Source organism: Lygodium microphyllum, chromosome 6, assembly GCF_053477565.2.
Source record: "Lygodium microphyllum isolate KBCC chromosome 6, Lygodium_microphyllum_v1.1.10, whole genome shotgun sequence".
Taxonomy (NCBI): Eukaryota; Viridiplantae; Streptophyta; class Polypodiopsida; order Schizaeales; family Lygodiaceae; genus Lygodium; species Lygodium microphyllum.
Genome location: NC_141140.1, coordinates 175,103,027 through 175,175,115, shown reverse-complemented (window position 1 = coordinate 175,175,115; position 72,089 = coordinate 175,103,027). Strand labels below are relative to the sequence as shown.

Here is a 72,089-nt window from a genome sequence, read left to right as displayed (position 1 = left end):
AAGGAAATGAACATGTAAAAGAATGGATTATCAAACTTGAGAGAGGCCAAGGGTTGAGGCTACCCACTCAAAAAACCTATGTATATTATGTGTAAAAGAAATAAAAGCTCTTGTTATTGTGTGTGCAGCTTTTGAGCTACTGCTTCCTTCTCCCTTCTTGCTTCCAGTATAGCCAAAGAGAGAGAGAGAGAGAGAGAGAGAGAGTATGCATGCATATAAAATGTTAAATTTAGTTATTGAATTTAACACTTTTTCAATTTCATAACTCTTGCAACTCAAAGGGAGAGAATATGGTCTTAAAGGATTTAGTGGCCAATGCACACATGCACTTGGTTTGAAATACATGAAGAGTTGGTTTAAATTTGTTATGAAGGTTGTTGTGGCAATAGAATAGGGGGACTTTGATGGAGTCTTTTTCTTTCAAGAGTTTCCTCTCTGCTTCAATGTCACACGCTACCTCTCATATAAATGGCTTGTACTCTATTTGTAGTAGACTCACCAAACTTACATTTCTTACATTAAGTCTAACTATTGAAAGGAACTTGATGGCCTTACAATTCAAGGTATGGTTGCTCAAATCTCTCACGTCATTGATCCAATCTAATTTGTTCTCACCTCCATTCACATTGAAAATAGTGGAGAAGCAAAACAGGAGAAGAAGCTTCTCCTTCTTGAACCCTCGATCTCTTTCTCTAACTCTCACACACACTCTCTCTCAATGGATGCATTTGCCACTCAACCTCCACATGTGAGTATGGTAGAAGAGAATAGAAGAAGAGGGTCATAGCAAGTAATGAGTGGAGGCTTCTCCTTCTTGGTCCTTCAATCTGAAGTCTTTTTAGATCTACCAACATGAGTCAAGGCTACTTATAATCAATTGGCTCAAATTTGTTAATATCTCCAACTGTGGGGTTCGTATGTGAGGGTGGTTAGACACAATTGGAAATGACACAGTGTTTGTATATATGAATTGCAAGCTACTCTTTTATCATAAAAATTAACACATGGTAAAAATGTTAAAACGTTTGGATATGTTTTCTTTAGAATGGATAAGTAATCAATGAAAGAGCCTATATAGAATGAGTTCACAAATCTAAGTTTGTCTCCGCACCAACATATACAAATAATAGGTCTATAAATTGAGTATGCATCAATATAAATTGAGTATACATGTGTGATGAACCTTGAGCACATGCATGTAAGCAAACTTTGCCATTAGCCAATATATATTTGTAATACAATTTACAACAAGATGTATTGTACACCCCTCAATGCAATCAAGAGTCTGTAGACATTAATGCAACATCCTATCTTTCTTTCTTCTTTCTCACACAAACAAATTTATGCCCAATTATACATTGTAACCTTAGTGCAATCACATCAAAGTCATGTGTAACCTATCATAGACCAAACCTGGTTTACAAGCAAACAAATCATGTTATTGCTAGCTATACTTTGTTTTGCATACTCCATTACATCAAACTATCCTTTTCTACTCTAAGCATACTACTATTCTTCTACTTCTTCTCCCTTCATCATTTCTTTTTCTCTACAGAAATCTTTTATTCTATGCTTTTGCTTGACTTGGAAGAAATTTTCATTGCATTCATTTTATTTTCACTTCTTTGGCTTTGCTTAACTTAGAAGAAATTTTCCTTGCATAAATATTTTATTGTATGCTTTCAAAACATTAAATTTATTTCCTTTAATGTTGGACATGCATACAATTGACAACTTTAAACACAAAATGCAATACTTAGCAAAGCTCTTGTCGTTAAGTTTCACTAATATTTTGAAATATTTCTTATTCTATGCTTTTTCTTGACTTTGACAAATTTTTGTTTAAATACATTTTAATTTCTTTTCTTCATACATAAATCTTCTATTATATGCTCTGTGCTCAACTTGGAAGAAATTTTCTACTATTTTCATTTCTTCATGGACTTGCCTTAGTGACAACTTTGTCTTGTTAGATTCTAGTAAACATTTTTTAAATGGAAAGCATATTTATCAACTATAGGACAAGCCCCTCACCCACTTGGGTAAAAGGACTAGATGTCCTGGAGTTGCACAACTAAAAGGTTTTAAACTCAAGAGCTTGTTGAACTTATTTTATGAGAGATCGTCCAAAAAACAAAAAAAAAAAACAAAAAATGCATTAGATAAGGAAACCCTAATGTTAATCATGCTCTCAAGCCACATAAACATGTAGTAACTACCACACACTAGCTACAAAACATGCATATACAAATGGAGGTCACTAACAATCAACTTGAAGTATATGGTCATCACACTTTTGTTCCTCCCGCCTTATTGGTTTGAAGCATGTGTAGTTTATTACAGCATGTTTACCTCTCACCTTTATGATTGTGTGAGTTGGGGCAAGTCCCCATGCAAGAGGCTTGGCATCCTCTAAGACTTTTGGTCACCAACGTATTTGTAGCTAGGATATTTTTTAAGTTGTTTGAAAGCCCAAGAAAATGAGAATAGGAAGAATAGGAAGATTTAAGTCTAATAGTCTACAAAGATTTTGGATCCTTAGTGTCGAAAGGGTTCACACTTCAAGGATGGGCATTGTGAGAAGCACCTTCACTTTCATTTCAACACAATGTTCTTCTTCCAAAGAAAAGGAGACTATCCTCTATCCTCAAATAGTGAGAAGTATAAGATCATTATCTCTTGGATTATGCTTGAGCACAAGGGCTTTTTTACTTTTTGGTATCACAAGCTTCCTTCATGTTTTTCAATCCATTACCAAATAGAAGATTGAGGCTACTACTTCACAAGCATAATATACAATAAATGCATGCTTAGAGCCTAGTTACTAAAAAATGACCCTGACATGAGTCTACCACTTCGAGAGTACCCATTAAGAAGTTCATACGTGTAAGACTTCCAAATTGTGGACATCTTGTCATATCTTTATATATTACCATATGGAAGCTCTAGTTGGCATAAGTGTTCTCTCATCTAGCTACTCACAAACATGTACGAAATTTTGAATCAAAATTGGTGCGCAAATCGGATGTTGGATGTGTATGTAGCGAGCGCCCGAAGGTCCCCAAGAAACAAAGGACTCTACTTAAGCTCAAAAAGCAATAAAGAAGATTTGCACGACATAAGGCAAAAAGACAAATTGGGTACAATCTCCCCCCATGCCTTGTGTGACGCTTTACAAGGAATGTATTTATAAATTTATTCATCTCAAAGCTCAAAAATAGCCCAATTTTACACTAAGCATACTTTAGCTTTTGTGTTTGCTTTTGTCCAAATAAAGAATAAAGTGGTTGGGTAGCCCAAAAGTCCAGGCTGTGCCCAAATACAATGTGCAATAATGAAATATTTAAACCATGCACCCATACACATACAAAATAATAAATCTTTGTCAAGTGTTTCAATAAATAAGCGTGCCTAAATAAATATTAGCGCCATGCCTTTAATGATAAGATGCATCCCATCAAAAATGATAATTTCTTCTAAGTAATTTGAATACACGCTATCGTCAGTGCTTTTTCCAATGCCACTGCCCACTTGCTCTACATATCAATTAAAGCATTCACAATTGTTAGAAAATAATAAAATTAAATTGACAAAAGTGATTACCTAGCAGTCTTTATCTACAAAATAAATAAATAGGTTGAAACTCTGTCTTAACCTTAATTTAATACGAGTGCACTCTAAACTCATAAACGTCCATTAATTCAAATATGTATTTTGCCGAATCACCCACGTGTACATTAAATTAACTTAACACCCGAAAAGGATAGGAGTCCCCATCAACTTCTCACACAAGGAATCCACCTTGTGTGTACGAGCCCTGGCAAATAAATATAGTTTTATGAAATCCACCATGGAATATACCTTCCTAGCATCATACCCCCGGGGTGGGATAGCAATTGTCCTCTATTGATATTAGCTCAATGTGGAGCAAGCAATGAGGGGTAAGCACTTAGGTCGCGAGCATGTATCCATTGGGCCTCTTCAACGGGATGATTTTTAAACTTAACCAAATATCTAGATTATCTATGACTAGTTCTAGTGGTCATAAAGTCAGTGTCTAGAATAGTTTCAAGTTCAAGGATTTCAATTTCTTCTTCTAACAAAGGAGGGTTTTCATAGACAGTGTGAACATGTAATTAGCCTCTAAAAGGTCGTAACAAACTGATATGAAAAGTATTGTGGATTTTTCAATGTTGGGATAGTTCTAATTTAAATACATTATCATTGATTTTGTGAATGATCTTGAAAGGTCCATAAAATCTAGGGGCTAACTTAATAACATGGTGTTTCTCAACACTTTGTAATCTTCTCTTTTCAATGCATAACCAAATATAATCATCAACTTTGAAACTCATAGCTTTTATTTTCTTATTAGCTTGTTTTGTGTATGATTGCTGGGCTTTCGCAATCATGTCTTTAACTTCAGCAAAAATAGTAGCATGCATATTGACAATATCATCAATAGCTTTAACTTTGTTTGATAATGATGTAACATGTGTAGGTAATCTATGTCCATAAATGATTTCAAAATGTGCTTTCTGTGTAGCTATGTGCGGTGTATTATTATATGCAAATTGAAGTAAAATGCAAATGTGCATCCCATGTTTGTGGTTTTGAAATTGTGTATACACGCAAAAGATCTAAAATTGTACTGTTAGTAGCTTCTGTTTGTCCATTTGTTTCAGGATGAAATGCAGATGAGAAATCAATCTTAGTACCCAAGTTAGTAAATAATATAGTCCAAAAATTATTACAAAATCTAAAATCATGATCAAAAATAATAACTTTTAGCAAACCATGGTTAGTAAAAACAATTCTCAAAAACAATTGGACAGCTTCAAATGCAGTTAATATTTTTTTGCATGGAAGGAAATATGCTTGTTTGCTAAATCGATTTACAATAGTCCAAATCATGTCATGATTAGCTTGGGTGTTAGGCAAACCAGTTATAAAATCCATTGAAATATGCTCACATAGTCGTTCAAGAATTGGTAAAGGCATTAACAAACCATATTGCTTACCATGGTGTCACTTAACTCTTTGACAAATTAAACACTCAGATACAAAGTTAGAAACATTAGATTCCATCGGTGGCCAGTAAAAATCTTCAATCAATGTACGTAAAGTAGAAATAATACCTCTATGGTTTTGATAGGGGGACAATGAATTTCGTGCAACATAAATGATCTAAATGGAACAGTTACACATAACATTTTTCCATAAAACATAAATCCATCAAAATAATACAATGAATCTGTTGAAATCCAGTTATTAGCAACTAATTTATTCCAATCAGATTGAAAACTAGGGTCTTGGTCATAGTTATCTTTCATAGGGATAAGAAAATCAAAAGATATAACAAAGATATTATGGATACTTGGTCTTCTACTTAAGGCATCGGCAACAATATTTTCTTTTCCAAGTTGATATTGGATAAGTGGATGAAAACTTTGAATAAAAGTAGCCCATTTAATATGATGGTCAGAGATTTGTGGTTAACTAAAAAGTTGTTTGATACTTTGTTGGTCAGTTTTGACCATGAATTTAGATCCCATTACATAGTGTTTCCATTTACGTAAATCTTGTACTACAACTAGCAATTCCTTATCATAGGTAGAATAATTTAGTTCAGATGGTTTAAGTTTGCAACTAGAGTAGGCTATGGGATGTGAATCTTGCATAAGGACAGCTCCTATTCTAGATCCACTAGCATTAGTAACTACTAGGAAGAATAGTCTATTAAAGTTAAGTAATTGCAATACATAGACATGGATTAAAGCATGTTTCAATAAATCAAAAGACCTTTGCGGATTATCAGGCCAATGATATACAATACCTTTCTTTAACAATTTTGTCAAAGGCAATGCAAGCAATGAAAAATTTCTCACAAATTTTCTATAAAAGTTAGCAAGACCTAAGAAAGAACATAAGTCATGTACATTTTTAGGAATCGGCCAATTCAAAATTGATTTTATCTTTTTAGGATCAACTTTAATACCATCAGAAGAAACAATATGTCGTAAGTATTCAATGTGGGTTTGGAAAAATTCACTCTTTTCAGAGTTAGCATATAATTGATTCTCTTTTAATACTTTGAAAACCAAAGATAAATATTCATAATGCTCGTTCTCATTCTTATTAAAAACCAATATGTCATCAAAGAAGACAATTACATAATGCTGATGCTTCAAAAATATGCGATTCATCATACGACTGAATGTGGCTGGTGCATTAGTTAAATGCGGTTTTGAAATATCAAGTATATCCAGTTGTACTTGATGATATCCAGATTTAAGATCTATCTTGCTAAATATTGTGACTCCTTGTAGTTTATCCATGAGGTCGTCTACCCTAGGGATCGGATATCTATTCTTGATAGTGATCTTATTTAGGGCGGCATGATAGTCAATGCATATCTTATAGATATTATTTTTATACTTAACTAAGAGGGGTGCACCAAAATGAGAACTACTCGGCCTAATGAGTCCTCGGGTTAACTGGTGCACAGATCGGATGCCGTAAGTGCGCGTAGTGAGCATCAGAAGGTCCACAAGAACAAAAAAACTCTACTTTTTGCACACAAATCAATGTAGAAAACTTGCACGACATGAACAAGAGACCAATTGGGTGCAATCTCCCCCCATGCCTTGTATGAGCGCTCCACAAACTATATATTTTTATATATTAATCATCTTCAAGCTCAAATAATAGCCCAAATTACAAAATAGCACGATTTTGGCTTTTGAGTTTGCTTTTGTGCCAAATAGAAATAAAGCTAATGGGCGCCCAAGAAGTCAGGTGTACCCAAATACAATGTCCAAATACAAATATCTAAATCGTGCACCCATGCGCATACAAAAATAATAAATAAATATCAAGCGCTTTGATAAATAAGCGCGGCAAAATATAGGCACCATGCTTAAGGTATGCGCCCATCAAAATATTGACGATATCTTTGAATACACGCTATCCTCCAATGCTTTCCACTGCCACCACTGCTATCTCTACACATTAACTGACGCATTCACAATCGTTAGTAAAATAATACAATTAAACCGATAAAAGTGAATACCTAGCAGTCTTCACCTACATAAATAAATTGGTTAAAAATCAATCCTAACATTAATTTATCACGAGTGCGCACTCTAAACTCATAAACGTTTATTAATTAAATATGTATTTTGTGGAATCGCCCGCTACGGAATCACCCATGTACACATAAAATTAACAAAACGCCCGAAAAGGATAGGCATCCCTATCAACTTCTCACACAAAGAATCCACTTTGTGTATGAGCCCCAGTAATAAAAGTTTATGGAATCCACCGTAAAACCTCACGGAATCCACCGTGGCATATGCCTCCTGGCATCATACCCCCGAGGTGGGATAGCAATTGTCCTCAATTGCTATTAGCTCAATGTGGAGCTAGCAGAGTGGGGAAAGCATTTAAGTCTCTAGCGTGCATCTATTGGGCCTCTTCACAACAGTATGGTTTTTAAACTTGACCAAATATCTAGAATATCTACAGCCAGTTCTAGTGGTCATAAAGTCAGTATCTATAATAGCTTCAGGTTCAAGAATTTCAGTCTCATCATCTAGCAAAGGTGGGTTTTCATAGACAGGGTGTACAGGTAATTGGCCTCTAAAGGTCGTAATAAACTAATATGAAAGGTGTTGTGAATTTTCCAATGTTGTGGTAGTTCCAGTTTAAATGCATTGTCATTGATTTTGTGTATGATCTTGAATGGTCCATAGAATCTAGGTGCTAATTTCACAACTGGGTGTTTATCTACACTCTGTAATCTACGTTTTTCTATTCGTAACCAAACATAATCATCAACTTTAAAATTCATAGCTTGTATTTTCTTATTTGCTTGCTTTGTATATGATTGCTGGGCTTTGGCAATCATATCTTTAACTTCATCAAAAATAGTAGTGTGCATGTTAGCAATATCATCAGCAGTTTGAATTTTATTTGATAATGATGCAATAGGTGTAGACAATCTATAACCATAAATAACTTCAAATTGTGCTTTCTTTGTAGCTGTGTGTGGTGTATTGTTTAATGCAAACTAAAGTAAATGTAGATATATATCCCATGTATGTGGTTTTGAAATAGTGTAAGCACGTAAAAGATCTAAAATAGTACTGTTAGTAGCTTCTGTTTGACCATTTGTCTCGGGATGAAATGCAGATGAAAAATCAATCTTTGTTCCTAAGTTAGCAAACAAAGTAATCCAAAAATTATTACAGAATCTAGAATCATGATCAGAAATAATAACTTTTGGTAAACCATGATTAGTAAACACAGTTTTCAAAAACAATTGAGCTGCTTGAGATGCAGTTAAAGTTTTCTTGCATGGAATGAAATATGCTTGTTTGTTAAACCTGTCGCGACAACAGTCCAAATCATATCATGGTTAGCTTTAGTGTTAGGTAAACCAGTGATAAAATCCATAGAAATCTATTCCCATGGTCGTGATGGAATAGATAATGGCATCAGTAAACCATACTGTTTACCATGGTGTCTTTTAACTCGTTGACAAACTAAACATTCAGATACAAAGTTAGATACATCAGTGTCCATATGTGGCCAATAAAAATCTTCAGTCAATGTACGTAAAGTAGATATAATACCTCTATGACCTTGATATGGAGGACAATGAATTTCATGCAAAACAAAAGATCTAAGTGGAACTGTAACACATAATCTTTTTTCATAAAACATGAATCCATTATTGTAAGACAGTGAATCAATAGGAATCCAATTATTTGCAACTAATTTATTCCAATCAGCATGAAAAGTAATATCCTGATGATAAGTATCTTTCATAGGGATAAAGGAATCAAATGATATCACAAAAATATTATGAATTATCGGTCTTCTACTCAAAGCATCGGCTACAACATTCTCTTTTCTTGGTTGATATTGTATAAGGGGATGAAAACTTTGAATGAAATCTGCCCATTTAATATGTCGGTCAGATATTTAGGGTTGACTAAAGAGATGTCTAATGCTTTGTTGGTCAGTTTTGATCATAAATTCGGAACCCATTAAATAATGTTTCCATTGACGTAAGGCTTGTACTACAGCTAGCAATTCTTTATCATATGTAGAGTATTTAAGTTCGGATGGTTTCAGTTTACAGCTAGATTAGGCTATGGGATGATTATCTTGCATAAGGACGGCTCCTATTCCAGATCCACTAGCATCAGTAACTACTAAAAAGAATTGTCTATTGAAATCAGGTAGTTGTAATACAGGAGCATGGGTTAATGTATGTTTCAATAAATCAAAGGATTTTTGTTGATTATCAGACCAATTATATACAATACCTTTCTTTAAAAGTTTAGTCAAAGGCAAGGCAAGTAATGAAAAATTTCGCACAAACTTTCTGTAAAAGCTAGCAAGACCTAGAAAAGAACGTAACTCATGCACATTTTTGGGTATGGGCCAATTTAAAATTGCTTCTATCTTTTTAGGGTCAACCTTAATACCTTCTGATGAAACAATGCCCTAGATATTCAATTTCTGTTTGGAAGATTTCACTCTTTTTTGGATTAGCATACAATTGATTGTCTTTTAACAATTTAAAAACTAAAGACAGATGTTCATAATGCTCATTCTCATTTTTACTAAATACCAATATATAATCAAAGAATACTATAACACAATACTGATATTTCAGAAATATGTGATTCATCATTCGACTAAGTGTAGCAGGTGCATTAATTAAACCAAAAGGTATCACTAGAAATTCATAGTGTCCAAATTATGTTCTAAATGCAGTTTTAAATATATCAAATTTATCCAATCTTACTTGATGATAACCAGATTTAAGATCTATTTAACTGAATATGGCAGAACCTTGTAGTTTATCCATAAGTTCATCTACCCTAGGAATTGGATATCTATTCTTAACAGTAATTTTATTCAGGGTACGATAATCAATGCACATGCGATAAGTATTATTCTTCTTCTTTACTAATAAGACAAGTGCGCCAAATGGAGAACTACTAGGTCTAATTAATCCTCTGTTAAGCAATTCTTCTATTTGATTTTGAATTTCTTTCTGTTCAATTTGGTTATGCCTATATAGTGCTTTACATGGTGGTTGTGTACCAGGAATTAAATCTATTTTGTGATCTTCAGGACGTGAAGGTGATAGTCCAGGTGGTAAATCATCAGCAAAAAAATCTTTAAATTGAGCAAGAAATTGTTTATGCCTAGGATGCATATGTTTTTCTTTAGCTTGAAGTTCATTCACCCATATTAAATAAGATTTGCTACTTTTACGTAATGCACGTTTAGCTTGAGTATGAGTAAGCAGTGGAAAATTATTGGATGCATGCATACCATGCAATGTGATTTGTTTTCCTTGAAAATAAATTTTAATTGAATGCGTAGAATAATCTATGTCAGGGTTATACTGATGACACCAAGGCATACCTAAGATAATATCACTAGACTGTAAAGGTACAACTAGGAAATTTCTACGTTCAGTGTATTCACCAATTTTAATTTCTAAGTTATGCACCTCTTATGTTCCATTATATCTCGTGCCTAGGAATGCTGCTTTAATGTGATACTGTGTAGAAACAGTTTGTAAATTCAATTCTTTCACTAACTTTACAGAAATAAAATCATGTGTGCTACCATCATCATGCAAAATAATCTTTTCTTTACCATGCACAAAACATTTCATTGTCAACAAAGAATGTGGAGTTTGCATTCCTGGCAAAGCATCTGAAGTAGTAGCAATGTCGTCATCATCTTCCGTAAAGTCAAGCATTTCCTCACGTTCTTCATCTTCCATTGCACCAAGATAATTGATATGGATAGGTGGCTTTTTCGATTGACAATTGGCTGCTAGACGTCCAGGTTGATGGCATTTGTAACAAACTATGGGTTTGGCTTTAGATACATTGTTGGTAATGGTAGGAAGTTTAGGAATATTGGGATTTGGCTGTGAAGATAGCTTAGGGTTTGGATTGGTATTTGATGGCAAAGCAGGTGGTCGTGTCCAAGACTTACGAAATGAAGATGGAAGAAAATGACTTTGATTGAATTTTCAAAAATTTGAATTGAATTGTTTGGAACCATAGTTACCATTAGTTTGAAATTGTTGTGGACGCTTGTCTCTTCCTCGAATCTTGTCTTCAGTATCATGAGCCAAGGAAATTGCATCTTCAAGGGTTGTTGGCTTGAACATATTGACTTCAGCATAGTAATGTCCAAGTAAGCCACACATAAACTTGCATTTGTGAGTCGCTTCAGGTATATCTTCGAGCATGCATAGTTGCAGTAGGGCATTCCAAAAACGTTCAGTGTATTGGAAAATAGGTTCACGATCTCTTTGATGTAGAAGATCCCATTGCTTTATTGCTTTTTCATGGAATTGAGGAGAAAGGAAATTCTACAAAAACTTCTTTTGGAAACTCTCCCAAGTAGTGGGACAATCAATACTCTTGCGAACCACAGTCCACCATAGAGATGCTCGATTGACTAAATGATTAGTGACACATTTAATTTTGTCTTTCTTAGCATATGTCTCTTCATGAAAGTAATCATCAAACTGACTAATAAATGCAAGTACAGTCTTTCCATCTCGAGATCCATTGAAAGTACGAAATTTGAAGTTTCTTTTACTTATCTTTGTTTCTTTGCGGATGGATTGGGCTTCAAGTGTCACATCGATGGTACGTCGTATAAGATCTTCGGGTTGCGGTCCATCTTTGTCGGTGGTAGATTGTTGCAAATTGGCCAATTGAACTTGCAAAGCTTGTCGGGCTCTTCGTTCTTCATCAAGCTGCATTATAATCAAATCCAATTTTTGTCCCATCGTTGGTTCGGATAAATCACCTTCAGCCACCGTAAGATCATCCATGTTTTGTTCTGTCATCCTATAAAATCCAAAAGACCTCACACTCTCGAAATCTGATTAGCGGGATGAGCGTAGCTCAAAGTCGGGTATACAAGGCTTATATATTTTGTTTGGCTTTTATAGTCTTCCTCTTTTGCAATTGCGATTTTCGTTATCTTCGTAGAAGTTGCATAAAATCTTCGTATGACCTGCGTATGACCTTCTGTGTTTGTTGAAACTGGTTTAGCAAGTCTGCAAATACGAACAGGATCTTCCAGAGAGCAATAAACAGTTTCTGTGCTTCTGCGTATGAACCGTCTTTATGGGAATAGTTGAAATAAGTCTTTGTTGACTTCTGTGACTTGCAAGACTTGGAAAAGTAAGTAAGCTTGAAAGACTTAGATGATTAAGCTTCTTTAAATCTTAATTGACTTAAGCTTTAGAAGACTTAAGCTGACTGTCAATGAATTTGATTTTAAGAGGGGGGGCATTTTTCGCCGCCGTTGCTGACGTCGAGATGCCGCTGCCGCCGATTATCAAATTCTTGGACTTAAGCTTTCTTATTAAGCTTAATAATAAGCTTTTTAATCTTTGAATTAAAACTTTTAAGCTTTTAAGCTATGGAGTCTTATCTCTGTTTAAAGACGACTTGATGTAGGAGATATCGACGTGGTCCTCCGCCTCCTCAGGCCGGTCCTTCGCGATCAAAGGATGCAAATAGGGGTTCTTGACTGCCAGGAACACAACCGTATTGACCGTTTGTAATGAAACTGACTGTAGAGCTCGATCGTTCCAGGAGCTCCGCCTTCACGCAAGATGGTAAGCGATTGGAAGCTCTCGATCTCAGCTTCGCTCTGATACCACTGGAGCACAGATCGGATGCCATAAGCACGCGTAGTGAGCGTCAGAAGGTCCCCAAGAACAAAAGAACTCTACTTTTTGCACACAAATCAATGTAGAAAACTTGCACGATATGAACAAGAGACCAATTGGATGCAATCTTCCCCCATGCCTTGTGTAAGCGCTCCACAAAGCATGTATTTTTATATATTAATCATCTTCAAGCTCAAATAATAGCCCAAATTACAAAATAGCACGCTTTTGCCTTTTGAGTTTGCTTTTGTGCCAAATAGAAATAAAGCTAATGGGCGCCCAAGAAATCAAGTGTACCCAAATACAATGTCCAAATACAAATATCTAAATCGTGCGCCCATGCGCATACAAAAATAATAAATAAATATCAAGCGCTTTGATAAATAAGCGCGGCAAAATATAGGCGTCATGCCTAAGGCATGCACCCATCAAAATATTGACGATAACTTTGAATACACGCTATCCTCCAATGCTTTCCACTGTCACCACTGTTATCTCTACACATCAACTGAAGCATTCACAATCATTAGTAAAATAATACAATTAAACTGACAAAAGTGAATACCTAGTAGTCTTCAGCTACATAAATAAATTGGTTAGAAATCAATTCTAATCTTAATTTATCACGAGTGCGCACTCTAAACTCATAAACATTTATTAATTAAATATGTATTTTACAGAATCACCCGCTATGGAATCACCCATATACACATAAAATTAACAAAACACTCGAAAAGAATAGGCGTCCCCAGCGACTTCTTGCACAAAGAATCCACTTTGTGTATGAGCCCCGGTAATAAAAGTTTACGGAATCCACCGTAAAACCTCACGGAATCCACCGTGAAATATGCCTCCTAGCATCATTAACAATTCTTCAACCTGGGCTTGGATTTCTTTCTGTTCGACTTGATTCTGTCTATAAGGTGGTTTACATGGTGGTTAAGAACCAAGAATTAAGTGTATTTTACGATCTTTAGGACGTATAAGTGGTAAACCATGTGGTAAGTTAGCAGCAAAACAATCTTTAAATTGTGAAAGAAATTGTGTGTGCCTAGGATGCATCTAATTTTCCTTAGCTTCAATTTCATTCACCCATACTAACTATAATTTACTACCTTTTTTTAATACATATTTAGCATGTGTGTGACTAAGCAATGGAAAATTATCAAAAATGAACGTACCATGTAATGTGATTTGTTTTCCATTAGAATGAATCTTCATTGAATGTGTGGAATAATCTATATTGAGATTATATTTATGACGTCAAGGCATTCTTAAAATAATATCACTAGATTGCAAATGCACAACTAAGACATTTTTGCGCTTAATTACCAATTTTAATTTCTAAATCATGAACTTCTTGTGTACTATTGTAACTAGTACCTAAGAATGCAGCCTTGATGAGATAATGAGTTGGAACAATATGTAAATTCAATTCTTTGACCAATTTTGTAGAAATAAAATCATGTGTACACCCATCATCATGCAAAACAATCTTTTCTTTACCATGTCCAAAACATTTCATCGTTAATAAAAAATGAGGATTTCGCATACATGGTAAAGTATCTAAAGTAGTACAAATATCGTCATTGTCTTCCGTGAAATCTAGTCTTTCTTCATGGTCTTCATCTTCAGTCGCTCCCAAGTAATTAATGTGAACAGTTGGATTTTTTGTTTGACAATTCACCACTAGATGTCCAGGTTGGTGGCACTTGTAGCAGAATATAGGCTTGGCTTTGGAAACATTATTGGTAATGGCCAGGAGTTTAGGTATGTTGGGATTTGGTTGGAAAGATGGCTTAAGATTTGGATTTGTTTTTAATGGTAAAGCAGGGGATCATGTCCAGGGTTTACAGAAAGAATATAAAACAAAGCGATTTTGATTGAATCTTCGAAAGTTAGAATTGAATTGCTTTGTATCGAAGTTACCGTTAGTTGGGAATTGTTGTGGTCGCTTCTCTTGTCCTCGAATTTTGTCTTCAACATCATGGGCTAAAGAAATCGCATCCTCGAGAGTCATTGGCTTGAACATGTTTACCTCCGCATAGAAGTGACCAAGCAGACCAAACATAAACTTGCGCATTTGGATCGCCTCAGGTACATCTTCAAGAATTCGAAGTTGCAATAAGGTGTTCCAAAAACGCTCAGTGTATTGCAAAATAGGCTCGCGATCTCTTTTTTGCAGAAGATCTGGTGCGCAGATCGGATGCTGTACGCTCGCGTAGTGAATGCCGGAAGGTCCCCAAGAACAATAGAACTCTACTTTTTGCACAAAATTCAATGTAAAAAGCATGAACGACATGAACAAGAGACCAATTGGGTGCAATCTTCCCGCATGCCTTGTGTGAGCACTCCATAAAGCATATTTTTTATGTATTATTCATCTTCAAGCTCAAATAATAGCCCAAATTACAAAGTAGCGAGCTTTTAGCTTTTGAGTTTGCTTTAACACAAAGTAGGAATAAAGCTAACGGACGGTGCCCAAAGAGTCTGGCATGCCCAATACAATGTCCAAGTAGAAATAACATAATCGTACGCCCATGCGCATACAAAATAATAATAAATATCCAACGCCTCAATAAATAGGCGTGACAAAATATAGGCGCCATGCCTAAGGTATGCGCCCATCAAAATATAATCAATAAATCGAATACTCGCTATCCTCCAATGCTTTCCTCCGCCACTACTGCTATCTCTACACATCAACTGAAGCATTCATAATCGTTAGTAAAATAGTACAATTAAACCGACAAAAGTGAATACCTAGCAATCTTCAACTACATAAATAAATCAACTGGTTAGAAATAAATCCTAACCTTAATTTATTACGAATGCGCACTCTAAACCCATAAACGTTTATTAATTTAATATGCATTTTGCGAAATCACCCGCTATGGAATCACCCATGTACACACTAAATTAATGAAACGCCCGAAAAGGACAGGCGTCCCCATCAACTTCTCGCACAAAGAATCCACTTTGTGTATGAGCCCCGGTCATCAAAGTTTACGAAATCCACCGTAAAACCTCACGGAATCCACCGTGAAATATGGCTCCTGGCATCATATCCCCGGGGTGGGATAGCAATTGACCTCAATTGCTATTAGCTCAATGTGGAGCTAACAGAGTGGGAAAAGCATTTAAGTCTCTAGCGTGCATCCATTGGGCTTCTTCTACAGGATGGTTTTTAAATTTGACTAGATATCTAGAATATCTTTGGCCAGTTCTAGTGGTCATAAAGTCAGTGTCTATGATAGCTTCAGGTTCAAGTATTTCAGTCTCTTCCTCTAACAAAGGTGGGTTTTCATAAACAGGGTGTACAGGTAATTGGCCTCTAAATGGTCTTAATAAACTAATGTGAAATGTATTGTGAATTTTCCAGTGAGGTGGTAATTCTAATTTGAATGCATTGTCATTAATTTTATGAATGATCCTAAATGGTCCATAGAATCTAGGGGCTAATTTCACAACTGGGTATCTATCTACACTTTGTAATCTACGTTTTTCTATTCTCAACCAAACATAGTCATCAACTTTGAAATTCATTGCTTGTCTTTTCTTATTGGCTTGTTTGGTATATGATTGCTGGGCTTTGGCAATCATGGCTTTAACTTCATCAAAAATAGTATTATGCATACTAGCAATATCATCAGCACTCTGAATTCTATTTGACAAAGATGCAACAGGTGTAGATAATCTATAACCACAAATCACTTCAAACTGTGCTTTCTTTGTAGATGTGTGTGGTGTATTGTTATATGCAAACTATAATAAATGCAAATGTGTATCCCATGTCTGTGGTTTAGAAATAGTATAAGCACGTAAAAGATCTAGTATAGTACTATTAGTGGCTTCTATTTGTCCATTAGTTTCAGGATGAAATGCAGATGAGAAATCAATCTTTGTGCCTAGGTTAGCAAACATAGTAATCCAAAAGTTGTTACAAAATCTAGAATCACGGTCAGAAATAATAACTTTTGGTAATCCATGGTTAGTAAAAACAGTTTTCAAAAATAATTGTGCTGCTTGTGATGCTGTTAAAGTTTTCTTACATGGAATAAAATATGCTTTTTTACTAAACCTATCTACTACTGTCCAAATCATATCATGGTTAGATTTAGTATTAAGTAAACCAGTAATAAAATCCATAGAAATTTGTTCCCATGGTCTAGATGGAATAGACAAAGGCATAAGTAATCCATACTGTTTACCATGATGTCTCTTAACTCTTTGACAAATCAGACATTCAGAAACAAAGTTAGACACATCAGTGTCCATATGCGGCCAATAAAAATCTTCAGTTAATGTACGTAAAGTAGATATGATACCTCTATGACCTTGATATGGGGGACAATGAATCTCATTCAAAACAAAAGATCGGAATGGAACTGTAACACATAATCTCTTTTCATAAAACATAAATCCATCGTTATAAGATAATGAATCAATAGGAATCAAGTTATTTTGAACTAATTTATTCCAATCAGCATGAAAAGTAATATCCTGATGATAAGTATCTTTCATAGCAATCAAAGAATCAAAAGATATAACAGAAATATTATGAATGGCAGGTCTTCTACTTAATGCATCAGCCACTACATTTTCTTTACCGGGTTGATATTGAATGATAGGATGAAAACTTTGAATAAAAGATGCCCAATATTTGGGGTTGGCTAAGTAAATGTCTAATACTTTGCTGATCGGTCTTTATCATAAATTTTGAACCCATTAAGTAGTGTTTCCAATGTCTTAAGGCTTGCACAACAGCTAATAATTCTTTGTCATATGTGGAATATTTCAGTTCAGAAGGTTTCAGCTTACAACTAGAATAGGCTATAGGATGATTGTCCTGCATAAGTACGGCTCCTATTCCTGATCCACTAGCATCAGTCACTACTAGAAAGAATGGTCTATTAAAATCAGGCAACTGTAAGACAGGGGCATGGGTTAATGCATGTTTCAACAAGTCAAAGGATTTCTGTTGATTTTCGGACCAATGATAGACAATACCTTTCTTCAGAAGCTTAGTTAGTGGTAAAGCAAGTAATGAAAAATTACGCACAAACTTCCTATAGAAACTAGCAAGACCTAGGAATGATCGTAACTCATGCACATTTTTAGGTACAGGCCAGTTCAATATTGCATCTATTTTCTTAGGGTCAACTTTAATTCCATCAGATGATAAAATATGACCTAAATACTCAATTTCTGTTTTAAAGAATTCACTCTTTTCAGGATTTGCATACAGTTGATTATCTTTTAGTAACTGGAAAACCAATGACAAATGCTCATAATGTTCTTTCTCATTTTGACTAAACACCAAAATATCATCAAAGAAGACAATAACACAATACTGATATTTCAAAAATATATGGTTCATCATTCTACTAAATGTAGCAGGTGCATTAGTCAATCCAAATGGCATCACTAAAAATTCATAATGACCAAACTGTGTCCTAAATGCAGTCTTGAATATGTTTGACTTATCTAGTCTCACCTGATGATAACCAGACTTAAGGTCTACTTTACTAAATATAGCAGATCCTTGCAATTTGTCCATAAGGTCATCAACTCTAGGAATTGGATACCTATTCTTTACAGTGATCTTATTTAAAGCTCGATAGTCAATGCACATACAATAGGTATTATTCTTTTTCTTGACTAAGAGAACAGGTGCACCGAATGGAGAACTACTAGGTCTAATCAATCCTCTATTTAGTAATTCCTCAACTTGACTCTGAATTTCTTTTTGCTCTATCTGGTTATGCCTATATGGTGCTTTGCAAGGTGGTTGTGTGCCAGGAATCAAATCTATTTTATGGTCTTATGGACGTGAAGGAGGTAAACCAGGTGGTAGATCTTCATCAAAATAGTCTTTAAAATGTGCAAGAAATTCTTTATGCCTAAGGTGCATATGATTTTCTTTAACTTGCAGTTCATTCACCCAAATGAGATAAGATTTACTACTCTTGCGTAATACACGTTTAGCTTGAGTATGCGAAAGGAGTGGAAAAGCATTAGATGCATGCATACCATACAATGTAATATGTTTTCCTTGAAATTGAATATTAATTAAATGCGTGGAATAATCTATATCTGGGTTATGCTGATGACGCCAAGGCATACCTAAAATAATGTCACTCGACTGTAATGGAACAACTAGAAAATTTCTTATTTCAGTGTATTGACCAATTTGAATTTCTAAGTCATGCACTTCCTGTGTACCATTATACCTAGTGCCTAAGAATGCTGCTTTGATGCGATAATGCATAGGTACAGTCTGTAACTTCAATCATTTTACTAACTTTACTGAAATAAAATCATGAGTACTACCGTCATCATGCAAAATAATCTTTTCCTTTCCATGCACTAAACATTTCATAGTCAATAAAGAATGTCAAGTTGGCATACCTGGTAAAGTATCCGAAGGAGTAGTAGTGTCGTCCTCATCTTCCGTGAAATCAGGCATATCTTCATGTTCTTCTTCTTCCATTGCTCCAAGGTAGTTGATATGGGCAGGTGGCTTCTTCGAATGGCAATTTGCTGCTAGATATCCAGGCTGGTGGCATTTATAGCATACTATAGGTTTGGCTTTGGTTACATTGTTTGCAATGGCAGGAAGTCTAGGGACATTGGGATTTGACTGTGGAATAGGCTTAGGGTTCTGATTGACATTGGATGGTAAAGCAGGTGGTTTTTCCCAATTCTTACGAAAAGATGATGAAGTGAAACGACCTTGATTAAATCTTCTAAAGTTTGAGTTGAATTGCTTAGATCCATAGTTACCATTGGCTTGGATTTGCTGTGGACGTCTGTCTCTACCTCGCAGCTTGTCTTCAATGTCGTGAGCTAATGAAATTGCATCTTCAAGAGTAGCAGTCTTGAACATGTTAACTTCAGCGTAGTAATGCCCAAGGAGTCCAAACATATACTTGCGCTTGTGTGTCGCTTCAGGTACATCTTCAAGCATGCGTAACTGGAGTAATGCATTCCAAAAATGCTCTGTATATTGAGGAATAGGCTCACGATCCCGTTGCTGAAGAAGGTCCCATTGCTTTATAGCTTTTTCATGGAATTGTGGAGGAAGGAAATTCTGCATGAACTTCTTCTTGAAATTCTCCCAGGTAGTGGGACAATCTATACTCTTGCGTACCACTGTCCACCAAAGAGATGCTCTATCCACTAAATGATTAGTGACACACTTGATTTTATCTTTTTCTGCATAGGTTTCCTCATGAAAGTAGTCATCAAACTGACTAATGAATGCAAGAATAGTTTTTCCCTCTCGAGTGCCATTGAAAGTACGGAATTTGAAATTTCTTTTACTTATCTTTGATTCCTTGCGGATAGATTGAGCTTCAAGAGTTGCATCGATGGTACGTCGGATAAGGTCTTCAGATTGAGGTTCTTCTTTGTCGGTAGTCGATCTTTGTAAATTTGCCAATTGAACTTGCAATGCTTGCCTAGCCCGTCGTTCTTCATCCAATTGCATCATAATTAAGTCCAGCTTTTGCTCCATCGTAGGTTCAGGTAGGTCGCCTTCAGCCATTAAATCATCCATATGTGATTCCGTCATCCTGCAAAACTCAAAAGACCTCTCACTCTCAAAATCAAGTTAGCGGGATGAGCGTAGCTCAAGTTCGGGAATACAAGGCTTATATATTTTTTGGTGTGGCTTTCACAATCTTTGAAAAATCTATGTTTTATCCTTCTTCTATGCTGAAAATGCTTCAGCAAACCTGTATGCGTAGAGTACCTTCCAATGAACAACTTTGCAGTTCGAAGTTTCTGCGTAGGAACAACCCTTCTATGAGTTTTGAACAGAAGTCAGTTTTGACTCCAGTTGACTTGTCTGACTTGCAAAGTACTAGACTAATGTGACTTGTAGAGTTTGTAGACTTGCAGAACTTAGTTGCTTTGTCGGACTTGCAGAACTTCGACTTGATAAACTTGCAGAATTTGAACTTTGCAGACTTGCTGAGTTGAGAACTTTTGTGTGACCTGTAGCTTATGACTTAGCTTAGGTGATTAAGCTTAATTAAAGGACATCAAGTCGTCGTGAATTTGAGGGGGGGGGGGGGCGTTTTTCTTCACGCGGTGCAAATTTGGGAGCTATTAAGATACCTTGCGCTGACGTTTTGAAGCTTTAAGCTTCTCTAAAGCTTTCTAAGCTTTAATACTAAGCTTAATAAGAAGAAAAGCTTTTAGGCTTATAAGCTATGGAGGCTTATCTTTGTATATGAAGACGACTTGATGAAGAAGAGATAGGAGTGATCCTCCGCCTCTGCAGACTGGTCCTTCGCAGTCTGATGATGGAAACAAAGGTTCTTGATCGCCAAGAATCCACCTGTATCGAGAGTTCGCGACGAGATTGACCGTAGAGCCCGATCGTTCCAGGAGCTCCGCCTTCGCACAAGATGAGTAGCGATTGGAAGCTCTTGATCTCAGCTTCGCTCTGATACCACTAGTGCACAGATCGGATGCTGTACGCTCGCGTAGTGAATGCCGGAAGGTCCCCAAGAACAATAGAACTCTACTTTTTGCACAAAATTCAATGTAAAAAGCATGAACGACATGAACAAGAGACCAATTGGATGCAATCTCCCCCCATGCCTTGTGTGAGCGCTCCACAAAGCATGTATTTTATGTATTATTCATCTTCAAGCTCAAATAATAGCCCAAATTACAAAATAGCAAGCTTTTAGCTTTTGAGTTTGCTTTAACACAAAGTAGGAATAAAGCTAATGGACGGTGCCCAAAGAGTCTGGCATGCCCAATACAATGTCCAAGTAGAAATAACATAATCGTGCGTCCATGCGCATACAAAATAATAATAAATATCCAACGCCTCAATAAATAGGCGTGACAAAATATAGGCGCCATGCCTAAGGTATGCGCCCATCAAAATATAATCAATAAATCGAATACTCGCTATCCTCCAATGCTTTCCTCCGCCACTACTGCTATCTCTACACATCAACTGAAGCATTCATAATCGTTAGTAAAATAGTACAATTAAACCGACAAAAGTGAATACCTAGCAATCTTCAACTACATAAATAAATCAACTGGTTAGAAATAAATCCTAACCTTAATTTATTACGAATGCGCACTCTAAACCCATAAACGTTTATTAATTTAATATGCATTTTGCGAAATCACCCGCTATGGAATCACCCATGTACACACTAAATTAATGAAACGCCCGAAAAGGACAGGCGTCCCCATCAACTTCTCGCACAAAGAATCCACTTTGTGTATGAGCCCCGGTCATCAAAGTTTACGAAATCCACCGTAAAACCTCACGGAATCCACCGTGAAATATGCCTCCTGGCATCAAGATCCCACTGTTTGATTGCAATTTCACGGAATTGAGGTGGAAGAAAATTTTGCAAAAAAATCTTTTGAAAATCCTCCCAAGTAGTAGGACAATCAATACTTTTGCAAACAACAGTCCACCATAATGATGCTCTGCCCACTAAATGGTTAGTAACACACTTGAGTTTATCTTTTTCGGCATACTGTTCTTCATAGAATTAACTGACTAATAAAAGCAAGAACACTCTTTCTGTCACGTAGCCCATTAAAAGTAAGGAATTTGAAATTTCTTTTACTTATCTTGGCTTCTTTCCTAATAGATTGTGCTTCAAGTCTCGCGTTGATCGTACGTCGTATAACATCTTCGGGTTGCGGTCCATCTTGATCAACAGTAGATCGTTGAAGAGTAGCCAATTGAGCTTGCAAAGTTTGACGTACTCTTTGTTTCTCTTGAAGTTGCATCATAATTAGGCCCAATTTTTGCTCCACTGTTGGTTCCGGTAAATCACCTTCGACCATAAAATCTTCCATATTTTGATTGGACATCTTACAAAATTTCAAACAACCTCACACACTCGAAATCTTGTTTGTGGGATGAGTGTTGCTCAAGGTTGGGTTTACAAGGCTTACTTCTTTTTCTTTTTTAATATGACTTTTTGCGATCTTTCTTCTTTGCGGATATGGAAATTGATGAAGTCCTTCCAACGAATACTTCGTCCTCGTAGACTGTGTATAGCAATTTGTTTGCTGGAAATTGTCTCTATCAGAGTGCAGGTACGAACAGGGGCTTGTTGAGGCTTTCAATGGTAGTTTGGGATAAGCTCAGTGTGAATGCCCACTAAGAAGGAGAATTAAGCTTTAAATTTTTAAGACGTAGTAAATCTTAAAAAGAAACTTAAGCTTTAGTTAAAAAGCTTAAAGAAATCAAAAAAAAAAATATTACGACAAGACGGTGGCACGTCCTGGATGACGCTGACGTCGTGGAGTACATCCTTCCCCCATATAACGCTGAAGTTTGAGGGGTTAAGATTTTTAATAAATGTTATTAAGCTTTATAATCCAATTGACTAATGAAAGTTTCTGCTCGAGAAAAAAAAACAAGTTGATAAAGAAACTTCATGGGTGGTCCCTTGTCTTCAGAGAGTGGTCCTTCGCGATCCAACATCACAGCAGGGGGTTCTTTTCCGAGAGGAACACATTGGTATTGACGGATTGTCGCGAGACTAACTGTAGAGCCCGTTCGTTCCAGGAGCTTTGCTTCACGCGAGACGGTAACCAATTGGAAGCCCTTGATGTCAACTTCACTCTGATACCACTGGTGCACAAATCGGATGCTCGATGTATATGTAACGAGCGTCCAAAGGTCCCCAAGAATAAAGAACTCTACTTAAGCTCAAAAAGTAAGAAAGAAGATTTGCACGACATAAGGCAAAAAAACAAATTGGGTACAATCTTCCCCATGCCTTGTATGAGCGCTTTACAAGGCATATATTTATAAATTTATTTATCTCAAAGCTTAAAAATAGCCCAATTTTAGAATAAGCATGCTTTAGCTTTTATGTTTGCTTTTGTCCAAATAAAGAATAAAGCGGTTGGATAGCCAAAAAGTCCGGGTTGTGCCCAAATACAATGTCCAATAATGAAATATTTAAACCATGCACCCATACGCATACAAAATAATAAATATTTGTCAAGCTCTTCAATAAATAAGCGTACCTAAATAAATATTAGTGCCATGCCTTTAATGATGAGACGCGTACCCATCAAAAATGATAATTTTTTCTAAGTAATTTGAATATACGCTATTGCCCAGTGCTTTACAACACCACCGCCGCATGCTCTACACATCAACTGAAGCATTCATAATTGTTAGAAAATAATAAAATTAAATCGACAAAAGTGAATACCTAGCAGTTTTCAACTACAAAATAAATAAATAGGTTGGAACTCTGTCCTAACCTTAATTTAATACGAGTGCACTCTAAATTCATAAGCATCCATTAATTTAAATATGTATTTTGCGGAATCACCCACATACACATTAAATTAACTCGACGCCCGAAAAGGATAGGCATCCCCGTCAACTTCTCGCACAAGAAATCCACCTTGTATACGAGCCTCGATAAATAAATATAGTTTTACAAAATCCATCGCCAAACCTCACGAAATCCACCATGGTCTCACGGAATCCACCATGGAATATGCCTCCTGATATCAAAAACATAACCTCAAAACACAAATGATTCCACCGCAAGCCATCAACTCCATGAAGATATTTTCCACAAGTCAATTCCTCAAGAGCCAAATCAAATTCTCCACATAAATCCAAATTTTGGTTTTCTTCAAGTCTAGCTACTCTCAAGATCTATGAAATTTCGCCCCACGTAGCTTCAAACACAAGCGCTTCTACCACAAGCCATCAAGTACATCAAGGAATTCTCCACAAGCCAATTCCTTGAGAGGGAATAAAATTCTTCTTTAAAATCCAATCTTAGTTTTTCTCAAACCTTGCATTAAAATCAACTCAAGGAACCTCTCTACATTTTTATTTTCTAAAACATTAAATTTGTGTTTCAAGGTAAATACAATCAATGCACACTTAAAAGTCTAGCTATGCAAAAATGACTTTGGCATGTGTTTTGCTAATTCAAGAGTACTTATTAGGAAACTTTAAGTTGCCAACATCCATACAAGTCTTGTAGATAATGACATTGTCATCCCACCATATATCACCAAATAGGAAGTCTTGGTCATCTAGGGAATGCCAATGGATTTCTCTTGGAAATTCCTATATTTGTGATTTCAAACCTTGCATTTGATCTTCACAAAGAATCTCTCCTTTTCATACAAACACATATGAAGAAAAACAAATGATAAAGATGAGCTGCTCATTGAAAGTATACCCACCTAAACTAAGAAGCAAAGCACACAAGTTCTTGAGATGGTGCATCTATTAGATGACAAAAAGTGATTTCATACTCGATAGAAGCCAAAGCTAGTGAAACTATAAGTGTTTTTTCGAAAACTGAAAAACCCCTAGAAAAACAGTAGATAGGTTGGATTTTTACTAGCTTAATTGTTTGCGTGACTATTTACTTCGTTGATTCGTAATTGGATTTTCTGTGTCTGTCTAACTTAGGATTTGTTGTCTAACTTGGGATTTGTTTTTATCATTTTGTTTGGATTTTATAGTTGGGTCTTAATGGCCTTGGTCAAGATTGGAGTTTTTTTTTGGACAAGTTGGAGCTAGAGTTTGTCAATAGCTACCGAACATCATGGAATAGGTATGTTTTCTTGTCAAGACTCTTGCACAACACAAGGATTATGGGTTCACGAGCACTTCATGTTGCACTTGATTGTTGCAATGCACTCGGGGTCATCTCCTGATCTTCATCAACTACTTCCATGCCATAACCTATACCGATGCTCCTTTTCTTGCACGTCTTGGGTTGTGTGAGAGATTTATTTTTCCTATCACCACTCACAACACAAATGCTTTGTGAGACATAGCCATTCAGATTGTTTAAAATCGGAAGGACACCACCAATCTTTACATTTGAGATTTCAAATCAAACACCAAAATGCCAAAGTATGCATTATGACTAATGAAATACAAGTACACCACCAGTCTTAAAATTCGAGATTTCAAATCACACACCGCGAGCCAAATATGCACAGTTCCAATTTCTCATGGCTGAAACATTACAGAGAATTTTAAAACATAGACAATGAGTACTATAGGAGGAAATCAACTTGCAAATGGTTCCATAGCTACCCCTTTTAAGAGTACCTATTGAAATCCTACAACAGATTGACCATTTCAAGGACTTGTAGCCAAGAAAACCACTAAGATCTTACTGATTCCCATATAGGAATCTTTTAATTGAAAGAAGATAATACTACACCAAAGCCAATGCATGTATGGGTGAGAGATACACCTTACACAATGGCCAACATGAAACATGTCATCAACAATTCAACCTCTACGCTCAAAAGTAAGACTGACATTGGAGTACATTGGTAATCATTTTCATCTACTCTGTTTGACCCTCATTGACACCTACTCTATATAAAGACTAAATAAATCCCACCCAGCAGCAGCAGCTCAGCTAGTGAACGTGTTAGACAAGGTCGAAGGTTCAACTCTGCTGGGCAGCTCTTTTCAGGTGCTCTGCCTTCAGGTGACTCACCGGCAGTGCCACTGGATCATATTTTGCATTTTCTGAGAAAACCATGAGCATAGCACATAAAAAGTTTGCAAACCATGTAGAACTCCAGTGTATTGCCTTCCTCGTAAGAAATGTGAATGATCTTGATCTATTTACAGTATGAAGGTGCTTTACAAAGAGTAAGAAATGTGAATGAGCTTCATCTATTTACAGTGTAAAGTTTCTTTCCAAAGAGCATCATAAACTGTGGTGAACCTTGACAGAAACAAGAGAATTTGTAGACAACAGGCATCATCCAAAAAACAGGGTTAAAGGACAACTCAAACACTATATAGTGTTCTAACACGCGCCAGACTGCTGGTTTTCACATAGGACGATCTCCCCCTAGCCCTCAGAATTCAGGTCATACCCAAAGTCAACTTTCTATGAGCACCAGCTTCCTGATGCTAGATTGTAGAGACTTCTATAACAGTATATGTGAGCAATACATCCCCTCAGCCTCTATAGCAGCATTGCCTAGCAAACAACAATAAACTCATACCCTCAGCCTCTATGGCAGCATTGCCTAACAAACAACTATATACTGACTTGGGAAAGTTGAATACATGCAATACAAAACAGGCCTCTTGGAAATTTTCAGTAAACAAGGGTAGCCTCCTCTAGGTTTGAGTATGCTAAAAACAGATCGCTCATCACAGCTTAACCCTGGCAAACTAAAACCCCAGATATACAGTAACAGCAATCCCTTGTGCATGTTCATTCCTTAGACCTTTGACAAAAATGCCAATTGTGCAGATGGCAGACTATTATACCTCGGATAAAATGTTAAGGGTTGCATATGAAGAATCAACACTCCTCAGACAGTCTACTGCCAATATGAGCTGCGATCATTTCACCTAAATATATTATTGTAGAGCTGCCTTCAAAGGAAAAGAATCTGCTATTAACTCTAGTAACAGTTACCACAAATCTGCCACCTACAAATGGAACGTGCATGCTAAAGAATGGTTGAGGCGTTATATAACACAATTCCCAAGACAAAATTTCCCCCATTAACTCCAAAGAGCACAGAGAAGAATTAGCCAAAGATAAAAAGCTCTCGTGTTGAATCTAAGATCTATTGTGTACATCAAGAAAGCCCATTCCATTTATCTCAGGAGTAAAAGAACACAGCATTGTCTACTTCCTACAACTTTCTAGGCTTTACAAGACTCCCAATGAAGCTGCATCAGATATCCTTTTCTGGAATAATTGTTTTGCTGCCCAAAAAGGGGAGCACAGTGTCTATTGCATTCAGTATCAGATGCTCAGTTGCCGAGCGCTTGACCGAGCATTCGACCTAGCAGCAGTGGCTACAGCGAATGGAAACAGGGTTGCCCTCCTTCCATCACCTACAAATCCATCTGCATACTGGAACCTGTCTTTCAGTTTGAAAACCCCTAGAGCTCCATTATCATCACACTCTCTTATAAATCTCCTCCGCAGCTTCATTGCTATATCCTTTCCAACTGTGAAACCAGCACCCATCTACCAAACAGCCATAGAATTATGATAAGAATGAATAAAATAGTATTGAATGACACCAAGTTTTAGGAGACATGAAAGCACTAAGATACCATTTGCTCAACGACTTGCATAGCAGACTTGGTGTCCCGATTAACAATATGAGCCTTGATTAGCAAGTTGTACGTTCGCTGATCTGGCTTTAGACCAGATCCAATTAAGAACTCATACACCTTCAATGTCTCCTCAATCTTCAGAAAGGAAATAATCAAACAGTAAGTTTCAAGAAAATAAAAGAGGTTTAGAGCTCTCAATATCTGCTTTTGAAATGTCAGGGATTCTTTAACGCCCAAATAGGACTGGTTTATATTTCTTCATGTGTGTTCTTTGTGCGGAGTGTGTTCCAGTGGAAAAGTATGTCAACTATGAAGGGTTAAAAAACCTACAAACCTTTCTCATCTTTCCAAATCCATCTATAAGAGCATTGCATGAGTGCACATTTGGAGACAGCCCAAACACGCTTCTGATAGCTTCAAATGTTTGATAAGCACGATCAATGTCCCATACATTTGAACAACCAAGAATTATACAGTTTATTGCTGATAGAGGAACCTGCTGTTTTGAGACCAAACTTTCAAGTTTAAAGTAAGCCTGCATAAAGAAAGAAGGTAGCAGTGAGCCACTCGATTCAAGAAAGAATGCAATTAAACAATTTTGAGTCCAGAACATATCGTATGAACCTAATAATTTTGGACATAGATAAACTTGTCTTCATTTTTTAAACTAAGTTGCACCACAAAACCAAGGTCGAGTAGTGAACAGAACTTTAAATAAAACTTGGAAATAAGGAAAAAAGAGTCAGAAATATAAAGTGGGAAAATCATCCCAATTCCTAGCAGTGCACTGAATCTAATACAGAGTTATGTAGGAATCACAGGATCTAAGGTCAAAACAACCCCCCAAGGATGTGCGTTGAAAGGTATCTTTCTCGTAAGTGAATCACGCCAATGTGGCTAGCACTTAATTGCACAACTCGAGTAATTAGTGTCAGACTTCTCAGTCTAGAAATAAAGTAAGCAAATCATGGCAAGGTCTTTGAGGCATGCAGTGGGTAAGGCACCCATGATGTCAATGCACAACTCAGAAGCTACAAAGGTGGAAATCACCCTCAAACATACATACATATAGATACAGCACTTTAAACAGAATGTGCACAACCAAGATGATAAAGTTAGTTAACAGCCCAAGCTCATACAAGAAATCAAGAAACACAGCAGTTCTCTGAGGCCACAAGTGGCAAGGATAGCCCACCAAAAGCTCCAACAATGGAGTGGGATGGTGCGGGAACCACAACAAAAAGCAGGAGTGTCAAGTGCACCCCTTGAAAGCTCATGGCCAGAGACACAAGGCCAGTCTTTGTGCTTCCAAGGGAAACGATACTTTTAAAGGAGTTGGATGGCACTCAAGTCAAGGATAGAGAGTAAAGAGAAGCTTAGCAGCCATAGTAACATGGGACGCGTGTTGGGGACGGGGATGGGGACAGTGACGGGAACAGGAACAGGGACAAGGACAGGTTTTGTCATCCCAAATCACCATGAGAGGGCTCTAATATCGGGACAGGATCGGGATGGTATCAGAACAAGATGGAACTAGGATGGGAAGCTAGAAAATGGCCAGTTCATGTTAACTATGCTAGCAGCCAAAACCTGCACATGAAGGAAAGCTAGAGACATGAAAGACCCAAGTGAAGAATATTGATTCAACATCAAGGATGCCAAATCTCACTGAGCAGAACGATCTTAAATCAGTGGAGGGAGATGGGTGTGGAGATCCAGCACAGCTAATAGATGAACAAGCTTAGGAGTACTCTCAAGAAAAGGAAAAATAAAAATGTAGAAGAGCATCTTGGTCAAGAGCAAGAAGCCTTCAAAGAGAGCAATAAATGTGAGCCCATTGATGCAATCACCTCCCTAGGGCCTGAATAGGGAGTTTTTAAGACAAAAACTTATAATATTTCTCAATTCTCTCTTATCCTTGAAAAGAGGATGCCCCACAGTCTCGGGAGGGAATTGTGGACAGTGGCACTTTCTATCACATGACCCCTTCTCTAGATGGCATTGCCCACATGTGTTCAGTGCAGAGGTACATTATGATTGATGAAAATTATGTCAAAGTGCAACAAATGCGGAAGCGTATGACCTCACTCGAAAGAAAAAATGTGAACACCCGCGAGAGGTGTAAAATGCTGAAGACTGCAAAGTATGAATGCTAAAGACTCAAGAAGAATTTGCACAATGGACTATCTGAGTATCACCAACCGAAGCTCGCTAGCCTATGCACATTCTAGGGATGACTAAATCTCTAGCACAACTCTCAAGTCCTTGTAGTCTTCTTTTCCTCCTCCTCAATGTCCTTATTATCCTTATCAGGACAAACTTTCTATAAGTGACCTATCTTATCACAGATGTGGCAAGTAGACTCCTTGTCTCTCTTGTTCTTGCCGTTCTTCTACTTTTGCTTCCCCTTCTTTTAGGAAGCCTAACCTATCATAGCCTCAGATTTTTGGGAATTTATATCCTTCGATTGTTCCTCTTAGTCCACAACCATGGGAACCAACTCCTCCCATTTAAGGGTCTCCATCCTCCCTAAGACGAGCAAAGCGCAGTAGAATGCATTGAACCAAGGAGAATTGTGTTGCTTGGATTCAAATTTTGTATCTACACCCCCAAAGAAACCCTCTTCATGACAATCGTCCTATTATAGAGTTGACCTAGTTTCAGCCATCTCTCTCAAGCATTGGTAAGATACTCAATATGAGCTATCATGGCCGGAGTACATGAAAGAAATAGGAGAGAACGAATATGGGCATTCAACTTGTCCTAGTGTGCTTGTAGCTTCACCAACTTTGCTTTCTTCACAGCAGAAAGTTTGGAAAGAACCTAGGCTAATGGAAAACCAATAGCCCTATCACAAGCCCCGGTAAATCATAAGACTCCAAGATGGCAAGTATCATCACCTGCCAAATGCAGTACTTTCTCCCATCTAGCTTTTGATCCTATGGAAGAGCTGGTAGGACAATGACCTTTTCGGTCCATAATCGACTAGAACTCCACATCAATTTCGGAGGACATGGCTCCAAAATAACTTGCACAAAACAAGGATACCCACCTCTATCTCCAAAAAGGAAGCTTGCTCCCCCTTCTTCGTACACCTTAACTATCAGAGTTGATTAAAAAACAAAACCTCTTGTAAAACAATGAAAACGCAATCTTTTCTCCTTCTTTGACAGCAAAACCTGCAAAAAACAGCAAGCTTCCTTCCTTTCCCGTGTCTCTCTGCTTGCTTCAGCCTTGTGCAATCCGCAACCCTCTAACTTGCCCTTGGGCTATGAAAATGCAACCTTGGTTTCATGCTGAAACCTCCTCTTTGTTGAGCCAAAATAAGCAATACATGCTGAATTAGCCTCTTAAACAGCCCCATAAATGCTCGTCACTTCCTACCGTTTTATTGTTGCATTTCACTGTAGCTTTATACTACTGCCATTTTACTTGCAGTTTTACTACTGTGTTCTACTACGGTCTTTTACTGCTACGTTTTACTCTTATGTTTTACAACAGCATTTTATTGTTGCGTTTTCCTACTCCGCATGTTACAGATCCCGCATCTACTACTATGTTTATTGTTGCCAAACATCTTCAAAGGCTGCCTTGCTATGTTTCGGGATCCATCAAGAGTATGACACACTCCCCCACTCAGCACCTCTACCTCAATCCTAAGACACGAGAGTTTGGGGTACAAGTTTCATTCTTGCACGATTTGTTTGCTGCATGAGCATTGTATATTCAATATTCAATCATTCGTTCACTATTCTCTATGTTCATTGTCTCTGAGTTTCCTAACTCTAACTGTGTTCCGTTGAGTTTATGCTTTGTCATACCCTTTTATTTATGTTTCTGCGTTAGGATATTTTTTCATATGGTATCAGAGCAAGGTTCTCTTCCATGGAATCTCGGCCTTTAATCGAAGGCCCTTTACAAAAAGCAAGAACAACAAGAGGGCAGATTGACATTGAACACATCTCCACCACATCATCATGATGCTCTCGAGCCTAGCACATCGAGACACGAGACAAAGTGGGCCTCACAACTTGCTCCTCCTTCTAACATGGCTAGAGAGTCTTCAAACTACCATGGAGTCCACAAACCATGTGAGATCTCACGAGCTGAATATGATCTCATCCTCATGTATCAAGCTCAATAGTAGATTGAAGGTAAATTTAAGTTTTCCCCTTTAGATTCGGTACACCAGTCTAATGATTTTACATAAGGACGAAAGCTCCACAATGGACTGGTGGACATTCGAACGTGAAAACTGGCATGGAGTACAAACCATTTTCCTCTCTACAACCATCATCTTTATCTTCACCTCTTTCATCTTTTCCACTCACTTCTCCCCCTTCATTCACCCCTATATCCAGTACACATGTTACTACTCAATCTTTTGAGTTTATTTCCTCTTTTCTGCAAGATATTGGAGATACTCATGACGAAGGAACTCTTCTAACTAAGTATCGGTTTATTAGTCCCGAAGAGAATAGGTTTTCCAAATTGCACTCAAAAAAAGGTAAACAAAAATTGCAAGAATCTATGGTAAGTGCTCCTTCATCTTATCCTTTAGCTTTTGCATCTCATGGTTAATTTGATTTTGCTGATTCATTCTTTTCATCATTTGCATTTAATGGACAAAAGAAACCTAATACATTTCCCATAACTACGCAAATGATAAATCCATTTACCACTAGTTCCACGACACCAATCTTTCGACCTACATTAAGTGCACTTGTCATGTCTTCACACATCACAACCACAATTACACACACCCTTCAGGACCTCGTCTTTTCCTCAATCGGGTGGTGTCTCCATGATGGAGGCTCATCCTCCAATTTCCACATTTACGGATCTTTCATCACTTGAAAATACCACCCAACCCTCATCGAGTGTGGATCAATTCGTACCATAGTTTGCCTCCTTGGCATTACCTAGTGTGAAGAAAATACCCTAACACAAAAACACAAATAACACCGTTCGACAAAGTACAAACTGATTTAAGAACAAAGTTAAGGTTAGGGTAACTCAAAGACAATGAACACAGAGAATAAATGAAGTGATATGACTACTGAATACACAATGCTCATGTAGCAAACACACTATGCAATGAATGAACATTGAACCTCGAACTCCTATATCTCAAGGATCATGGCAAGGGTAATGAGCTGGAGAGTGTGTCGTACTCCAAAGAATCCCGAATTGCACAGCAAGGCAACATCCAAGCACCGAACAACATTGAACATAGCCTATGTGTGGCTGGACTTAATGTAGACGGCAGTCGAGAGAGTATGTTGTAAAGGCAGGCTAAGGAGAGAGAACTGCAAAATGCAACAAGGAGAAGAGAGAAAACTGACAGGGCGACAACTTGGGCTTGCAAACACAACAGTATGCTGACGTGGCAAGCTATACAACAACTAGATGGGAGGACAGCAGCAATCCCCTGGCTGGAAACAATAGCAAAATGATGATGGAGGGCTGGAAACACATGCCAGATGAGTGAAGACTGCAATGGACACCTTGTATTGCAATGTCCTCCGCGAAAGAGATGTGAGCAGCAAGTTGAAAACACCTGACACCTACAAAAACAAGTTTAAAGTTGAATGGAGAGTAGCATACCTATTTATAGAAAGTTTAGGCCCTCCCAAGTGGATTTGTGATTATGGAATATAGATACTCTCTAGAAACGCATTTCTTTAAAATAAACAAGGTTTCTTTCTTAATTAAGCATGTTTTGGGACTGTTTAAGTGAAGCTAATGCATTTTTAGCTCAACATCCCCTCTTCGGCCCAACAACGGTACCACAAGAAGTAGACCAGCCAAGTTCTTTTTTTCTTTATCTTTTACCCCCAAGACGTCCCACCCCAAAGTAGTTAGAGCATCAAACAAAGGGTGCACATCGACTGCCCAATGGCCTACTCGGACTACAGAAACAATAGTTATCTTACCAAGGGAGCCCAAGTGATCACCCCAGAGAGGCTATGACATCGGATAAAGAATGCACAGCGGCTACCCAGTGGCCTACCGAGTCTTGCAAAGGCAGATGGAATCAGCTATGGATTTTTTTTTAAAGGCTTTATAGTTTTAATCAATTTAATATTAAAAGAGGGTTTCAAACCATTTTTCATCCTACTAAGTATCCCTACTCCAAACGAGAGAGTGATAAGGGATGGTCACAGACCCAAGACCTTCACAAAACAATCATACTATCCTAACCATTACTAGGTGTTGGTAATGAAGGAAATTTGCTAAGGTATGAGTGACACAAATGGCACTCCTCGCTTGAAGCTATCCGAGATGTCTGTAAAGCTTGTCAACTCGAGAAACATCACCATACCCCATTTTCTCAACAATCTACACATAGAGCTGAAGCGCCTCTTAGATTGATTCATGTTTATCTTTATGGGCTAACATCCACCAACGAGCGAGTTTATCTCCCATGAATTTTCTAAGTTTCTACAAGAGCATGTCACGCTAGCTTACCTCTATCAACTCTACTTTCCAAAATGGAGTCGTAGAGCATAGGAATCGGACCATCATGAACATGGCACACTCTATGTTATTCACAACAAAGCTTCCTAGCACCTTTGGGCCGAGGCTATTAACACTTCAATGCGCATCCTCAACCAGTGCCCAACTACAACAATCCCTCAGAGGACTTCGTATGAGGCACTTTTTGTTGAGAGTATAGACATATGAACTCTCCTTATGCATGAGTGGATAAGGGCAAGCAGATGTAAATGGTCTTGAGGGGAAAGGAAAAACCCTAACCCTAGCCAGTTGGGGCTATATAAACAGCCCATGGGTCTATATCAACTAATGGAGGCAAGACATGTTCTTGTACTTTGTGCCTCCTCTCCCTCTTGTGCACACACTTCAATGTTGACTTGCACTCTGATTTCTTCACATGGTATTAGAGCCACCTTTGATAATTAGCTTCCCTCAGCCCCATTACTCCACTAGTGCACTTGAGTTGTTCATGTCATCTTATCCTCTTCTTCCACCATAGCTGCCTATCAAATCCCTAACCTTGGAGGGCTTGGGGAGGACAAGCCAGGCTGCGTCTCTTCCTACTTTCTTCTAGATAAATATCCAGCACCTCAAGGCGCAGCTGCACGTCGCATCAGACCCCAACATTGGTGTGCACTCAACCCAGCATTGTTCATTTTGCAGATCAAGTAAAGTTTGTGGCAGAAAGAGGATTCGTACAACAATACGCACTGTAGGGGGCGTAATCCCTGCAGCCATCATAGGGCTTTTGTAGCCCCTATAGTAGGCCGTCTCTCCCTAAGAGGGTTTGGCTTAACTCTCTTCCTACTGCTTGCTGTAGACAAAACCCTAACTGTGGGTCATAGTCTACCATAGCCAAAAGCTTGCAAGCTTAGGCATTTGATTTATTTTTTTAATCTGGGCATTATCAACTGTGATTCTAATCACTGAAAAACCTTTGTCAGGATCAATTACTACCCTGTGGAGCTCAAATACAGAGGCTTTTCTGATCTCATGGGCACTAATAAGCTCGTGAAGTTCAACCTTATTATCAGTAGAAGAATGGAAGTTGGTACAAGTGCTTCTTAGCACTACTGATGTATTTAGCTGGTGTTTCTTATTGTTTGTTGCTGGTAAATCAAAGAAATGAGTATTATTGTACTCTTCTCTGATTCATCCTATAGCATAGAATTGATTGATCAGCCTTGTTCCACACTTGCATTGCCTCTTACACACCTCCAGTGCATTGGCATTTCTGTTCTGTAAACATATATCTATGCATATTTATCTCTTTTCGGTCTTTCTGAGTGATTGACTCTAGATCCACGATATTCATGGCATTGCACATGGCACTCTCCCTTGCTTGCTTAGCCTCACTAGCTTGCTTTGTGCACTTCTTTTTTGCCTCTCCATATACTAACTATATTTGCTTCACATCCCACTAGTCTTTTCCTTTATCATCGACATCCAATAGTGGTAGAGATAGCTTGCTTATTTTGTAAAAGCCTTTGGGTCTGGCTACTAGTCCCCCACTCGTTAATTAATCAACCACCACCTCTACTTTTTAAAACAACCACTTATTACCCAAAAAAAAGAGTTCAATATAATTCCATCTGCCTTTGCGGGACGTGGTAGGCCACTAGACAATCAACGTGCACCCTCTGTCCGATGCCCTAGTCTCTCTAGGATGACCACTTGAACTCCCTTAGTAATAAAATCATCGTCTCTGCAGTCTTGGTAGGCCAGTCAACAACCACCATGCACCCTTTGTTCAATACCCTAGCTACTTTGGGGTGAAATGTCTTGGGGTACTAACACATAAAAACAAAAACAATCAAAACTTTAGATTGGCCTTCCTTTCTAGCCTAATTTCGGGCTTGAGAGGGAGTGTTGAGCTAAAATAAGAATTACATGCTGAATTAGCCTCTTAAACAACCCCAAAAATGCTTAGTTGATGAAAACCCTAAAATGGTGCACGGTTTGAGAGTTTTAAACTATGCGTAATAAGAGGTCCCAAAACTTTCTATAAATAGACAAGCTACCCTCCATTCAACCTTAATCTCATTTTTGCAAGTTTTAGGTGCTAGAACTTCATTGTCCACACCCCGTTCACAAAGGGCATCTCAATCGAAGCTGCCCCAAGCTTTCTTTACCCATCCGATGTCTATTTCCAGCCTCTACATCATAGCCTATGCCATTTCGTGCCGTTTCACTATGGCATTTATTGCTATTGTTTTACTACAACAATTTATTGTGGTGTTTTATTGTTGCATTCTACTACAGCATTTTACTTATGTGTTTTATTGTTGTGTTTTACTATGGCATTTCACTGCTGCATTTTACTGCTTTGTCACAAATACGGCATCTATTACTGCATTTGTTGTTGCCAAATATCTTCGGAGGCTACCTTGTTGAGTTTCATGATCTATCAAGGAGTACAACACTCTCTCCCACTCACCACCTCTACCTCAATCCTCAAGACCAGAGTTTTGGGTACAGTTTGCATTCCTTTAGGCATTGTATATTCTGTATTCAATCATTCATTGTGTTCTATTGAGTTTATGCTTTGTTGTATGCTTTCATTTATGTTTCTGTGTTAGGGTATTTCTTCACTCTCTTCAAGTTTGCCAACAATCAATCAGCCCTTCAACATTGCTTTGATACCATATCAAAGTGCAGCAAGCGTATCACCGAACTGAAAAGAAAAGGCATGACAAGGTCATCTCCGCACATAGTACAATATGATCCATACAATACAGTATGGTATGTATTAGTACGATTTAGAACAAAAAATAGGGTATTTTTTGCCACACACCCCTAACCTCATGTTTTTCAAGCATCAACCTTCCACACACACAAAGGTTCTCTCTCTCTCTCTCTCTCTCTCTCTCTCTCTCATGGCCAAGCTTCTCACCCCCCTCTCTCAAGCCCACACTTCTCTTATTTGTATGATCATTTATGTATGATGTATCCAATCTTATCTATGTACTTGTAACTTGTATGTTGTAGCACATGTTGCGCATGAGGCATATACCATAGAGGTTTTGGAATGTTACCCTCAAGTAATCATCTTGTATACTCTAATAGCATTCCTCTTTAGACTTTACACACTTATTCCATGATCTTTAGACCAAAATACCCAATATGATTTTTTTTTCATACTAATATCATACCATATCTTATAAAATCTTAAGGTACCATTTAGTACCAAATTTTATCGTGCTATACCGTACCTTTCGTACTTGACAGCTATGAGACGTGAATACGGCGAGGGGAGGGGGGATGGAGAGAGAGAGAGAGAGAGAGAGAGAGTATAACGCTAAAAACTGCAAAGCATGAATGCTGAATAATGAAGAAGAATTTGTACAATGGGCTGTCAGAGTACCAACAGCTGGAGCTCTCTCTTTAACCTACAGAAAACTGAATGACTGTGAACAACGGACTGAACTGCCTAGATAGAGACAGCATAATAATGACCAGGTCAGCCTGGTAGAACTGGTCAACTGCAGCCTTGCACTAGCCAATTGCACAAGAAATGCAACGAACAACTGCATGCCACATGGCACTGCCTGTCTAAAACCAGCCCTCCTCCTTGGAGAGAGTGGTAATTGTTAGTAGTCATCTTTATCATGCCTTGTCATCTCCTGCCTATGAGCCTCAATCTAAGTCAAACGGGGACTTTTGGAGCTCTTACATGTCTGTAATGTGTCACAGAGGTGGCACTTCACTCTAGAGTGGGCATCTGTGTGCATTTCTATGCATTTCCTCCGATTGTGGAGTTCTAGTGTGCTTTTCTTGTGCAGTTTCTGCATTTCCCGGGTTGTCCTTGTTAGCAGTCAGATCTAGTCGGACAGATTCTGTCCAGGTGCAGTCGGACTGCCATGTGGCAGTCCGACCTGTTCCTGTCAGTCGGCTGCATTTAATGCAGCCCTTAAATGCAGCCGACAGGTCTTTTTCTGGCGCCCAGATCCTGGCTATATATAGCCAAGTTTTTCAGCAGTCTCCCACACTTTTCTGCTCGCAGATTACAGACTGGTGGCTCGAGCAGATTCTGTCTCTGTTCGCAGATTTCAGACGGGAGACAGTGCAGACTGCAGCGGACTTCGAGGTGAACAGCAGGCTGCATCGTCGAGGTGAAGACACGCAGTCCAGCGCACTGCGCCTGTGTACATATCTGCATATCTTTGTATACAGCGCACTTTATACAGCAGATCTTCATCTTCCGCTGTCTCTTTCTCTCTCTTCTCTCTCTGCATTCTCTCTCTCTCAGTCCTACGCTTCCGCACCGCAGCACTCTGACATGGTATCAGAGCAGTGTTAAAGGGCTGACTAAGTGCAGAACCAACCTGAAGAGGAGTTTCTATCGCGACATAAGGCTGCGTTTTCAGCGTTTGAGGGCAGGCAGGAGGGCTGCGCCTCAGAACAAGGCTGAAGCGAGTGTGGGCGCGCAGGAAAGGAGTCCAGGTGGTGGATTTGCTGCTGTTTACTGCTGTTTGACGAGGAGGAAGTTTGAGTTTTCAGCTTTCGAGTGCAGATTTTGCTTTTTCATCGCCTCCAGCGGGTGAAGAAGTTTCAGGACACGGAAGAGCCCTAGCAGGCTGAGTTTTCACAGTCAGAGGGGGCTGCTTTTGCGTTTGTGAAGGCATTACAGGTGAAGATGTCTACAGAAATTGACTTGGAGTTCCAGACGATTATGGACCAAAAGGTACCTGTCTTACCGGCTCTTCCCGCAGATCAAAAGCTCGATGGCGACAACTACCGCATCTGGCGTGTCATGATGTTGGCCATCCTTAAGTCCTATGATTTGGTGGAGCTTGTACAGGAGGAAATCGACCGGCCCTCGGTGAGAGATGAGTCCAAACTCTCTTCCGATGCTCGTGCGGAGTTGGCCAACGCACAGTCTCACTGGGACAAACTGAATGCCAGGATTCGTTCCCTTCTTTTTCTGTCTTGTACTACAGCCGTGATAGCTCACATCGAGCACTTGACGGTGGCTCGGGAGATATGGCTGGAGCTTGATCAGATGTATAACCGGATGACCCTAATGAAGCGGGTTTCTTTGGAGGTTCAGATGCGGACCTTGTCCGTGAACAAGTCTTCTTCGTTGCGGGAGCACATCAACAAGCTTAGACAGCTTCAGATGCAAGTTCAAAATGCGAGGAAGCCGATTTCCTCCGAAGACATGGCGATCACACTCTTATCCCAGTTGCAGCCACGATTCGGTACTTTCTACTCCGCTCTTATTGCTTCGGGGCGAGAGTCCACTCTTCGGTGGGAAGAGTTGGTTCCTATGGTCGTGGACCAAGAGGAACAACTAAAGGGACACAATGCTTCCAAGTCGGAGGCACTGATAGGTCGAGCGTCTCAGAAGAAGGGGAAGGACCAAAAGAAGAAGAAGGGGAATAACAAGTCAAAGAAGGACAAGGACAAGGACAAAGAATCCACATGCCATATTTGTGGAAAGACTGGCCATTGGAAGAAGGATTGCCCTAACAAAGACAAGAAGGACACGAAGGATTCTGGAGCGGTGGCTGCACCCTCATCAACTGCATTTCTTCATCTAGCTGTCATTGAGGACTCTACACCGACTGCTTCTGTTGCTGCGATGACAGCTCCCCAGGCTTGAGAGTGGATCGTTGACAGTGGTGCCTCCCGGCACATGACTCCTTCATCAGATGGTGTTGCCCAGTTGCGACCCTCGCGTGGGCAGGTTCTCATTGGAGATAGCTCTTCAGTATCTATTGAAGGACGGAGTGAGATGCAGCTTATTCCAGATGGACGCGGTGATCTCCATATCTCAGAGGTCTTGCATGTACCAGGTTTAGGATATCATCTTCTATCAGTTCATAAGATTTGTTCCCTTGGACTTTTGGTAGAGTTTGACAGTGATTCGGTGCGAGTCCTTAATCGTGGGTCAAGGAAGGTTCTCTCATCCAAATATGAGGAGAACGGCATCTATAAATTGAAGTCTTCCACCGCCCTCTCTACTCTTCTTCTTTCTCAAACACAGTCAGAGCTATGGCATGCTCGGTTTGGTCACCTCAACTATGATTATCTTTGGAGGGCGTCACATGGACAGCTTGTTCGAGGGTTGCCGGATATAGTGGTGAGCCAACAGCCATGCGTCTCTTACATTCGTGGGAAGCAGCATAGGGATGCCATTCCCCACAAAGCTTCGCGGCGGTCTACTTCACCGATGGAGCTTGTATCTACGGATCTTTGTGGCCCTATGAGAAACGAGTCCTTGCGAGGGAGCTCGTACTTCATGTTGATCGTAGATGACTACAGCAGGATGACATGGGCCTATTTTTTGGCATTAAAGTCAGAAGCTTTCTCCCACTTCAAGGATTGGCTTCTCTTTGAGGAGAACCGATCCGGCCGGAGATTGAAGACCTTGCGATCCGACAAGGGTGGTGAATTTGTTTCTAATGAGTTTGCTCGTTTTTGTGCAGATAAAGGTATTCATCGGGAGTTTGCTAATACCCACACTCCTCAAGAAAACGGCATTCTTGAACGGAAAAACCGCAGTGTGATCGAGATGGCGCGCACCATGACGGAGCACCGACAGACACCTCAGTTTCTGTGGGCCGAGGCTGTGACTACTGCAGTCCACATCCTTAATCGATCCCCCACTTCAGCCGTTGATGGGATGACACCTTTTGAGGCTTACTTTGGGACTAAGCCCGATGTTTCTTATTTTAGGGTCTTTGGGTGTGATGCCTATGTTCACATTCCCAAGGCTCATCGTGATAAATTTGAAGCAGCTTCCCGAAGACAGGTATTTGTTGGCTACAGCTTTCAGTCCCAAGACTATCGTTTGTATGATCCCGTCAAGCAGGATGTGTACACCAGTCGAGATATGCAGTTTGTGGAGATTCCGGCCATACCAGCGGAGTGAGGAGCATCCCGTTCTTGGAGATCCAGGGGAGAGATAGGCTCCTGCTACAGTTCCTTTGGAGCCCGTGCCTTTTGATTCTGATTCTGTTTCTGACACAAAGTCTACTATTCCACCGGTCACCCCCGAGGAGTTACCACCGGTGGATATTCCAGAGTCTTCAGCTGATGGAGAGAGACGAGGGAAGGTCCGGCCTCCTCCTCGTTGGACCCGTGACACACTCCGTGATTCAGGGATCAAGGGGGTTCTTGAGAAGTGGGGACCGTAGGATGGTCCGCGGCGGTCACGGCGGCACCAGGCACATTCTACGGAGCTTGTTTGCTCTAACTATTGTTTGATGACTCGTGTTATGCAGGATCGAGAGCCCACCTCCGTATAGGAGGCTTTACAATCCGCATCATGGAAGAAAGCTATGGAAGCCGAGTTGGAGGCTATTGAGAGGAATGGCACTTGGTCACTCGTGCCACGTCCCCCGAATAAAAAGATGATTGGAGTCGAATGGGTCTTCAAGACCAAGTACCTTAGCGATGGTTCTTTGGACAAACACAAGGCTCGCCTTGTTGCTACAGGTTTTGCACAGCGCCCAGGGATTGATTGTCATGATACATTTGCCCCCACTGCTCTTATGGCGACTATTCGAGCTGTTCTTGCCTTGGCTGGCCATAGGAGATGGCCTATCTACCAGTTGGATGTGTGAAGTCGGCCGTTCTCAATGGTGATTTGAAGAAGGAGATCTATGTCGAGCAGCCTCCTTGCTTTGGATCTTCAGATGGGAAAGTCTACAGGTTGAAGAAGGCCTTGTATGGCCTCAAGTAAGCTCCGCGTGCATGGAACGAGAAGATTGATTCGTTCCTTCAGTCACAGTTGGGATATCGGCGTTCTAAGGCCGATCCGCAGCTTTATGTTCACACTTCCGAGAATGGTTGTGTGCTTTTTGTGTTGTATGTTGATGATTTGATTGTAACAGGTGATCATGCACAGAAGGTCCAAGAGACGAAGGCAGCTTTATATCGGGCGTTCAAGATGACGGACTTGGGTCTACTCCATTTCTTTTTGGGCCATGAGATTTATCAGTCTCAGAGGGGGATCGTCATCTCTCAGTAGAGATATGTACAGGAGCTCTTGGTTTCTTTTGCAATGGAGGATTATCAGACCCTTTCTACTCCTATGGATCCGAACTGGAAGGCCACTTCCCACTCAGCTTCTCCCATGGCGGATGCTTCCCGCTATCGTCAGTTGATTGGATCCTTGATTTGGCTCCTCCACACTCGTGTTGATCTTTGTTTTGTTGTTGGGCTCTTGGCAAGGTTTATGAGTGAATCTCAAACGGTGCATTGGCAGGCTGCTCAGAGGATACTTCGGTATTTGAGGGGGACGTCTGATTTAGGCAGGGACAGATGGTTCAGATCTTGTACTTGCAGGTTGGAGTGACTCGGATTGGGCCGGTGATGTGGACCACAGGCGGTCTACTACTGGTTACTGTTTTACCTTGGGAGCAGGTGTTATCTCATGGAGTAACAAGAAGCAGCCCACGGTAGCCCTTTCGTCTACTGAGGCGGAGTATCGGGCCGCGTCTTCCACCACCTGTGAGACTGTGTGGCTTCGGCGATTGTTGGAGGAGCTTGGCTGCCCCCAGACTCGTCCTACTTTGCTACAATGCGACAATGAGAATTGCATTGCCTTGGCACTGAATCCTGTTTTTCATGCCCGGACGAAGCACATAGAGATCCAGTACCACTTCATCCGGGAGAAGCTTCTGGATGAGACCATCACTGTGGAGTACTGTAAGACGGAGAACAATGTTGCAGATTTGTTTACGAAGGCACTTCCCCAGGCTCTACTTCGGAGACATTCCAGATCCCTCAGGCTTCTGCCCCGCCCAAGCTCTGAGAGGGGGTGTTAGCAGTCAGATCCAGTCGGACAGATTCTGTCCAGGTGCAGTCGGACTGCCACGTGGCAGTCCAACCTGTTCCTATCAATCGGCTGCATTTAATGCAGCCGACAAGTCTTTTTTTGGTGCCCAAATCTTGGCTATTTATAGCCGAGTTTTTCAGCAGTCTCCCACACTTTTCTGCTCGCAGATTACAGACTGGTGGCTCGCGCAGATTCCGTCTCTATTCGCGGATTTCAAATAAGAGACAGTGCAGACTGCAGCAGACTTCGAGATGAACAGCAAGTTGCATCGTCGAGGTGGAGACACGCAGTCCAGCGCACTGCACCCGTGTACATATCTGCATATCTTTGTATACAGCACACTTTATCCAGCAGATCTTCATCTTCCACTGTCTATTTCTCTCTCTTCTCTCTCTGCGTTCTCTCTCTCTCAGTCCTACGCTTCCGCACCGTAGCACTCTGACAATCCTTGCTTGTCGAACATTGTCCATGCCTTTTGGGATTTTTTCTGTGTTAGCTGTATTTTTCTAGCATTTTTACCAACATGACCAGTCAAGCGGCTTTTTGGCATCCTTCTTGGGCAGGTCAGCCAAATTTGGGGATTATTGGCTATTTATAGCCTGCCCCTCTCCACACTTCATTATCATCAGGTCATCTTCCTTCCTTCTAGCAAGTGCACACTCCGACTCCGTCATCTTTCTCCATCTCCGATGTTGCCGTCATCATCAGCCTGATCTAATGCCCTCAATGACATTGTGGGCTGTGTGCAAGGACTGATCAATCTCCTCCTTTCCCATTTGTATCAACATTCTTTCTTGTTCAGTGTAGATTTCATTCTTCTTTTCTTGCAATCTCTCTCTATTCATTTGTCTCTATGTTTCTGTTCCTTTCCGTTGCGCACTCTCACATGGTATTAGAGCATGGTATCTGAGAGCAACACCGAGTTCGTGGATGTTCCAAGGGAAACCATCTACATCTGCGTTTGCTGAAAACGCAAGCTCCTGCTAGCTGGCAACTACATCTAGTGATTAGGCGTCATCATCTAGAAGTAGGCGATTGCTTCTAGACACCAAGTGCCATCATCAAGCATCAAGCGTCAATATCTAGCATCAAGTGACATCAAGTCATCAATGTTTTGCATAGAACGCAGCCTACTGGGTGGTGGTGATTGGCTGTTAGCTAGGCAACAGTCTTCTACAATCAAACGCAACCTTCCTGGAGCAAGCGACAACATTCACATCTGCATTTTGGTGTTTCTACATCCTTCGTGAGCAGTCGACGGTATTTCTCCCTCAGGCAGCCCTCTTACATCAAGATCTTTGCATTCTATAGCCGATTCCTCCTGTTCCGGGGCTCCCCATAGCCAAACACAACTTTTTGTGCATGTTTGCATGTATATAGAAGATGTCTTTTCACCAATTCTTTGCTAATTTAGAGAATGAGGTCTCCATTCGTTTCTTTGAGAGAGAGAGAGGTTTTCGTACTAGTTCACGCGACGAACGAAGGTCACCTAGCCCATTTGTTCGAGAACCCTCTCCTCCCCATTCTCTCCATGTTTCACGCAAGGCCCATTCTGCTGGCCTTCACATGCCATTCATGGCACCCTCTATACAGGTGCCCATACTCCCTTCTTTACCCAAAGAAGACGGGCTTGATGGTTCAAACTACTCACTTTGGTCATGTAAAGTGAAGTGTATCCTTAATACCTTCAATCTTTGGGAGTTTGTTACCTGCCCTATTCCCCATCCAATGGAGGATCCCTCAGTTGGATCATTGATGGATCATGCATCTTTATGGGATCGGCCCAACTCTCAAGCCCGATCTTTCCTCTTTATGAGCTTACAAGATTCTATCGTAGTGCATGTGCACGGATTATAGAAAGCAGCGAAATTGTGGACAAAGCTTACTTCTTTGTACCATCAGAAGATATTTACCCACCGGATTACTCTCGACAAGTTACGGATACTCACTATTACTGACTCTCCTTCCATGAAGAATCATATCAACAAGTTGGAGGATATGAGGGATGAGCTTGCATCCCTTGGTAGGATGATCTCATCAAAGGATATGGCTATGATCCTTTTGACTCAGCTGTCATCTCCCCAATTTGATGTCTTCTACACCAGCCTTCTTGCACCAAGGACCCATAAAAAGCTTCTATGGGAGAAGCCTGCCCCGCTTGTTTTGAAGTGTGACAAGTGTACCAAAGAGGTTGCTAGTGGATCCACCTCCACTAAAGCTTTTGTTGCAAGTTTGAGAGGGGGAAAGAAGAAGAAAGGGACGTCAAAGGCTAAGGGACAAGAGAGTTCTTCAGGGTCCGGCAACTCCAATTCGGAGAAGCCTAAATGCCCATATTGTGGAAAGGGGACACGTCCAAAGGAAAAACGTTGGAAGAAATACCCTCACCTTCATCCGGGAACAACGGATTAGGAGCCTTCTTCATTGATCGCCTCGTCTTCTGAGAGACTTTGACTGGTTGATAGTGGAGCTGTTGGAACTGGAAGAACACAGCTGAGAGAGTTTGAGATCGAGCAAGAGTAAGCATATGAGTGTGACGCCTGCAGAGAGTGTGAGCAGAGTGAAAGTCCGAGACGACAAGAGTGTACCAACAATGTGTTGGTACACAAAGAATAAAATGTATTTATACTTAGGGCATGTAAAGGGTGCGTTCACATGTACAATGTGCGTGTACTATATACACGGAGGTCATCAGGCCTTTATATCCCAACCACCTTCCACTTAAAGGTCCGATATGAACCTCTAGCTAACCAACTCTCACTAGGCGAATGCAATGCTCGTGCTGAGCTCTGCTTAGACTTTTAGTGAGAACATCTGCAAGGTTATCTTGTATTTTAATCTTGGTCAATGTGATTTGACCATCTTCCAGAATCTATCTGATGAAGTGATATCGCATATCTATATGCTTTATGTGTGAATGATACATGGCATTCTTAGCCAGACACACAGCACTCTGGCTATCACATCCTAAAACTGCAATACCCATAGATATGCCGAGATCATTTGCAAGTCTGCTCAACCATATAGCTTCCTTAGAAGCTTCAGTAGCTGATATGTATTCAGCTTCAGTGGTACTCAGTGCAACAATGTTTTGCAACCTGGAACACCAAGAAACAGCCCCACCAACAACTGTAAAGACATACCCGCTGGTGGACCTACGAGTGTCCAAGTCACTTGCCATGTCTGCATCACAATAACACTGCAAACTAAGTGCACCCTGCCCATAGCAAATACTTTTTCTTTGTGTACCCTTAAGGTATCGAAGAATACACTTGACTGCCTCCCAATGTGCTTTGCCAGGATTTGACATTAACTTGCTAACAACTCCCACTGCATGAGCAATGTCTGGACGAGTAGCAACCATAGCATACATAAGAGAGCCACACCCTGATGCATAAGGAACTCCCTTCATAGCATTTGCTTCCACGTCATCTTTCGGGCTGTTAGCTTTGCTAAGCTTGAGATAAGGAGGTAAGGGTACCCCAAAAGGCTTAGCTTCAACCATGTTAAATCTGTCCAGTACCTTTCCAATGTACTTTTCTTGAGATAAAAACAGCAATTTCTGCATTCTATCTCTACGAATCCTCATGCCCAAAATATGCTCTGCATTCCCCAAATCTTTCATGGAGAAAGCTGATTTCAGCTGATTTTTGAGAGCATCCAAGCTAGTCTTTCTTTTCCCAACTAGTAACATATCATCCACATACAAAACAAGTATTATGGGGCTGCCATCTGTATCCTTTTTCATGTACAAGCAATGATCTGCATGGCTGCGTGTAAACTCATGAGATAGTATGAAAGTATGAAACTTTTTGTACCACTTTTGTGGTGCTTGCTTCAGCCCATACAGGTTGCAGTTTAGCTTACACACCATCTGCTCTTTTCCAGGAACTACAAAGCCCTCCGGCTGTTTCATGTAGATTTCCTCATCAATGTCACCATGCAAGAAAGCTGTTTTTACATCCATTTGATACAGCTCTAAATCCAAAACAGCAGTAAGAGCAAAAAGCACACGTAAAGTGGTCATCTTCACAACAGGTGAGAAGACCTCTTGGAAGTCAATCCCTTCCTTTCGTGCATAACCTTTGGCAACTAGCCTTGCCTTGTACTTGGGTTTCCCATCAACTGTCTTGACTTTGTACACCCATTTGTTTGGAAGCGGCTTCCTTCCCTTTGGTAATGACACAAGGTTTCAAGTATCATTTGCATATAGAGATTTAATCTCTTCCTGCATAGCTAGCTTCCACTCACTGCTGAACTCACATGACTTGGCCTCTTTGTATGTAAGAGGCTCACCCTCATCTATAAGCATCACATAATGCAAGGAGGGGTCAAACCTATGTGGTTGCCTTCTTACGCGTGTAAACCTGCGTACCCAATGATCAACATTTTCAGCAATTGGGTCTACATCAGGAGGTATATTATTTTCAGCATTCATTTGTTGCTGTAAACCATTTTCAGCATGTTGTTCATGCAGTACAGCACCTTCATTTTCATTTCCAGCACCTGCATTTTCATAATCAACAAGCCTATCTTGCTATCCATGACCTTCTTGTGCTTCTATTTGTTGTCCATCATCATCTGGCTCAAAAGTAACCAACTGATCATCAGTTTCAGCCTGTGGTACAGCACCTTGAGGCTCATTTTCTGAAGTTATGGGTGGCTGCAAACTCTGAAATTTCACTTTTTTCAGATCTTCATTAGAGGCTAAAGAGCCTTTCAGCAATTTTGCCTCATTAAACACAACATTACGGCTGCGAATAATTTTCTTGGACTAAGGTAACCACACTCTGTAGCCAAATTCACCCTCATCACCATAGCCCATGAAAATGCCTTTGGAAGATTTTGGGTCAAGTTTGTTCCTCAACTCATCCCTAACATGTACAAAAGCATCACAGCCAAATACGTAAATGGTCATATGAGGCCGATTTGCCAAACCAAACCTCCTCAGGGATGCCATTATTTAAGGACCTATTTGGAGAGCGGTTGCAAATGTGAACCGCGGTTTTGAGTGCCTCTCCCCAAAATGCATGAGGGAGATTGGCAGTGGACAGTATGCACCGCACTCTTTCACATAAAGTCCTGTTATATCTTTCAGCCACCCCATTTGACAAAGGACTGTAAGGGGCTGTAAGCTCCCTCTTAATACCATGTAAGTCACAGAATGACTTGAATTCAGTCAATGTGAACTCACCCCCCTTATCAGTTCTCAAGCATTTCAGCTTTCTATCTATCTGAGTGGTCACAAATGCATGAAAAGTTTTAAAAACAGCAAACACTTCACTTTTCTTTTTCAGCAAGTACACTCAAATCTTCTTGGAACAATCATCAATAAAGGAGACAAAATATGCAGCACCACCCAATGATTTCACGGGCATACTACATACATTAGAATGCACTAAGTCCAAGACATTGGACTTACGAGAGACACCAGAGTAAAAGGAATTTTTTATTTGCTTTCCAAACTGACACTCATTACAAAAATCAAGTTTAGGGCCTTTTCCATCAACCCTCTTTAGAGAGGTAAAAACATCAAGTCCTTTTTTACTCATTTGGCCTAATCTCTTATGCCATAACTCCAAGTGGCTGCAAATTTCAGCAACTGCAAAAAACTTGCCATTCAAGGCATTACAATGCAAACAATACAATGTGCCCTTCTTGGTTTCTTTTGCAATCAGCATGGAACCCTCTTTTGCTTTCCACAAACCACCACCAAACAGTGTGGTGTAGCCATGCAAGTCGAGCTGACCAACAGATAGTAAACTCTTTTTAATGCCAAGCACATATATGACATCTTTCAACACAAGCTCTTGACCATTGTCTAAAGACAAGTGTACGGTGTCAATCCCATCAATGCTGCAAGCATGGTTATTTCCAAGGTACACCTTTCCATAACTGCATGCATTGAACATAGCAAAACACTCCAAGCAAAGAGTTACATGGAAAGAGGCACCAAAGTCTACAATCCAAGTCTGAGTGACACCATCATCAACTGACAAGAGTGCATCAATCACATTAGCCTTGGTAATCTGCATATCCTGCATGTGACATACAAGAGCATCATAATCAACTGCACATAATACATCAGCCTCCGTATCTGAAAGCTCCTCTATGACCACACTGGAGGCCACATTGGCCTTTTCTTTGCCTTTGGATGTCTCCAATGCATCTGTCTTTTCTTCCTTCTTCTTTTTATCTCCTGCATTGTTCTTTCTCTCTTGTTCCTTCTTGTAGTACCTGCAATCAGGTTTCTTGTGGTCCTTTCGACCACAATGATAGCAAGTAATGTTACTCTTATCCTTTCTTTTGCTCTTGCTCCTGTTTCTATGCCCTGCATATGCATTTTTCTTTTCAGCCCTACCTCTTACATTATAAGCTGAGTTGCTGCCTTCTCCACTAGACATACGTCTAATTTCTTCATTTAAGATAGAACCCCTCACCCCATCATATGAGAGATCGGGGTTATTGCTGAGTGAAACCACCAAGGTCTCCCAAGAGTCAAGCAGTGTCATAATCAAAAAGATCGCTCTTAGCTTATCATCAAAATCCAAATTTGCATCTTTAAGCTGATTTAGAATCCCTGTTAATGCACTCAAGTGGTTAGCTGCAGGCTTTGACTCATCCAGTCGCATATTCACCAACTTGCGCATTAAATGCACCTGATTAACAGGCGTAGTGATATCATAGGTAGTCTTAAGCTTCTCCCATATTGCATAACCTGTGTCTAAACCATTAATGTCTGTCAAAATGTCATCAGTGACACCCATATTTATGTAAGCCACAGCCTTTTTATTTACTCTGGCCCAATCTGCATTAGACAATAGTGCGGGTTTATCTTCCTGCAAAGCATCCTCACAATCCTTCAGGAACAAAATGCCCTGCATACAGTCTTTCCAAAGGTCAAAGCCATGACCATCAAACCGTTTGATCTCCATCAAACTCTTGATGTCTGAGCTGGAAGAAGTTGCAGCCATTTTATCACGAAGACAAGAGTAAATGCACTAATCTGCAGAAGCACAAGCTGAACCAGCAAAGTACCCTGCTGTTTTTCCTCAACCAGAAATGAATCTCCGCTATTTATACATTAACCAGCCATTGCACCAGCAAAAGATGCAAAAATTTACCAAAATTCTGCGCAAATTCCCAAAATTTCAAGTCCAAATTTGCATGATTGTCAGTCAATCTGACCCAGCTGAGTGCGTTCACATGTACAGTGTGCGCCGGCCTTTATATCCCAACAAGAGCTACTATTCATATGACTCTACCAGGTGATTTGTTGCAAGATCTATGCCCTTCTAAGATTTTGTCACTATTGGCGACATTGTATCGGTGCCTATCAGTGGCGTTGGCACTTTGCCTTTATTTTTCAACCACACTTCGATCTCCCTTTCACATGCCCTTTATGTTTCGGACTTGGGCTTCCACTCCTCCCAATTTATGTCCTTACTAGGCTTGGTACTCGGGTTGTCTTTACCGAGCAGGCCGTTTGTATTGAGGATTCTTATACAAGGGTTTTTATTGCGACAAGTTGGCAGGAGAGTGCACTTTATAGGCTCCATTCCCCTTCTCTTATACAAGGCCCTCTAAGGCAGTTGTCTATTACTCCACCCATTCCCGCTTGTGCACTATCTTTTCCACAAGTTTCTTCCCATCCTCCATCCTCTCCTCTAGTGGTTTCCTTATATCCCCCATCCCTTTCAGAGGGGAACAATCTTGGTGATGCTGCTATGGACTTCCTAGCCCCTACTGTTTCAAAGGGGGTTTTCCAAGATCGAGTGAACCTAGGTCAGGTGAACCTTCTTCATTGACAATCTTCGTCAACAACCTTCATCAACATTGGCATTTCTCTTGCCACCCCAGGATTTGTTTCTTCCTTGGACTTCCACCACATCCCAGATTTGAGACGAGGTGTTAGCGGTCATGTTTGTCATGCCTTATCATCTCCTACCTGTGAGCCTCAATCTGAGTCAAGTAAGGACTTTAGGAACTTTGACATGTCTGTCATGTGCTTTGATGGAGGTGACACTTCACTCTAGAGTGGGCTTTTGTGTGCATTTCTATGCATTTCCTCTGGTTGCCAAGTTTCAGTGTGCTTTCCTTGTGCAATTTTTGCATTTCCCGGGCTGTCCTTGCCTATTGAACATTGTTTATGCCTTCCGGAACTTTTTCTATGCCAACTTTTTCCTTTTTTTTGCATTTTTACCAACACAACCAACACTAAATGCTGCTCGGCCATCTTTTTGGCATCCTTCTTGAGCAAGTCTGCCAAATTTGGGGATTATTGGCTATTTATAATCTGCCCCTCTTCACACTTCATTATCATTAGGTCATCTTCCTCCATCTCAAGTATTGTCATCATCATCAGCTTGATCTAATGCCCTCATTGACGCTGTAAACTACGTACAAGGTCTGATCAATCTCCTTCCACTTTCCTATTTGTATCAACATTCTTTCTTGTTCAATGCAAATTTCATTCACCTTTTCTTGCAATCTCTATCTCTCCCTTTGTCTCTGTGTTTCTGGTCCTTTCCATTGCGCACTCTCACAATAATAACCTGATTTAACAATAATTACAGCAAGTAAATAAATCACATAAACTAAAATGCACACTTTACCACTTTAATCTTGGACAATGGACAATCCCTTGTGGTACTTCTCTATCTTCGATCGTAAGTGGATGGAGTACAACTTAGATTCTCTAATCTCCTCCACTAATCCAAGTGCCTCTTCTTGTCATAAATAACCAGCAAGCCTTCAGACCAATTTGTCCCTTGGTTTGTTGAGGGATTGGCCTGTACCTTGCAAGTTACTCCTTGCAAGACAAATTTAGCCCCAAATCTGAGATTGGTTGGCTCAATTTCAGCTACTTGAATTAAGTCCTCAATTCTAAGCACGCATCCTAAGGCAACTGCCAAACCCTAATTTCTGCTGTAAACTAGGGTTTACATGTGTGCCTTGCATTCATGGCAAGCAACATAGAGATGTTGCATGAAGGGCTAAGGAGCCCTTGGAGTTTATTTCGACAAACTTATATGGACCAATGCGTACAAAGTCCCTTTAGGAAAGTTTCTCTTTTATGCTAATTGTTGATTATTTTAGTAGGATGATGGGACTGAAGTCAATAACATTCTTACACTTTAAGAATTGGTTGATCTTTGAGGAAAACAGGTTTGACAAGACACTCAGTACCTTGCATTCGGGGGGGGGGAGGGGTGATGTTTTACTTGTCTCCCATGAGCTAACTAAGTTTTGTGCAAATTGTGGTATACACCAGGAGTTTGCCAACACAACATAACCAAAGAGATTGGATCTGATGCAAACAACTATAGAGGAGAGAGAATATGAAGCAAACGCAAACTGTGGAGCAGAGAATACCTGGCAATTGTGCAAATAAAAACAGACAAATGCAAGCTATCTCATGATGGGCAACAAGTGCAGGCTGATAGCGAGAGTGCTAGTGATGACAACTACTAGAGGAGAGAAAATAACCCCAAACGCAAGGAGTAGACGCCAAACACACACAAGAAGAAAATGGCAACAACTCCTATTGATGGGGACGACAGGATGCAAATGATGGTGATTGTGTGTGAATGCCCTGACAGCGGCAAACACAAGCACTTTGGTGCTGGCAAAAGCTCCAGGAGGTAAGCAACAAGTGGAAGAGCCTAGAATCACGCACCAAATGGTACACCTCAGCAAAATAGCCCGTTGGAGAGGAAGAGTCGCAGTGTGATCGAGACGGTATGGACTATGATGGAGCATCACCAACACCTCAATGTCTATGGGCCAAATCAGTGACCATCAGTGTCCACATCCTTAATTGATCCCCTACATCAGCCATGGTTGGTATGACACCTTTTGAGGCTTACTTTGGTTAAAAGCCCGATGTCTCTTATTTCAAGGTGTTTGGGTGTGATGCTTCTCTTCACATCCTGAAGAAAAAGAGGGAGAAGTTTGAGCCAACTTCCAAAAGACACGTGTTTGTGGATTGTAGCTCACCGTCTCAAGGATACAAGCTTTATGATCTCGTTTCACGAGTGGCACACACAAGTAGAGATGTTTGGTTCATGGAGTTTTCAACTACAAAGGGGGGCATTGCAACATCCTATCGATCCACATGACAATTGGGCACCTGCTCCACTGCCTTTGCAGCCCGTACCTATTGAGGCTCCGTCCTTATTGGAGGAGGAGATTGCTTCACCACCAGATTTACCCATTGAGTCATTCCTAGTGGGCATTCCAGAGACTTCAGTAGAGGCAAGGCGGCAAGGGGAGTATTGTCATTTGGGGTTTTGCGGGCGGGCGGGGGGGGGGATGGGATTTGTTTGTCACCCATGAGCTAACTCGATTTTGTGCAAATTGTGGTATACACAAGGAGTTTGCCAACACAAGTACACCTCAACAAAATGGCCTATTGGAGAGGAAGAACGCAGTGTGATCGAGACGGCATGGACTATGATGGAGCATCAGCAACACCTCAGTGTCTATGGGCCAAAGCAGTGACCATCGTTGTCCACATCCTTAATCTATCCCCTACATTAGCCATGGTGGATATGACACCTTTTGAGGCTTACTTTGGTTAAAAGCCTGATGTCTCTTATTTCAAAGTGTTTGGGTGTGATGCTTCTGTTTACATCCTGAAGAAAAAGAGGGAGAAGTTTGAGCTAGCTTCCAAAAGGCACGTATTTGTGGATTGTAGCCCGCCGTCTCAAGGATACAATACAAGATTTATGATCTTGTTTCACGAGTGGTACACACAAGTCGAGATGTTTGGTTCATGGAGTTTTCAACTACAAAGGGGGGCATTGCAACACCCTATCCTTGGAGATCCATGTGACAGTTGGGCATTTGCTCCAGTGCCTTTTGAGAACGTACCTATTGAGGCTCTATCCTTAATGGAGGAGGAGATTGCTTCACCACCAGATTCACCCATTGAGTTAATCCTAGTGGACATTCCAGAGACTTCCGTAGAGACAAGCCAGAAAGAGGAGTATTGTCTTGCGGCGCCGCCGGGGGGGGGGGGGTTTACTTGTCTCCCATGAGCTAACTCGATTTTGTGCAAATTGTGGTATACACCAAGAGTTTGCCAACACGAGTACACCTCAGCATAGTGGCCTATTGAAGAGGAAGAATCGCAGTGTGATCGAGATGGTACGGACTATGATGGAGCATCAGCAACACCTCAATATCTATGGGCCAAAGCGGTGACCATCGTTGTCCACATCCTTAATCGATTCCCTACATCAACCATGGTGGATATGACACCTTTTGAGGCTTACTTTGGTTAAAAGCTTGATGTCTCTTATTTCAGAGTGTTTGGGTGTGATGCTTCTATTCACATCCTAAAGAAAAAGAGGGAGAAGATTGAGCTAGCTTCCAAAAGGCAAGTGTTTGTGGATTGTAGCTCGCCGTCTCTCGAGGATACAAGCTTTATGATCTCGTTTCACGAGTGGTACACACAAGTCGAGATGTTTGGTTCATGGAGTTTTCAACTACGAAGGGGGGCATTGCAGCATCCTATCCTTGGAGATCCATATGACAGTTGGGCACCTGTTCCAATGCCTTTGGAGCCCGTACCTATTGAGACTCCATCCTTATTGGAGAAGGAGATTGCTTCATCACCAGATTCACCCATTGAGTCAATCTTGGTGGACATTCCAGAGACTTCGGTAGAGGCAAGGGAGCAAGAGGAGTATTGTCATTTGGAGGGGCGGGGATTTGTTTGTCACCCATGAGCTAACTCGGTTTTGTGCAAATTGTGGTATACACCAAGAGTATGCCAACACGAGTAAATCTCAACAAAATGGCCTAATGGAGAGGAAGAATTGCAGTGTGATCAACACCCCATCCTTGGAGATCCATATGACAATTGGGCACCTGCTCCAATGCCTTTAGAGAACGTACCTATTGAGGCTCCATCCTTTATGGAGAAGGAGATTGCTTCACCACCAAATTCACCCATTGAATTGGCCCTAGTGGACATTCCAGAGACTTCCGTAGAGACAAGGCAACAAGGGGAGTATTGTCATTGGGGGGAGGGGGGGTGGGGAGGATTTGCTCGTCTCCCATGAGCTAACTCGATTTTGTGCAAATTGTGGTATACACCAAGAGTTTACCAACATGAATACACCTCACCATAAGGGTCTATTGGAGAGGAAGAATCGCAGTGTGAACGAGATGGTACGGACTATGATGGAGCATCAACAACACCTCAATGTCTATGGACCAAAGCAATGACCATTGTTGTCCACATCCTTAATCGATCCCCTACATCAGCCATGGTTGGTATGACAGTTACTTTGGTTAAAAGCCTGATGTCTCTTATTTTAGGATGTTTAGGTGTGATGCTTCTATTCACATCCTGAAAAAAAAGAGGGACAAGTTTGAGCATGCTTCCAAAAGGCACCTGTTTATGGATTGTAGCTCACCGTTTCAAGGATACAGGCTTTATGATCTCATTTCACAGGAGGAACACACAAGTCGAGAGGTTTGGTTTATGGAGTTTTCAACTACAAAGGGGGCCATTGTAGCATCCTATCCTTGGAGATCCATATGACAGTTGGGCACCTACTCTGGTGCCTTTGGAGCAAGTGCCTATTGAGGCTCCATCCTCAGTGGAGGAGGAGATTGCTTCACCACCAATTCATCCATTGAGTTGGCCCTAGTAGACATTCCAGAGACTTTGATAGAGACAAGGTAGCAAGGGGAGTATCGTCATCCTCCTCGTTGACATGTGATACACTATGAATCAACGATTAAGGGAGTCTCTAAGGAGAGGCAACCACAGGATGCCTAGCAACACTCTCGAAGGAAGCAAACAAACTCCACGAAGCTTGTTTGTACTAATTATTGTTTGATGTCCCGTGCCATGAAGGATAGAGAGTCCACCTCTGTGAAGGAGACTTTACCGTCACAACATTGGAAGAAGGCTATGACGCAGGAATCGGATGTGACTAAGAGAAATGACACTTGGGATCTTGTGTCTCATCCCAGTCATAGGAAGGTGATTGGAATTAAATGGGTCTTTAAGACAAAGTAACATAGTGATGGCACTCTGGATAAGCAAGAGGCACGGCTCGTTACACGTGCTACGTACAGCAGCTAGGGGTGGATTTCCATGTTGTACCTACAGCTCCGATGGCTACCATTAGGATCATTCTTGCCTTAGCCAACCATAGGAGATGTCACGAGGATGTGAAATCTTATTGTTTTGCTTAGCATTTGATTAAAAGTTAATCAAATGTGCAAATATGACTTGAATATGTGATGTGCAACTTGATTATTTCGCAATGTGGGACCCAAGATCCCAAGATACCAATTTGTACCAAAGGCAAAAGTTGTAATAAGTTATGCTTAGCATGTACTAAGCGGTACTAAGTCTCAAAACTTGGCCTAGAACATTTAATTAGCCATTAGTGTCAATTATGCCGTTAAGAAATTGGAATTGATTAATTAATCAATGCTAGTTTTAAGCTAGTGAGAGCTCAAGACTACTTGGGTGATAGATTGACCTAGCTAATTTAATTGTTTGTTGGTTAGATTTTTTTAACAGAAATAATTATAAAATTAATTTTTAAAATTTATATTCTGAAAATTAATTTAATGGGCTGGATAATGCTAGAAATTTAATTTAGAAGGTTGCCACTTAACAAAACTTGCCCATGAAAGTTTAGAAAAGCTGAATTGGGACTGAAGAGCAAAGAAAATCTTATTTTTACATTTTGGAGCTACTAGAAAGAGAGGTTGGACTCTTGCTACTTGCTTGTGGAGCCACCTCTCAACCATTGGAGACCACTTTGGTAAAGGTGATTACATATACCTGAAGGGGAAGCTAGTTCTCATAGCTGATATACTTTTTCCTGAGAATTCCAGCCTTTGATGCTCCCTTTGATGTTGGTGAATCCATTTGGGACTAGAAAACCCGATTAGGAGCTCAATTTCACCAAATCCTTGCGACAAATCTCTGAATTTTCTCTCTCTATAGAATTCTCTCTCTTTTTTCAGCCATTTCCTAGCTTGGCTCCAAGTTTTACAACAATCTAGCAATTAGAGGTGGAGATTTTGGTGAAAATGAAGATTTGAAGGAGGAGATCTATGTTGAGCAGCCTTTTGGCTTTTTCTCATCCAATGGCAAGGTGTACAAGTTGAAAAAGACCCTTCACAACCTCAAAACAAGTTCCACGTGCTTCGAACGAGAAGATAGACCCCTCACGAACTGCAAAATCCTCACAGCAGCCTTTCAATGAACCTACTTGGATTCACTCATGAACCCTGTAAGTAAACCTTCAAGAAAGCACAAATTAGTCAAGAGTGATAAGAAGCCATATCAATGGTCCAATCAAGTGTCAATAGAAGGTAGCATCCGCTGCCAGTGAATATGCATGGGTCATAGCCTTCCAATTAGGATCCATAGGAGTAGAAATAGCCTTATACCCCTCCATCTCAAAAGTAGATAAAAGCTCTTGCACAACATGAAAATCTCCCTTGGAATCTGTCAAATTTCATGACCTAGAAAGAAGTAGAGGACCCATATCCGTAATCTCGAACACCTCGTGGTGTGCCTCCGTAGTCTGCTTGACCTTCTAGGCATGGTCATTTGTCAAGATGAGATCATCCACGTAATGCATGAACAATGCATACCCTCTTGTATCAAGTTGCAGGGTCTTCAAGGCAAAAAGATGCTGATGACCAACAAGAGGAAGAAGAATTCAATGACCAATTCAAGAATCAGAGAAGGACAATAGCAAATCTCTTTACTGGAGCCTAGATGGTAAAAGTTCCTCAATTTAATCGATTTTTAAATGCTTCAAAGAATAACAACAAGGGCAAGAAGAGAAAGTCATCTTCTAAAGCTTCAAGACAACAAGATGCACGCAAAGAAATGCCTAAGCCATCTCAACATGCTCCCAAAGTTACAGATGAGGAAAAGCAATTGGTGCCAATGAGGCAAGAAATGCACTTGCACGGCTATCATGGAAGTGTCAATCCCATGGATTTGGGATAGCAAGGCATGCATGGAATTATAGGGCAGCCAAGGTACTTTGGTGGTGGCACCATTTTTCATGTTATAGTGGATCAAGGACCACATAGGGGATATATGATACAACTCCTTATGGCATGCAGCAACCAAAGCATGGTGCACAAGATCCAATGCATCTGGGCAACGGATATGACTAGTAATATACATAACCCCATCTATGGTAGCATTAGCATGATGTGTGGAGCACCAAGTGACATGTATGGTAATACATCTACAACCCTTGGTGCTTATGGGGCTCAAGGAATGAGTGCTAATCATGCAAATGCTTCATTTGTTGTTGGTCATGATACAAATACAGCAAACGCGCTCTTTTCCAATAGCGAGCGTATGATTACTTGACTCCCAAAGAGGTAGCAAAGACTATGATGAGGGTGAAAAAGAAGTTAAGTTTGAGTCCTTCAATGGTGCACAAGATAGACTAAAAGCTGCAAAGTTGATACAGCCTATTCAAAAGGCCACTTCACCAAATCCTCAAAGATTCAAAAGCAAGACACTTTCTTGAAGGGAAATGCATTGCATTAGTCATCCACGCTCTTAATGCAAGGTAGAGCACTATCAACATGGATACAATTCAAGCAAATGTTTGCATCGAATTGGTTATGTTACAAGGGCATGAAATTTCATTGCTTTGCTTTGTGAAGAAATACCCTAACACAAAAACACAAATAACACCTTACGACAAAGCATAGACTAATAGAAAAAGACAATTAGGGTTAGGGTAACTCAAAGACAATGAATACAAAGAATGAATGAAATGATATAACTACTGAATATACAATACTCATGCAGCAAACACACTACATAGTGAATGAATATTATATCTCGAACTCCTGTATCTTAAGGGTCAGGGCAAGGGTAATGAGCTAGAGAGAGTGTCGTACTCCGAACGGATCCCGAATCACAGCAAGGCAACCTCCGGATATCCAAACGCAGCCAAGGAAAGCTGGATCTTATGCAAATAGCAGTGCAAGAGAGAGAAAGACTAAAAACGCAAGAAAACCAGCAACAACAATCAACATGTCGAAATCAACTCTGTACACTGTGTGGTAGGTTGGAAACGAGCATCAAACTATTGTAGATAACAATGGCTAGCTTGAACCGCAATGTCCTCTGTATCCAGGTCATGGGTAGCAAGCTGAAATACCTGAAATTTGCAAAGACAAGATTAAGGCTGAATGGAGGGTAGCATAACTATTTATAGAAAGTTTGGGCCCTCCCAAGTGGGTTTGTGCTTATAGAATACAGACACTTACTAGGAACACAATCCTTTTTAAATAAACAAGGTTGCTTATGGGATACATGCACTTTCTAGGAACTCACTCCTTTTAAATACCCAAGTTGTAATGATCCCGCAAATGTTTGAGGAAAAGGTGAAACACCACCCAACTGAGGAAGAGATGAGATCCTAACGACTATGCCTAAGTTTGAAGAACCCCTAGGGGTGGTGAATGACATGTGATCCTATATGAGATGCAGCATGTGGTCCACTTAATGGAGGCTAAAAGAATGTGGCAACGGAATAAAAGGGTGGGATGGGAGGGAGATTAAATGGATTTGTGATAGGTGTAGATGTGGAAAATAATGTGGGTTCTTTTTGTCCATTAAATGCATTAAATTGAAATGATAACGATAAAGATGCACCTACTTTATTTTGATCTTTGAAAACAAAATTGTCGGAAGGAAAAAAAGAGGAAGGAGTACTCACAGTTTCTTGTATCGACTATCTACCTAGTCTTGAGTTCATAAAGAAATATTTGACTTCCTCATTACTCATAAACCAGAAATTGATTTGAATACATCTTTCATCATAAAAATCATCCTTCCTAAAGAAATATTTGTCTTCCTCATTACTCATAAACCAGGAATTGATTTGCGTACATCCTTTATCATGAAAATCATTCATACCAATAGGAGAAGGGAATCATCATTAACAGGATCTAAAATGATAGACATACCTGACACCAAAGAGAATAAGTATAAAGACAATGGAGTGTACTCTATGCCAATTTCCACTTACGGATGGCCAGTCCTAAGTGGAGATTCGGCCTTTTCCACATGGTCAGTAGATTGATACATCGAATCTAAAGAGTGAAATTCAAACGTACCTTCTATCTGTTGTTGGGCTCTATGCATCAAATGAGATCATACTCAACTCCCACTCTGACTCGTTCCTCAATGGATTTAGCTCAAATATGAGAATTGGTGCAGAAGTAGTGTTCAAAGTCATCTTTGCTTCTGTTATTCCTACTTCTTGTGTAGAGCTTTTAGATCAAGGCCTAGGTTTCTCTCAAAGAACTTGGCTCTGATACCATGTGAAGAAAATACCCTAACACAGAAACACAAATAACATGCTTAACATTTGATTAAAAGTTAAACAAATGTGCTAATGTGGCTTGCACATGTAAGGTGAAATTTAATTATTTCACAATGTAGAACCCAAGACCCCAAGATATTAGTTAATGCCAAAGGCAAAAGTTGTAATAAGTTATGCTTGACAGATACTAGGTGATACGTGGTGTCAAATTTGAGCCTAGATCAATTTGTTGGCCACTAATGTCAATGGTCACATTACAGACTAAGCATTAATTAATTAATTAATGCCAACATAAGAGTCAATAACTACTCACTTACTCATGATCCTGAGAGGTTTTTCTAGGATTAAAACTGATCCATCAAAATAGTCTACAATGTATCCAAGTCTAAAATACAAAAAAAAACACATTTTTCAAAAAGCAACATTTTCAACTATTTTGGAAAGATTTTCGCAATTTTGCTCACATTGGCTTTTTGACTAGGTCTATTCCATTGATTTAAGTATCTAGACGACTGGACGATCTTATTCAGATAAGTGACCATACCCAAAAGATCAAGCAAACAAAGAAGACACTACATGAGTTGTTCAAGATAACAAATGTAGGACTTCTCCACTTTTTTCTAGGTCATGAGATTTAGCTAATTCCGAGGTGGATTTTCATCTCTCAACAACAATACGTATAGGAACTTTTGACCAACTTTGAGATGGAGGGGTATCAATCTATTTCTACTCTCATGAATAGGAGTTGAAAGGCCACAATCCAACGGCCCATATAGATTCACCGATGATCCGCTACAAGCAATTGATCGGGTCGTTGTTATGGCTTTAAAGTACTTGAATTGATTTGTGCTTTGCTGTAGGTTTGCTTGCAAAGTTCATGAGTAAACCCAAGCTAGTTAATTGGTAGGCTACTATGAGGATTTTGTGGTTCTTGGGAGGGACCCCCAACCTAGGTATTTATTATCCAATAGATACAAGAGATTCGCCCTTTGTTCTATAGGGCTAGACACATTCGTGTAGTAGTAAAAAGCAGCCCACAATTACCCTATTATCTACAAAGGCGGAGTATAGAGCGGCACCTTCTACCACTTGTGAGACAGTGTGGCTTCAAAGGTGGTTAGGAGAACTTGGTTGTTCTCCAACAAGTCCTACTACAAAAAGTACTTTGACACATATGAGAATCATCCATATAGGCCTTATATCAATTGAAGAAAAACCATCAACTTGTTGAAACACTTAAAGTTAGGGATGCAGAGAAAAAATAATACCAATTATGTTGCTTTCTTTGTAATGCACTTCATAGTGCCTATATTTAGTCATCCCTTGGACTAGCACAAGCAGCCTGCAATCATTCTTGGGCAGATATATGCATTCTAGATCAGGTTGAACAGTTTGGAACAGTCACCAACTGATCGCAGCGATTTGGTCACATCTGACAGTGCCAGGCAGGGCAGGCAGGTGAACGTGGCAGGCAGCATGTTTGTACAGCATTATTTTTATTGATTTATTGCAGTTGAACTGATTTACTGTGATTGTACTGGCTGATCTACCTTGTTTTCTTGTTTTAATTGGCCTATTTATAGGCTGACCTGCCCGGGTTCACATATCATTCAGTTTTGGTGTACGGACACATTGACAGCCTGTTGTACGTTCTGTTCTTTCATTCAATACAATCACACGCTTCCACATTTACTGCACTCTGACACTGGCAGCAATCAGCCAGTTTCACCATTTCTTGGCTATTTACAGCCATTCCATAGTGGTCGGTCATCATTCACAAATGCTCTTCTGCAGGTTTCAGCACTTCCCACTGATCCGGTGCCCTCACTGACGCCTTGGGCTGTGTGTCAGGACTGATCAGTCCCCTTTGTATTCAGCATTCTTTTGGAGTTTAGTGCAAATTTTCTTATTCCATTCTCTTCTTTCGTTGCAATATTTCTCTTCCATTCTCTCTTCATGTTCATGTTTCCTCTTCCATTGTGCACTCTCACATAAACACCTTCAAAAACAAACAATGGAGTTATCACAACTTCTATAACTAGCCGCAACATGTCTTGTAAGTGTTAGTCTACGATGATGTAATGATGTAGTAAGATTAACTGCAAAGAGGATATCCAAGATATATCATGGAAATGTATCAAACAATAGAAGCCTAAGGAAGCAGAGCATCATTGATCTGTGCGGAGAATGAAGCGAGCACTCACTAATGCAAGAAGAAAACACCAACAAAAGTTCTCACTGTAGTAAACTCTCTCTCACTCAAACAAACCAAGTAATATCCAATCAAGTAAGCACACACAACAAAAGCAAGTCGAAAACAATGATAGATAGTATAGGCGCTCCACTAAAGCAAAAGAAGATGCTCGGGTCTAGATACAGCATTCAAGATGAACATATGACATTTATGCACACGAACAAGGCCTCTCACAAAAATTCTCACAAAGCACACCATCCTACATGGAAAATCTCGACCAAGACACAATGTAGAGGAGTCCACGAGTAATGTTTTGTGGTCATGCAAAGCCCCTAGGCAAGTAATGAGAACACCTACAACCATCTTGGAAGAAGAGAGACTATGAGGGTTGAGGCTATTGTTCAAGCTCTAGTTGTCCACCATAAAGCTCATCAAATACCTGAATAACCTTTTGGGAGGTGGAGGTGATAAAGAAGTCCAAAAACGCATCTTTGAAGAGGACCCTACTAGGGACCATTGGCCACCTAAAATGCAAACTACAATAGCGTAACTACCTAAACAATTGAGCCACCCAATCAATGCTACCAATGCTAACAACTTGTACATTAGACTTAAAAGCCACAAGGTACAAATAGAACCTATATACCAACCTATATAATGAGAAGAATGCAAAGTGGAGATGATGGTAATGACCAGGCAATGAGAGCCCAAATACATTTAACAAAAAGAGAAATCGGTTACTAATTGTAATACCATGTGACCAATCCATAAAGAGGAGGGAGAGAGACACACAAACAGAGGAAGAGGTAGGGAGAGGTAGGGAGAGAAAAGTGAGAAAAGCTTGTGTACCAAAGACTAATACACTAATGTAACACATGTCCATCTACATAAAACAATTTGAAATCAAACACGAAACCCAAATTACTAATGATGTACAAAGACCAATAAGAAAATTGGGCCAGCCACAAGCAACTAGCCAAGAGGCCCAAATTGCCCAAACAAGAGACCCTAAAGCCTTGCCACTTTAATATCCCTCAAGTACTAGTGGAGTTGCATGCAATAATAGCCAAAGCTAATCTACCAAGATCGCTAACAACCATGGGAATATTTCCAATATTCCATGACATCTGACACAATGAAACATGTCATGTATATGTAGTTTAGCAATCAGTCTTTGTCTTTAACATTGGGGTTTTAGATTGTATTGGGTGGTTGGTCATCTCTTGCTCTTAAGAGTCCAATTTCTAGCTCCTCACCATGATGAATGGTACTTCCTACGACTGAAATATACTAATAAATTCATATGTTTCTGGTGCAACTTTGATATATGCTATTGCTGCTATCGCTACTCCTTGGCTGCCTAAATATAGCAACTAAGAATGTTAATGAAACAAACTTCTCAATTGCACACCTATAGGGAAATGTTCTACATAAATGACCAAACTAAAGTGAACCAAAAGGGTTGTTGACACCACAAAGTTTCTACAAGATGTCGTGTACAATTCGAGTTAAGAATTTGAAACTAAAATTGTTAACCTTATATGTCAAAAGGCCATGGTAACTGCGAAATGCATTTCGCTAGCACTGAAGCGTGAAATGCCAAAACATTTCACTAAAACGTAAAACGCCCAAAGTGAAACGGCTGATTGAAACATGATTTTTAAATGGACAAAAAATATTTATTTTTCTTGTTTTTTTTTGGATTTTTGGACACTATATATATAGGATACACATGATTTGTTGATATGAAAGGATCCACATGGGATAAATGTGTAACTTGTAACTCATTGTCTATATAGAGAACCATCTCATATGTATTATTCAACCATTTCACTTGGCGTTTCGCTTGGGACTTGCCCAAAGGTGAAACGATTCGTTGTGAAACGCAACATTTCGGGGTAAAACGCAATGTTTCAAGAGTGAAATGTTTCAGGGGTGAAACATTTCATGCTTACCTTGCAAAAGGCTCAATCTGAAACTATAGTAAATTCATCTGTAATTACTACTGATCGAGCACTTGATACTTTGGTTCACTTTTCAAATATAGCCTTGACAAATGCTGGTCTCCATGGGAAAATATTGCTAAGTTTTATTGCCACGTGACTTAAGAGAAACGGTAGCTGCATTCACAACCTTTTATAGAAAAGAAAGTTTGTCCAACAATTCTTTGAAAATGAAAGCAAGCTTCTTTGAAGTCTATAATTAAGTAACAACGCCAATGGAAGGAGATCACCATTATCACCATCCAATTGAAGCAAATAGCAGACATCTTAGAGAATTAATCTTAAAACCATTCTTGATACTTGCAATACCACTGTACATTTTTTGTTGCACGTGTAATATAAGCTTAGTGACTCATGACAAAACTCATCATAAAATTAAGAATTCAAAGCCAGGTAAAGCTGAACAATACCATATCGAGGGTTCCAAATCCACCTCTTGCACATCCCAGAACAAATGGTCTCAAAGAAGAAAAGGGAGAGAAGGTCTCCGTGTTGATCTCTCCAGGATATGTGTCTTCCATAGCTTGAAGTGTTTCAATTGCCAAATCAAGATCTCCACTTGTCACAGCAGCATGTAACCGAGCCAGAAAAGCAGCTTCACTTGGGGGGCGGCTGTCCTGCAACGAGAAAGTGAGAACCTCCCATGCCTTTCTGGAAAGAGCCAAATCACCAGTCCGAGCAGCCATGCTGAGGATTGCCAGTAATGTGCCTTCATCAAGAGTAGGTGCTCTAAGGGGCCTGCCCTTTCTCCTGCCATATAAAAGCTCTATAGCAAGCAATGCACCTTCAGGCACATCAGTCTCTGCACATGATTGCAGAAGATCCCCCAAAGCAGACATGGAAGGAAATGCATCCCTTTTCTACAAAGCAGACAGATGAAAAAGCATTGAAGGACAACATACTAAACAGGATAATTTAAAGTTAGGGAACACGAGGTGTTCACTGTGTGATTAAGCAAGTTGGAAGTTCAGATACCTGCCCCCAGCGTACAATGTCTGTTGCTTTAAGAGCTTGACCAAGCCTTGAGAAAGAAGTAACTAACTTGCTTATGATAAAGTCGTCTGGGGGAAGATTATTTGCAACCATGATGCGCACATAATCCATAGCCTTTATAGCATCTGAATCTTGTCGAAAACTCATAATCGCCTTGATGCACCAATCTGCTTGTACAGGTATCTCCAGCTCCTGAACTCTGCCAACCATTGAAGACACACCTGTCATAAGGTTTGGAATGACCAAACAGTACAAAGCTTAATCAGGCCAAACCCCAGTCCAGATTAATACATGATAGAAATTCAAACTTCAACTCAAGCACGATGCGCAGTCCCTATCAACCCACATACTCTGCATCCACTAACCGAATTGCTATGTTCTCACCTGTACGATGATGAATGTTACAAGCTGGTGACCACAGACAATGATACTTGTGCATAACATAAGAAATCATGGCAATAGCACCACAACATGGATATATCCTTGAATAGAAAAACAACTTTACCACCCGTCATGTGCTGAAAAAACTTCAAGTCCTGATATAACTGAAACCCTCTCTTTCCTCCCTCAAAAGGCATAAAATGATTAATTACATCGCAAATAAACGATCGAATGCTTCCATCTCTCGTCTGTCTCCTGCTGCATTAAATAACACATGGAAAGTGTCTGTATTGGGCTGCAAGCCAAGGTGTCTCATTTCATCCACACGCTTCAACAAAATGTCAACAGGAGCACCTTTCAGACCCTCAGCCAGTAGAGCAATGTTGCATGGCGTAACCATGGGCTTATTTGGTTGACCAGTTATTGGATCTAGGCACTGCAACCAATCCCTGTAGATTTGAATGGCTTCCTGCAGCATTTTTTTCTTGATACGCTCAGTCATCTCCTTGATCAACCCATGGAGAGTGAGTGTTACACCGATTGGGGCAGCAACCGGAACTCCACGGCGCACTGCAGGCATTCCAGGAACAACAGGGGCCAACACATCCTTTGAGGGTGTGGCAGTTTTTTCTGCTTCAGTATCAGGCTCGTCAATGGCAGGGACAGGCTCAATGATCTCTGTGACAGGTGTCTCACCATTCGAAGCAGACATTTCATCAGTTTCCAATTGCTGCAATTGCAGAAACGGGGAGTTGGTATGCAGACCTCTTTGCTCACATAAAGCGACAGAGCCAGTCAACGAGGAAGGGTTTTTGGAGCTCAATCCAAGCCCTTCCAGCAGTGCACAAGATCTCACGAGATGACTATAGCCTCCTGACTCCGCACAATGCAGAGGAGGAACGGGCCTCCCCTCAACGCCTGAGATTCCTCTTTTGAGGAATCTTAAGTAACCAAGCAGGCGAGACATAGCTGCTCTGACAAACCAAGAGGCGCTTGAAGATAAATAAAATTCGACCTTCAAAGGAGAACCCTAGAATTTCTGCTGTATTCGAATGCAAGCAGAGAAGTATGGCCACGTGAATACAGGCCTCTGGGAACGCCAAGAGTTTAGCTTGTTCGAGCGTCCATGGCAGCTCCGCAGGATCAGCTCTCCTTCTTACTCTTCGAGATTCCTCAGTCCTCACTTCGCGATTCTTAGGTTGCTGGCAGCTGCAAATGACATGACACCATCAGCCTTAATTTGTTCGTCTTTTCTAACGCAACCACGTAGGTAAGCATTGGACTCAACCTCCCTTGGTGTCTAAACCTTCGGGCAACCAAAGGGGTAAGTCTTCACTATTGGATGATGGCCCATCTAATTCTACAATCCATATGACAAGCAAGACAATAGAATAGGATTTTGCTAATGGCTTGAGTGCTTCGCAATTGGTGAAGGAAAAATTATCCATCTTTTGATTGGCTCTTGATCAAATTGGTCAAGCAATACAACCCAATGCTGACACCAAAGTGTGGGCCAATTTCTATCGACTAAGTGTACTTTGACCCATCGCATTGATCATTCCACACATCCTCTTCTTACTTTTTTTCTTTTTTCAAAGTGCATCTGAACCTCACGATGGTTCTTCTATTGTTATTAACATGAGCTATGTAATTGATTACAAATTTAATTGGAGGTGTCACATTATTGGTCCCCTTACCTAGTGTCACTTTGGGACTTGCTACTATGGGTCTATATAGGAGCAATGAAAGTTTAAGGAGTTACCATGTCCATGTGAGGTTAACTTTAATTGTGAACTTCACAATGATTTAGCAAGTCCATGGTCACATTCACTAGCCCAAATGAGGAGCAAATCATGTAAAAGCCTTAATAGATTACACTTTTGGAGCAATAGATGTGTAACGTGTCCACCTGTTATCTTCAGGACACGTCTTAGCAATCCATCGGAAAGGATGTCTAGAAAGCTCTGCCCGGCACTCCCATGGAATGTTACGGGGTTTGAGATCTAGGACTTTCCGCGTCTGCCACATAGCAGAAGTATTCCGGCCGTTCCCACTTAGGACCGACCTGAATTAGGGTTTTCCCTATTGGTCATTTCCTAACGACAACTAGCGTTGAACCCGAGTGAACTACTTTACGCAGAAACGCCAGGTCCGAAGCGGATTCACGCTGCACTTGGTTCAAAGAGAATGGGAAACGAGAGGGATGCGAAGCTCAACCTCTCTGCCATAAGGCATAGTCCCATTCCGTTCCCCTAAAACAGCGTAAATCGGGATCATTTATTACTTAGACTCTAGGTCAACGCTCTTGCTGTTCGTGTTCTTTGAACGATCTTCTTGCTGTCCATCATGATTGAGAAAAGTTTCCGGCCAACCAGGACCACCCATCCGTAGGACAGACCCATGGCCCATCCTCCGCACTTTCCTCGGGTTGTTTAGTTATTTAATTATCTAACACATTTAGTTGGACATGTATCAATCAGCTTCCTTAATTAGCCCGTTAGGCACTGGTTCCTTCACGTAATCATAGCACTTGACATAGAAAAACAATGTCAAACAAGTTCCTTTTCAACAAGTTATCATATTTATCTTTGAAATACATAAAGTCTAGCCCGTAGGCTTATCCATAATCCGCCCAAAGGCTATCCAGCAATCCACAGGGATTACTAATCCAAGATTTCACCCGTAGACTAGTATGCGGGCCTCGAGATCCAATCCCGATCACATTGGCATCTTGTGTAGGGCCCAGAAGGCAAGGGATTTACAGCCAGAGCCCCCTCTAGCACCCAAGCGTCCTCCTGCTCCAAGTAGCGCTCAACGAAGAGACATCTCGCAACGAGTTCGGTCCACCTTCCCGGCGCGGTTAACAACCCCCTTGGTTAGGGTCAAGTAGGCAGTCGGGGGTAACTGAAGCTGCCTCTCCCTTCAGGCCTTCAACCTGAAGCATTAGATATCCATTTATCCTTTAATTCTTTGACCAAACAAAGCAAAACAGTGCTCTTAAAACTATTACAAGCACGATCATTTCCATTGGTCGTTATTTGGCCAACTGCTAAGGAGCGAATCCTTCTTTCCGAATGCATCCAGCACTCGGACCGGGATCAATTGCGACTTGGCAAGATCCCCAAGGGTTTATTTGTTAACCCTATATCCTGGGTTAGGGCCCTACCCTATTAACCCGACTTAATCAATACCTTAAGTTCATATGTTATTCCAAGTTATTGATTGGTCTTTTGCTTCCAAGCAAATATCTAATCCCCATATCTTGGTCACTTTACCCAAGAAAGGTACTATATCAAGACAACTTCATCCTCTTGCAAGATAAACTTGCATAAGAATCTGCCAATCTCATTCTGAGGAATTGGCCATTCCCTTGTGATCAAATCACAAGATCATGCAACTCTGCAATTTGTTGCACAAGTGTCGCATCTAATCCATGGGACTATTCTACCCATCAACGGCGTCTTCTAATCACGGTATCATGGTTAGATATGACAATCCGTTCCTGATTGCATTTGGCCGACATTGTCGGTCCTAGGGTTCCGAGTTTCATCTTTTTAGCGAGAGATTCCTAGGAAAAACCCTAGATCACTTCTCGCAAGTATGTTCCAATGTCCCTACATTCCGTGAATGTGGGCAAGTTTTTAGGGTATAGGAGTTTCAGCTTTGGCAATACGAGCGACTAGGTCACGTCCTCAATGTGTTAAATCCTAGTTAGCTCTTTGGGATATGTTACATTGAATTAACCCTTCCTAAACGACTTTCTCGTGATTTTTAGGTGTTTAGGTTTAACCCAATTTAACCTGTCTATTCTTGAAGATAATTATGCTACCATTTTCGTAACCACATGATTCATTGTCTACATGTAAGTTGATTTACAAACCCTAACTTTTCAATTTAAGGTCAAAGCATAGGTTAAGTTATAGCATAATTCCAATTGATCATCCTATAACATGCAAACAAGATTCATGCTAAAACATGCAGCCTTTTTCTACTTTCATTTCCGAATGAATTTGTCGTATGCATAACTTACACAACCTTTCGTTGATTTTGAGTTTTTAGGCCACTTGCCTAGCATTAAATCTTCTTCATGCAGCCCTAGCAAATTCCCACCATTGCTTAGCAACTTTCTATAACGAATCATTTCGAAGAAAATATGTTCAATAATGTGATATGCGGTTTATTCCTTCCATGCTGAAGTGTACTATCATAGTTCTGTTTTGTAAAGATGGGCATTAATTAATCTAATTAATGCATAAAACCCACTTGCTAGACATGCATAGAAATCTTATGCTTGCTTTCTTTTATTCGTTTTATTGAAAAATACTAATGACCGAATTATTCCATCGTGATGCTCTTTTCCTTAAATTAGTCAAAGTATTTAAATCGAAAGATGTATCCTATCTCCAAAAATGATCCACGCACGATTGAATTATAATGACGTAAATCAAAATTAGGAAGAAAAACTTGGACTTGTGGTGAAATGTCCACATGGATGTTAGGAGACAATCCTCCTGCGGTTGCGCCTTGTGCCTTCTTAGGGGCCATCGCGAATTCCGCCTTTTTGCCTTGGACGCAGAGTTATGATCTTGTCCGTCTCCTTCGTACGCGAAACTCCCTTTGTGAATCGGCTTTGGAAGGCCTTAAAGACTTGTGGGAGTTGCAATAGGAAATATGGTTTTTGAATCCGGTGGTTAAAATGAACTTGAGGAGAATCAATGAAAAGAAACGAGTTTTAAAACTTTGTGGGGATGCTATGATAATTGGTTTCTTTTTTAAAAAAAACCGGTTATTGTGAGCTTTATGGGAGATGTATGGAAAGGAAAATCCACGGAAATGAAGTTTAAATACACGGCTTTGTGGAATACAAGGCCCTAAATTCCGGAGTGAGACTGGGGGAAAGGAAGTGTAAGGGGCCACTTGTGAAGGGGTTAAATCCCGGGGGTGGGATCATAAAAACCCGCTTTGTAAAGGCAATAGGAAAGATGGCACGGGAAGGGGCTTTGGATCCCGGCGGGGGGGGGGGGGGGGTTTATCAAACCCACATGCTAGGGGGAAGCCCACAAGAAGGAATGGGGGGGTGTAATATGAAAGGGCTTATAGGACCCTAAGGCATTTTATGGGGGAAAGACCACAAGGAGGATTTTTAAATCCCGGGGAGGGGTGGGATTTTTCAAACCCACTTTGAAAAGGCCTTTTAAAGACCCACAGAAAAGGGGGGGAAAGGGTGTAGAAGACCCTTAAGAGGGGATTTTGTGTGTGGGGGGGAAAGGGTATGAAAGGGGGCTTAGGAAACCCACGAGATTTCAGAAGCCCACGTGGATGGAAGTACAAATGGAGTTTGATTGGCAGCAGCAGCAGCGTTCTGCACGACTGGCGATCTTCAAAATCTCGGTGCCCCCTCCTCTCTCCTCTCGACGCAGCGTGATGGCTCCTCCTCTATCTCTCGACAGTAGCTTCGGCAGTGTCTCGACTCCTCCCTTTTCTTTCCAAAGCTCCCATAGCCATGGGTTTTATAGGGAGAGGGAGAGGTACCTCCCTCCCTCCACGTGCCAACGTGCATGCCCTTGCCCCCTCCATAGCATCCAGCAGGGATGCTTATTCATCCCGCTTTCCCTCCCTCTCCCCTAGCACGACAGTCGGCTGGGGGAAGGAGGAAATTCCCATAATTCTAATAATAATCTCTTCCCAAGAGGGGATTTTTTTGCAGGAGGAATTGGAAATTTTATAAGGTGGACCCGATAACGTAACACTTCAATTGCATCATTGTGCATGTCCTAGGGCAAAATGGTTCAAACTACACAATATTGCATACTTTAGCCTAGGTTCAAATTGTGTTTCCCAACTAGTCCTCGCTTGAAGTCATAGTTCTTCTTCCCTATAAATGACTAAAAGGTTGAAGCTTTTACACATATTTTCTTTATGCATTTTATTCACTTTTTCATTCCTTAGTGAGCCCTTAGCATGAATACTCATAGTCAATTCATAGGTGCCCCTTCACCTTCTATGCATATCTGCAATGATAAAGTGACAAATTTTATT

The 72,089-nt window shown here is 40.3% G+C and overlaps 1 protein-coding gene across 1 annotated transcript; it reads right to left on the bottom strand.

Moving 5' to 3' along the window:
- Positions 1-27,261: 27,261 nt before the first annotated feature.
- On the bottom strand, positions 27,262-67,316 carry LOC148035426 (pentatricopeptide repeat-containing protein At1g26460, mitochondrial-like). The gene is made up of 6 exons (XM_087680430.1): positions 66,263-67,316; positions 65,652-65,868; positions 65,087-65,536; positions 28,177-28,377; positions 27,840-27,977; positions 27,262-27,750 (listed from the first exon to the last, which is right to left on the bottom strand). Exons 1-6 carry the CDS (start codon positions 67,015-67,017, stop codon positions 27,523-27,525), a joined length of 1,989 nt encoding a protein of 662 aa, XP_087536556.1. The 5' UTR covers positions 67,018-67,316; the 3' UTR covers positions 27,262-27,522.
- Between the last annotated feature and the right edge of the window lie 4,773 nt (positions 67,317-72,089).

Excerpts from the sequence above, each read along its gene's own strand:
- LOC148035426 (XM_087680430.1), bottom strand. The coding sequence starts at position 67,017 with ATGTCTCGCCTGCTTGGTTACTTAAGATTCCTCAAAAGAGGAATCTCA. Across the intron at positions 65,869-66,262 it reads TTCGATCGTTTATTTGCGAT|AGTTCAGGAGCTGGAGATAC; the intron begins GTAATTAATCAT and ends AATGGTTGGCAG. Across the intron at positions 28,378-65,086 it reads GATTTGGAACCCTCGATATG|GCTTACTTTAAACTTGAAAG; the intron begins GTATTGTTCAGC and ends TTCTTTATGCAG.